This window comes from Perca flavescens, chromosome 9 (assembly GCF_004354835.1).
Source record: "Perca flavescens isolate YP-PL-M2 chromosome 9, PFLA_1.0, whole genome shotgun sequence".
NCBI classification, from domain to species: Eukaryota; Metazoa; Chordata; class Actinopteri; order Perciformes; family Percidae; genus Perca; species Perca flavescens.
This window is the reverse complement of record NC_041339.1, coordinates 11,009,725-11,064,384: the sequence shown is the minus strand read 5'-3', so window position 1 is coordinate 11,064,384 and position 54,660 is coordinate 11,009,725. Positions and strand designations below refer to the sequence as shown.

General features: G+C 40.1%; 2 protein-coding genes across 5 annotated transcripts; both read right to left on the bottom strand.

Annotated features, from left to right (window-relative positions):
• Positions 1-11,043: 11,043 nt before the first annotated feature.
• On the bottom strand, positions 11,044-26,457 carry LOC114561923 (uncharacterized). Of its 2 annotated transcripts, none has more exons than XM_028588091.1 (5): positions 26,112-26,457; positions 13,349-13,374; positions 13,033-13,260; positions 11,918-12,108; positions 11,044-11,825 (listed from the first exon to the last, which is right to left on the bottom strand). In XM_028588091.1, the coding sequence occupies exons 1-5, from the start codon at positions 26,362-26,364 to the stop codon at positions 11,609-11,611; spliced, it is 915 nt and encodes a 304-aa protein (XP_028443892.1). In that variant the 5' UTR covers positions 26,365-26,457; the 3' UTR covers positions 11,044-11,608. The 2 variants fall into 2 exon arrangements, with proteins under 2 accessions (XP_028443892.1, XP_028443893.1); XM_028588092.1 differs by having other exon boundaries at positions 13,033-13,236.
• A 5,415-nt stretch (positions 26,458-31,872) lies between these two features.
• On the bottom strand, positions 31,873-47,010 carry LOC114561511 (kynurenine--oxoglutarate transaminase 3). Of its 3 annotated transcripts, XM_028587569.1 has the most exons (15): positions 46,972-46,987; positions 45,213-45,301; positions 43,160-43,250; positions 42,374-42,435; positions 39,516-39,660; positions 39,115-39,264; positions 38,926-39,012; positions 37,797-37,919; positions 37,569-37,689; positions 35,880-35,956; positions 35,455-35,544; positions 35,164-35,350; positions 33,232-33,305; positions 33,033-33,119; positions 31,873-32,365 (listed from the first exon to the last, which is right to left on the bottom strand). In XM_028587569.1, the coding sequence occupies exons 3-15, from the start codon at positions 43,247-43,249 to the stop codon at positions 32,309-32,311; spliced, it is 1,350 nt and encodes a 449-aa protein (XP_028443370.1). In that variant the 5' UTR covers position 43,250; positions 45,213-45,301; positions 46,972-46,987; the 3' UTR covers positions 31,873-32,308. The 3 variants fall into 3 exon arrangements, with proteins under 3 accessions (XP_028443370.1, XP_028443371.1, XP_028443369.1); XM_028587570.1 differs by lacking the exon at positions 45,213-45,301 and having other exon boundaries at positions 46,972-47,010; XM_028587568.1 differs by lacking the exon at positions 46,972-46,987 and having other exon boundaries at positions 45,158-45,301.
• Between the last annotated feature and the right edge of the window lie 7,650 nt (positions 47,011-54,660).

Below are 54,660 nucleotides of genomic sequence, written 5' to 3'. Positions count from 1 at the left end.
AGTTAATGTAAAAATGCAATGATCATCCTCTGCACTGTCTACATCAGACACTTAGAACTGTTTGGCAAACGTTTGGTTGGAGAGCAGAAACAAGGGCACCATGCGACTGTATTCTCAGCTATGTTCTACTACAGAATATGATCGTTATGGCCACCTAGAGGTAACATTAGAAAACACAAACATCTGGTCTCATTTTAAGGGCAACACTAACCTAAATCTGCCTTCATAATAGGATCGTGACATTAGATTATTGGCACAATAACTATAATTAACATAAATTATTATGGTATTATGCAGACAGACATCTAATCCACAGGGATCTGGTAACTGCACACTATACATATGTCTGATAACAGCAGCCTATAATCCTATTCAAATTTTCAACTGCAGTTGTTGTGTTCCCAGCGCTATTTTGTTTTTTTTTCAGTTTTCATACTACATTACAGCTATGTTGCATTATACATTTTATGATGCTGGATATTTCCTACACATGAAAAACTCTCGACATTGCACATAGTGTACAAGTTAATGCTAGAAACTGGTATGTAAAACAAACTGAGCAAAAGGTGAAATTATTAAATGCAGAAAACAGCTGCAGACTGTATGACTAAGGCAGGAAAAAGAGAACATAAGCAGATTAAGTATCACTAAACATTGTTCAGAAATAGAAGCCCTTTCACATGCATCATGTTATAATTGGAACACCCCCCAATTGGAAGCTCACCGAGCAAAATGAATAAGTCCTATTGTTTAAATGAGCACATTGGCTGAAAGTAGACAAGCATACCTATGTTTTGATGTATATATGTTGTATGACAAGGAAAGATTGCGGGCGTAAGAGCATGCTATAGAGAAGGGACTAAGATGATTTTTTTAAGGCTCTGTGCTCTAGTGATGACCACCCACTGTAAGTCACTCAAAACACACCCAATATAAACTTCCTGAAAGGAACACTAAACTTAAACTTAATTTTCACAAAAACTGTTAAAGATATCAAACTGATGAGATAGAGCCTAAAAGCTGAAGTTTTTGTGAATGAATGAAGTTTGATTGGTGTCTGTAGATGAAAGTCTGAAGTATAAGTAGCATTTTAAAGTAGTAGTAGTAGTAGGCTTTTCCGCCTTTAATGTTTGATAGGACAGCTAGGTGAGAAAGGGGAGGAAAACATGCAGGAAATTGTCACAGGTCCGATTTGATCCCTGGACCTCTGCGCTGAGGCATAAACCTCTCAGTATATGTGCGCCTGCTCTACCACTGGCCCAACCCGGCCACTGCTCTCAATGACTTTAATTGTAAAAAATAAGTATAAATAGCAGATCAAATGTTGAAGAAGTGCCATCATGTGCTTAAAGAGCTGAACATTTTGATATGGGAATGTTTTTTGTAGCTGAACGTATGCAGGAGTTAGAGGCGGCCAAAGAAAGTTGAAGAATAAAGAATTGGATAACAATACTGTGAATGCTGCTGAATCAGCATTCACACAATGGTAGTATTCCATGCCTGAAGCATGTGTTTCATGTACTCTGCAAATTTTGGCGCAACAAATACCCAACTTAAAGCTATTTCCAGCTGTCATAGTCAACTGTGGTATGCCTGCACTTAAGCTGGTGAGGGAAGCATTATCTGATTATATTTTCTAAATTGTAGCCTCAGAGTTAATAGTCAACGTTCCAAGCTACTTGGCATGAAATTGCGCTGTTGGTAGAGCTGAAGGTGCTCTGTTCTGCTAGAAAAACTGGGGGAAGGTGTGGAGGGGCGTTGATGTTCGCTCCTAAAAACCCCTACATTACCCTCTGAGGACAAAAGACTCACCGGCAAATCCAAGGGATGTCTTCACAACACTCCTACTCAAAAAGCGATATTACAAATTTCCTTTTAGACATTTATTTACTATTTTATTGATATGTTACGCTACTTTTGTAAACCCAAGACTTTTGTAAACTCATTTCAAGCACCAAAACAATTAAGTGTAGGTTTGTTTTCACAAGAGATTTGAGAAATTTCAAAAAGCAAACTTAAGCTTTTCAGCTTTCGGTCCAAATCATCTCTTCACACGTTGGTCTGGAACAAATTTGGGTCCCACTAGACAGAAAGATGACTTTGTTCTGAACATTTTGATATGAAACACATGCAAATCAGTTATATGCAAATACCCTTAAAAGGTGAATTTAAGAAGAGATGTAAAAATGCCCTTAGATCTCAGAAGGCCTCTGAATTTATGAAGGCTCATGATGTCATGGAAACTAGATGCCAGGTGTGTGTAGGTTTATGCATAACCCCAGAAATGAATTGCACCTGTCTGCTTAGACAAAAAGAAACATTTCCTTTACATATACATTTCTGCAACAGAGTCCTATTTCACTGTGCTGTGTCCACAGCCTCATGGTTATAGAATGACAACAGTTAGCTTGTCTAGTAATTTGATCCCCTGGTCTGTGCTACTTTAGCCGTTTAGAAATAATGAGGTTGCTCCTAATAACTTGTTGAGGTGGCTTACTTTGATACGAGTTTAGTGAATTAAAACATTAAACTGATTCGGCCTGCTCTAATATTTGCAACAGATGGCGTTAATCATGTTGATCTGTAATATTTTGAGTTCTCCTCCCATTTCTGAAGAATGTTTAGTGAGAATGTTACAGATTTGGAGATTTTGTTTGTGTTGATTTTTTATTGTGGTTGAAATTTCAAACACACTCCATGCATCATTAACTTTGATTAATGAACATCCTGACATTGAAAATGGAGTATTTGATTAATCAGTATGTGCGTGGCTTTGCCATGACATAGCATCATGGTATGTGTTTTAAAGTTTCTACATCAGAAATTTGGTTTTCTTTCAACCAAATTGCCCAAAAGTAACAGATGGTTCCATGAACGCTCTTCACAAGTAAAAGTAAGGATCAGTTCAATACTATCATTGACTTTTGGGTGTTTTAATCAATTTTCGACTAAACTTTGACAGTCTGTGATTATCCATAAACATCCTATCAATCATAATAATGTATACTTTCTGCATTTTTTTAACTCTGAAATTAGATAAAATTTCAGTAAGGATACATGAGGTTTATTGACTATAACATCCAAAAATGAGTTTAAAAATAGTAACAAGTTGGTGTAAGTGTATACGGGTGGTAGTGGAAAGAGAAAACGTCGAAAAATGCTACAAAAACGTTTTAAAAAAAATGTTAATTTTGACATGGGAGGACAACAATGGAGTTAACTGACCAGTCTTTTTTCTATAATACACTATGTGCTTGTTGTTTAAATATGGTCTAAATCTAGTCTATATGTAGATGTAGGTACAATAAGTAGTTCCTTTATTCCTAATTATTATAGGACTAGCCCATTAAATAGCATATTCTGGTTATCTGACACAGAATTTCCAAAGATCTTTTTACCACTGCAACCCTGACAGATTCCATGTCCCAACACTCCATAATAGAGTATTTTAAATTCAGTTGTACATTTTGTGGCTTGTAGTAGTGTGTATAAATTAACAAGTATTAAAATCTAAAAAACTTTTTGTATTTTTAGTGGGTGTGGGTGATGTTTCAGAGTATGTTTATTGCCCTCCACTGTTAACGTGACCATGCCTGATGCATCCATATTTTCACCCTCCTAAAGCAGCAGCCATGTTTGTGCAACACTATCTATTCATTCACTGTTCATATGAATGCTAAAACATTTAAATAAAAAAAACACAAATTGATTTGGCTCTTGTTTTTCTTTTGCATCGCTGTTGTAAAGTGTGAAAAGACAAATACTAAATATATACCACATGACATTTGCATTGTCAAGTTGTTACAGTCTGATGTACTTTGTCTCCCTCAAGTGGTCGAAAGGACAATCTTACATCATTATTCACAGTGCAGTGTGGATCTGACGACAAAGAACTTCCAAACGCTGCATACATGAAAAGACCTTTTTAAAGTAGATATAATGATAAGTGATAGTAGCGATAGCACTGGTGTAATTAATTACTTTAATGATGGCTACATTCCATTCAGGGGAGTCAGTTCCATACACCTGGTATTGGGCATTCTGGCCCACTATTAATGTTATTAATTACACTTGTGTATTCCCAGCTTTGACAAGTCAAAATGTCTGCTGTGAAAAAAATGGAGTCAATGGAGTTTGTTGATACATCTGTATTGAGGACTACTGTATACAGAGAATATTTGTGTCTTGGCGTAATTTATAAAGGCACAACCTTAAGAGGACCCTAGGCTACTGCATATCTCTCCCTAACTCTGCAGTCCCTGTTTCGGAATACATAAGCTTCCCTAAAATGTGTTGAAAAACCCTTTTAGGCAGAAACTAGTTAGAAATTAAAGGGGTGATAGAATGATTATATAGAGTATTTCACACTGTTCCTTATGGTCTCCTAATGGGGTATGTAACATTGGTTGGGCTGAAAATGGCCTGGTTGATATTTTATTGGCCCTTATGCATCCCTGTGTTTTCCCAGATAGCAAGCACATTTGGGCCAATTCCGGCTGAAAAGCGCTACTGTCGACTCAGTGTCGACATCGGAGTAAAGATAATGGGCCAGAGTCGTGCCGACTGTGTACACTTCTGGCTGACATACGGCTTTTTATGAAGAGCCAGTGTCGGCTAAAAGCAGTTTTACTCGCGCTGGCTCATATATAGCGTTTTATAAATGGGCCAGTGTCGGCTAAAAGCAGTTTTACTCGCGCTGGCTCAAATACGGTGTTTTATTAATGGGCCAGTGTCGGCTAGAAGCAGTTGTACTAGTGTCAGTTCCGTAGTCGGTGTAGCTGTGTATTTTTACCGTCGGCCCGAGTTCGTTTTGTCACAGTCGGGCCACAACGAGAATTATGGAACTCAGCCGCCTGAAAAAAAAGTTTTGGCGGTTAAATTCTAGGACTCTGGCGGAGATTTGAAGTCTGCAGAAGATTTAATTTTCGGGAGGAACATTTTCAGTGGCAGAAAAGGCAAGTAATTAAATTTAATGTTCATTACAGTGTTGTTTTACATTAAGAAGCTGTTGTAAATGTCTAGAAGAATTGTATTTTAATATCTTTATAACAATTAGATCGTTTTGATGATAGGCTATCAGAAAACATTCTGATATGTTATCACAAATAGGCTAGATGAGTGCAATCTCATTGTGTAAATTTAATTAATTATTTTGTTTTATTATTATAACTGCTCCAGTGCATTATAGCTAATCCAATGATTTGGAGTTATTTTGAGTGTTAGCTCATTCAACGCCAGCGTCGATTCATCTGTTGAATGAATGGGCTATATCAGGCCTAGCATTCTGTGACCCATTGAATTACATAGCCAATTCTGTTACATAATATATATATATATATATATATATATATATATATATATATATATATATATATATATATATATATACACATTTCAACTAAGGGCGATAGATAGATATTAATATAATATTAAGATAATATTTAAAAAAGTTTGCTTACTCAAAGTGTTTTGGTTTGGCATTAATGGATGTGTGTGTGTGTGTGTGTGTCATTTCTTCCTCCAGAGTCAACATTGGAACCAGCATCAAACCAGTCGTAGTTTCTGGACCACATCTGGCCCGGGGACCAAGCCGAGTCTCAGCCAGATCTGTCTTACAGTGTCTGGGCCAGAACTGGGCCACATAACGCTGTCACTTTACAGTGTCTGGGCCAAATAAAACACTGTCACTTTACAGTGTCTGGGCCAGAACTGGGCCAAATAAAACACTGTCACTTTACAATGTCTGGGCCAGAACTGGGCCAAAATAAAACAATACAAGTCACTTTACAGTGTCTGGGCCAGAATTGGGCCACATAAACAAAACAAATCATTTTACAGGGTGTGGGCCTCATCTGGGCAGGAGGGACTGTTTTTGTGTCTATTTTCCATGTGTGGACCAGTTTTGGGCCGGGGACCCAGCCACAACTGGGCCAGAATTGTAGCAAGGATGTTGCCCTGTGGTGGGCCAGACAAATTTTGTTATGTGGGTTGGCCCTATTTGTAACAAGAGCTTTTCTTCCAAATATGGTATGCTCGTGAATATTTAGATGAGCTGCGCGCTGATTGGTTGAGCGAATTGCCATAGGCAGACATTAGAGAAGCGACAGAATCTCATATTCCAGACACTGCAATGTTTCATTACCAAATTCACTTCTGAGACTTTTTTATGTGAGAAATCTGCTATATGAAGCTCAAATATGGGCTGTTTTACGAAAATTTATGGCTAATTGCAAATATGGTAAGACTGTGTGTCGGACTTCAGCGGCCACTGGGGAAGGGTGAAGCTAAATCTATAATTAAGTCTGAAAGTATGCAAAGATGGCAAACTGAATGGGAGGCAGAAGTTAATGCTAAACACTATCATAAATCACAGAAGACTGTGATCGGGAAAAGGGTTACTTCGCTGAGTTTATACAGACGGGAAGAAGTGGTCTATACCAGACTTAGATTAGGTCACACAGGATTGAATGCTACCTTACAAATAATAGGTTCTGGCAATGGCTTATGCATAGAATGTCAAGACAAAGAAGATGTAGAACTTGTACTTTCTGTATGTAAGAAGTATAAAGATAGTAGAATACACTGGCAGGAAATGGACGGAACGAATGCAGTACATGATATACTTGAAGAACAGGGTATGACAAGGGAAAGACTTGAAGCTTTATTTGTTTTTCTTCAGAGTACTGGTTTAGTGAAAAGAATATAGTTTTTTTTTTATGTTTTGTTTGTTTATTTCTTTTGAATTAATTCAAACCTAGACTCTATGACGTTTCTATGAAGTTCATGGTATACACTCCTGTACAGTTGGTGGCGGTATAATACAAAAGTAGTAATCTGCCATAACAAGAAGAAGAAGACTTCAGCGGCGGTGCTGCTGCCTCGCCGCCCGGCCAGCCTTCCTTCACAGACCCCGGCCTGCTGTCAGCTCTGTTAGGTTGGCAGCCCTGACAGAGCTCCAGGGGCCTGTAACTCCCCTCTTCCTGCTAGCTAAATGGCCCGTTGTGTGAGAGTGAGAGCGCGGTCAGCGAGCTTGTTACACCAGCAATCTCTTACCACGTTACACACAACGTCACGCCACTTAGCTATACAACATCTAAATGTCTTATAAAGCTAACAACGGTGTCCGATTTCAAGTTAATGAATATTTGTGAACTGTAAGGGTTTCGTTAGCTGCGACTGTCCCTACAATCCTATGTGTACAAGATTGTGGCTAGTTAGCTAGCTTCATTTTTGGTCGTAATTCGAGTACATTTACAGTTTGAATTTCATCACGCCACTTATACAACATCTAACTAAATGTTTTATAAAGCTAACAACGGTGTCCGATTTCAAGTTAATGAATATTTGTGAGCTGTAAGGGTTTCGTTAGCTGCAACTGTCCCTACAATCCTATGTGTACAAGATTGCGGCTAGTTAGCTTCATTTTTGGTCGTAATTCGAGTATATTTACAGTTTGAATTTCATCACGCCACTTATACAACATCTAGCTAACTAAATGTTTTATAAAGCTAACAACGGTGTCCGATTTCAAGTTAATGAATATTTGTGAACTGTAAGGGTTTCGTTAGCTGCGACTGTCCCTACAATCCTAGGTGTACAAGATTGTGGCTATAGTTAGCTTCATTTTTGGTCGTAATTCGAGTATATTTACAGTTTGAATTTCATCATGCCACTTATACAACATCTAACTAAATGTTTTATAAAGCTAACAATGCAGTCCGATTTCAAGTTAATGAATATTTGTGAGCTGTAAGGGTTTTGTTAGCTGCGACTGTCCCTTCAATCCTAGCTGTGTGTAGCTACAAATCACGGATAGTTAGCTTCATTTTCGGCGTAATTCCGAGTATATTTACAGTTTGAATTTCGTCAAGCCTAACTAACATCTAACTAAATGTCTTTTAAAGCTAACAACGGTGTCCGATTTCAAGTTAATGAATTTTTGTGAATTCTAAGAAGAGGCTAGCTATAGCTAGCCTCCTCTAGCTATAGCTCCATCCAGCCGCAGGCTCTATCAATGAGACTCGCGGACAAGAGGCGTGTATTTCACCAATCGTTTGTTTAAATAACTCAACACATTATAATTACACACATTATAAGATTAACTGGAACCTGTGGTAAGAGATTGCTGGCGTAACAAGCTCTCTGATCGCGCTCTCACTCACACACACCTGGCATTAGGAAGAGGGGAACTGCAGGCCCTGGAGCTCTGTCAGAGCACCAGCGTTTAGTAGTCCATTAGCCAAAAACTGGTGACTTTGCGCGGGTATGGAGTGCTGTGGGCTACAAGCCGTTAACGGAGCTCAATCGAGCTCAGAGCAGGCCGGGGTGTGTAAAGGAAGGCAGGCTGGGCGGCGAGGCAACAACACAGGCAGCACCGGTGTTCTGACGATCTATGCTGCCTTGTTGAAAAATGCTACCGTAGCGCAAATCGATAGTAGAGTCTATCGAGTCGCGCTGCCCTATCGAAATATGCTTCCTTATGTGTTCCCATTTCGAATTGTGCAGGCAGGCTGAATCCCATCGAGGTTTAACTCTAACAGTATTGAGATCTTATGCTTATTTGAGAATATTTTGATACTCCATTATATCTTTATTGAATATTTCAGTGGTAGCGTATTCTGATAGACAAATATACCCTATCAAATAATGCTCCCCCAACAGAATCATTATATATGGCACCACTACTCACTCCATGTGCACTGTCAGGAGATAAGGAGCATATTTTGATATTCTATTAATTTATATTTATTGAATATTTCAGTGGTAGCGTATTCTGATAGACAAATATACCCTATCAAATAATGCTCCCCCAACAGAATCATTATATATGGCACCACTACTCACTTCATGTGCACTGTCAGGAGATAAGGAGCATATTTTGATATTCTATTAAAACATTTATTATTACCACAAATACAGTGGTTACAGGTCAAAAGGCACAATGAATACATTATTTATTAGATGTTACTCACCATTAACCACAGTACCGACCGCATGTCCGACCTGCAAGGTTGCATAGATTTATGGGCGGGGAATCAGACCACGCTTGTGGGTCGTGCGCATGCGCAGAACCGCTAAGTAGCACATCTCGATAGGTAGCATAGATCGACACCGGCGCTGAACACCGACACAGTCGGACAAAATTTGCAATTAGCCATCCATTTTCGTAAAACGGCCCATATTTGAGCTTTACATAGTTGATTTCTTGCATAAAAAAGTTTCAGAAGTGAATTTTGTAATGGAACAGCAGAGATCTGCGCGACCTAGATTCGGAAGACTAGCTACCTGATCTCAGGTCAGTTGTGTAGCCTATGTAAATGTTGGGGCGTGACTGTTCTCTTAAGGTTCTGGATTTTGAAATGCTTCCTTAAGCAACTAGCTTTGTTGAGATTCGCCCGTTTTCAGCGTCAGTTTCAAAATATGAGATTTTCATAGTAAAGGGGTGTCAGTGGGACTTTGAGCTTCTATGTATGTCCTATTTACCCACTGAACTGTCGTTATTCCACTATGACAGGGTAAAATCGGTTTTGCATTCTATCACCCCTTTAAGCTGTAACAACTCAAATGAGGTCAACATCTACGCGAGGCCTATAGGTGTGCACTAGAGTGCGGTTCGGGCCACATTTTTCGGTCCGAGCCCGGCCCGCGTCCGACAGAGCAGTAACCGAACCCGTCAAGCATTAAGATATTTATGTCCCAGCCCGACACGGTTAAAATCTCATGCTAATGACACATGTCCGTCTGTTTGTGTGGAAAGTCCACTTTTATTAAGCAACAGCAACTTCGGAAATGTCAACAGATGAGGGCAACAAACGCACGTTAAAACAGGCACGCAAAAGAGGCCCAATCACATATTATCGCACTGATGTGACCGAACCCGAACATCATTTCTAAATATCTGTCCGAACCCGACCCGGCCCGTCGTATTCATCCTCTAGTGTGTACGGCCGGGGCCGGGGCCTATGGTTAAAAAAAAAATCTATACCTGTACCGATACCAACACGTGAATTCCATACCGTTCCTGAAAATACTTTTTCCAATACCAATTTTTTTTAAATACATTTTAACGAATATGAATTACAACATTACGGCACAAATCTTTTCTTTAATTTTTCAGCTCCTGCTCTGTCTCCTATTAATTTTTATTTATAAAGCTTATATTTGTATGCACAAAAAAAACATACTTTCATCACCAAGGTAAATCCACATAACTGCATAGTATAAACTTAATAACACATAGTTAAGTCAGCAACAAAAAATGAAAACATTTTCTAATCACCTATATAAGACAATTTAGCTATTTAAATACTTATTATATCTAAGGATACTAATAACACTTGCTAATTCCAAACAGGAAGTTTGAACACTACAATTCATAATATTGAAATTATGAGAAGAATTGTTATAACTTATCCGGGGACCTGTAACAGGGAAATAACAGAAGCTTATTTCGTGTGAATCTAATGGTGTTGCATGACTAGAAAGTATGCAATGGATGGTTTGTAACTGTATGAGAAAGATGAGTTTATAACATTGATAAGTCAAAGGGAAGGGAAAATGGGTTCTGACCAAGTTTGATGTATGGCCAAAGGGCACCAAGGACAGGGGTTAATTAAGGGGGTGTTTTGTTGACTTCCTGTTGCTTAAACTCAGTACATCAGTTTATGCAAAGCTCAATATGGAGTATTTGATTAGCAATGAGGTGGTGTATCCAATCAGTCAAGTCAAAGCAAATTTTAGAGGACAAAAAGGAGAATCCCATTGTGAATAGAATAAGATAAGAGAACAGTCCATTCCACTCCTTTGGTAAGTGATGAGAAACCGATATGGTGAGATTGGTTCCACTGGGGTGAAGTTTAGAGTCCTGGTCAAACACAGGTACTCCGAGGAATTAAAAAAGTTATAGTTAGGCAATCTTCATAAGCTACAGTCCTAACACAATTTTTATTTTTATGTAATGCATAACCAATATCAATACCAGGATCACAGTTGAATATATGGAATAATATGATCTCAAACTTTTTTTGGTATAACTGAACATAGAGAATGAGAGAGAGAAAACCGTACTACAACAGAAAGAAGAGTGAGTGTGTTTTTCAAATTTACAACATTATTCACAATAAGAACTGGATGAAAGGGAAGACAGAAGGCAAATGGATCAATATAGAAGATAACATGGCTGTGATAACAATTAGAACATAGCATTTATAAAAAAGAATCTTTCAAATGTTTACCAAATATTGCAAAAAGACCACCATTGCTCAAGGAAAGTTTATTATCCCTGAGGGGCAATTTACATCCAACAGTTTCACACACCAGACAAGCAATGTAAAAAAAACACATTGAGACAGTAAAAACAACAAATGGACCATAACATTAACATCAACAAGTCTATCAAAATATAAATTAAACATAAAACTACCTTACTTTGTTTAAAAGGCCAACAGCTGTTGGAATAAATTCATTCTTAAGACTATTGGTCCTGCAAGTAGGCAGACGGTATCTATGGCCAGACGGAAGCAACTTCTTTTCATTAAAAAGAGGATAGATTTGTTCCCTTTTTCCCCGGTTTGTTTTTCTTTTTGTTGTTGGTTTTTATGTTTATTCATTATTCATCCGTCGTCTTAGCTTTCTTTGATTTCTTCTGCTTTGGGCCGACCTCGGACGCTGAGGCACTGCTTGGCTTTTTGGCTGCTTTGGGGACAGCGCTGGTGTTTGGCCTGTTTGGGGCTGCCGGCTGCTCTTTGTCACGCTGCAAAATGTATCTCTGAGCAAGTTCCATTTTGGTACTTGGGGTGCTGGTTGTCCGGATGAAGTCGACATAGCTGTGTAAAAAGGGTAGAGTGGTGGCTTTTAATGTCTGCCAATGCTACTAACACCAAGATGCACTGCAATTCACTAATGCATTCTATCATACCTGATTATTTTCTCATTCTTCGACTCGTACAGATCCTCTAATGTCATCGACCTGTAACAACCAAAGCCCACAAGGGCCTTTCCTTCTTGGCCTGGCTGGAGGGATCTCTTTTTGGCTTTTTCCATTTCTTGACAAAATTTGACTTCTTCCCAAGCCTTAGGGTTAGCTTTCGCGTATTTGGTTAAGGAATCCTATAAAAAAGGGAAAAAAAAGTTATTATTAATGGTATATGGTTCATTTAAATTAAAAGCTATTTGTCCCTCAAATAGAAATTTGAGACAAATACCCATAAACAATACCAATACACACATATACACCAGCAAATAATGAAAATGTCAAAATACTTTCAACAAACAAAGTTAATATAAAGTCACCAATATTCTCTGATCTACTTTTGGAGAAGTCTCACATGGTTCCGCTCTACTGTGAGGGGATTAGCTAGTCGTAACCCTAACCTCTTTGTCCTTGTTGTTCTCTTTGACCCAAACCGTGTCAGACTTTGATGTAACAACGTGACAAGTATTAGCCAATCACAGCAAAGACGGCTGGACTACAATAAAATTGTGCTTTCCAGAAACGTGTATATCAAGCGGCAACATACAGTGCTGAAAAATGAAGCTACGAATAAAAAAAATGAATGAATACCTGTTTAAAATAATTTAAGACCTAGAACACAATGCTTTTTAAGGCATAAAATTTAGATTTTAAAATGTTATACTTTTTAAGACCCTGCTGAAACCCTGGGATATTCGTTCAATGGGTAGGTATTCAATTTTAAATTCAGGGATTTAAATATTCTTTTTTTTTTTTAACGTGCACGCAGGCCGAAATTCACTGTGGTGTTCGCTACATGTCCACTAGCCGCTGGCTAATGTCTGCAGCGCCATGTCGTCCATCTCAGCTAAGAAAGGAGAAATGTTGAGTTACAAGTGAGCAGTCTGATGTAGAGATCTGTATGGTTGTACTGTAGCAGCCTGGTGTCGTTTTCAGGCCATTTGATGAAGGTTAAGTTAGCACGACCGTTCATAACACTAATGTTCTAGTGAGGCACCGGCTGGCTGAGCATTCATTCACACACACTGCGACAGAATCTGCTTTTTTTTTTGTTGCAGTACCTTGTTGGCCATCTGCCCGCTCCGATACGTTGTTTCTTTTCGCTGCTGCATGTGATTAGCCACGATGAAACCGATGTAGTTCAGGTCATTCTCCGACAGCCATTTGAAGGTTTTACCTTCGTACTTGCCAAACTCAATCTTACGACTGCTCAGAATAGGGTCCTTCTTTTTAGCCTTCAGCCCTTTCCCGCCAGCTGCACAATTCTTATGGATGGTAGGTTTACCTTTCTAAAGAAGACACATTACAAAGGTTTCATTTTTAATGATCACTATGTTAAAAAGGGAATATTTGAATGTCATTGTGTGTTGAACTTACATCCACAGGGGCTTTGATTTCTGGAGCTGCAGAGAAAGATAATAGGGTGGGGGAAGGCCAATATAAGACAGTTGGTATAAACATTGTAACCCTTTCCATGTGCCAATTACACTGTCACAGCAATATACACACACTACTGATCTGCGGTATTGACTTTACTACACCAATTTTGCAGTATCAAAAATGACTACCGTGGTGTAGTAACTCATAGAAATCTCCTCTGTGGACTAGACAGTGGAGACATTTTGAAGTCTAATCTTTGGGATTTTCATGGTTTTGATGCGTTTGACACCCGTCTGCAAGCTTGTCGTGCTGAACATTGACAATCTGTCAGTATTTTCTAAACTCTGCCTTGGTTGTACGTCAACTCTGGGTGTGTGTGTGTGTGTGTGTGTGTGTGCCGTAAATTGTTTTTTATGACGAAAACAGGAAAAGCTGCTGTTTTTTTGATAAAAACTGTATTGTTTAGGCTTAATCAACAATTACATGTAGGCCTACATGAAATGTGTGGAATCTTACTTAGAGTAAAATATTAGTATATTTATTGTCATAAATTGTACATAACATACATTATCTCACAAAACTGAGTACACCCCTCACATTTTAGTAAATATTTCATTATATCTTTTAATGGGACAACACTGAAGAAATTACACTTTGCTACAATGTAAAGTATTAAGTTTACAGCTTGTATAACAGTGTAAATGTGCAATCCCCTCAAAATAACTCATCATACAGCCATTAATGTCTAAACCGCTGGCAACAAAAGTCATTACACCCCTATGTTAAATTCCCATAGAGGCAGGCAGATTTTTATTTTTATACTATGCATCCTGATAAAGTTCCCTTGGTCTTTGGAATTAAAATAGCCCCACATCATCACATACCCTTCACCATACCTAGAGATTGGCATGGTTTTATGTCAGTTAGCCTAATACCTAGTTTGATTTGCATTGAGACATGATTTTATGGAAAGTACCCCATGCCAATACTCTAAATATTTACTAAAATGTGAGGGGTGTACTCACTTTTGTGAGATACTGTATAACTTATAATATAAACAGCGGTGGGGGTAGCAGCTCACATACCTGTAAACTCAAAAGGGCTGAAAAAGGTGACACATCATTTCACGCCCCCTATTTATATATATTCCCATATAAATAAAAGGAGCACCATGTTCAATTGTATTTGTCTGTTCAAAAATATAAAACAATAAAAAGTTGATCCACAAAAAAAAAGAAAAGAGCCCAAAACGACTGTCGGCGACATTAAAGAACAGCTTGTTGTTGCTAAGGCCACAGGGTCAAAATTAAATGATTTATTAAAAATGTAATAACAATAACTTATTTCACCAGTAAATTCCTGTTAAATGACAAAAACAACCACTGGATGGGAAAAGGGTATTTTACAACAACTCTGAATGCAGCACGAGGCTGGCGAGGCGAATTTCAAGTGAACGCAACAGCTGTGTTTTTTTTCAGACAACGGCAGCAGCAGACTGTTGTTGGAATCCTCTCCAGTGAAATACAAGCAAACTTTTACACCATTTAGCTGTCAGCATTTTAACCGTGTTTACTCCAGCTGCTAGCTAACGGTAGGCTAACGTTACCTGCTGTCAGGTGTACTGTTAACTAGCGTCCCGTGCAGCGATTTTTTAGGTTGCCTCTAACCTCCGTTTTTGGAGAATCAGAGAGAAGCGCACCTAATAAGGCACCGAAATCCGCGTTGCTATTCGGTCCGGTAGATAACGGTCTCGGACCCCCCCCAATAAAAACTCTTTGGATCTACATGATTCACGTGGATGACATTTTCCCATTCAAAATGGCAATTTTCGCCGAAAAGCAACTAGTTTGCAGGTATGAGCTCAGTGGGTAGGACCAAAATACAGAGATAGTTTCTAAGTATATGTAAGCGTTCACGTATACACGCAGGCGCCATCTTGGGAAAGCAGTCACGACCAGTCAAACGACGAACGCCATGCTTGAGCTATGTTACTGGTTGCACGGCGTTCGTCGTTTGGCTGGTCGTGACTGTTTTCCCAAGATGGCGCCCGCCTGTATACGTGAACGGTATTGTCTTTCTAAACTATCTTTTTAATAAACTGTCTGTACACTGTAAAGTTCTCAATGCTTCGTTTTCATGTAGGGACCCTCATTATTCCACTACCGTGGAAGTGTGGTGCTTTTTTGAGCGTGGTAGGGGTTATAGAAATAGCGATTTCTTTTTACTTTCCTTGTGCCCCGAAGGCTAGCGTTATGAGCTAATTAGCGGTTTGGGCTAAAACTGGTCACATTGGATTAGCATGAAAACATATCCCAGAGCACGGTCAATTCAGTAATCATGTGTTATTAACACATTTTGCGCCGGATTTGTCCTTTAATGTGTGACAGGGCTCCACACTAACTTTTTGCCTTGGTTGCACTGGTGCGCCTAACTTTTTTTATTTAGGTGCACCAGCACAAAATGTAGGTGCACCCAAATTTTTCCTCGCATCGCCGTAACGCTGAATGGCGATACACGATATAAAGCTGTGTATTTTTTCACAAAGTGGGCTAAATGTTCAGTTTTAAGTCAAAGCCACTTTTCACAAGCTCTTTTATTAAACAGATTGTGATTAAAATAAAAATCAAAGACAGGGTTTCCTTTACCATATACAGCTGCAACACATGTAAATGAAAGTTATCTAAAATAAAAAGCCTAGGATATATATAAAAAATATATATCTGAGAAAGCTCCATAAGCTTTCAACAACAATAACAGACTGATTAAAAGAGAAAGAGGACGCCCGGATAGCTCAGTTGGTAAATATAGAGGTTTGACTCCGACCTGCGGCCCTTTCCTACATGTCATCCCCCCCCCCTCCCTCTCTCTCCCCTTTCATGTCTTCAGCTTTCCTATCAAAATAAAGGCCGAAATCTTTAGAAAAAAAAAAAAAAAAAAAGAACGACCGAAAGACCGAGGGAGTGCAATGGACTGAAGCATATTCTAGGCTACTCAGAGAATGACGGCTGACTCATTAGCGGCGTTACACCCGTCTTGTGTAGGCTATGAAATGTCTGTATCGTCACTGCGCTGCATTTTTATGAACTATGATCCAGCAGGCTCCGTCTTACACGCTATTACTCAACCAACTGAAGTTAGTTGCATTTAATAACTTCTAATGTGTGTTTCGCCGTGGCGGCCGCAGTAACAGAGAGTTACCAGCGGAAACACTGGTACTAATACAGGTTTCCCTCTCATACTTAACAATATACAGCTGTGTTAATAACAATTAAAACTGTAGACAAATGTCGGGAGTTTGGACGGGCGGCGTTGTGTCTCTCCATACCATGTTGCCGTGTGTGAGTGAATGGGGGCGGGGCTGCGCGGAGGAGAGATCCAAACACAGGCACGGCTTTCCAGAAGGAATGGGTCATGTACCGCAACATTAAACCATATCGATAGAAACGACATTGCTTCGTTAGTGGAGTGGCAGCGGATGCGAAGACGTTAGGTGCACCTGTGCGACCTAGGAAAAATCTTAGTCGCACCATTACAAATTTTGGTCGCATTTGCGACCAAATTGGTCGCACTCTCGAGCCCTGCTGCGAGCAATCTGTACTAGTGAAAATTGTGAATTTTCCCCTCGCGGGATAAATAAAGGCATAAGTTCTTCTTCTTCTTCTTCTAAAAAGAAACGCCCCTTTTTCAGTATTTTAAAGATACTTTTGTAAAAATCTAAATAACTTTAGCGATCTCCATTGTAAAAGGGGTTAAACAATGTTTTCTGCTCAATGAACTATAAACAATTAATGAACACGGACCTGTTGAACGGTCGAAAAGACAATAACAGCTTTCAGGCAGTAGATAATTAAGGTCACGGTTATAAGAAAATTAGGAAGTAAAGAGACCTTTCTACTGACTCTGAAAAACACCAAAAGAAAGACGCCCAGGGTTCCTGCTAATCTGCGTGAACGTGCCTTAGGCATGGTTCAAGGAGGCATAAGGACAGCAGATGTGGCCAGGGCAATAAAACGCAATGTCCCTACTGTGAGACGCCTAAGACGCACAGCTGATCGTCCTCGCAGTGGCACAACATGTGTAACATGATGCATAGGATCGGTAGCCTACATTCGAATATTACACCTGCGTTACAGGTAGGATGGCAACAACAACAACCGCAACCGGCATGGGGTTTGTATTGATGAGAGGATGAAGAGCCTTCTAACTATAATGAGGAGTTTTTTGTTTGTTGATAAAGCAAGTTTTGTTGAAATTGTCCCATGGGATGAAAATCTCAACGTTAGATGGGAGAAATTCCTACACATTGGAGGTTTAACTGTTTTTATTATTAAAGGTCCCAAGGAAAGGAAATTTCACTTTATGATGTTTTTTTTTAACATTAATATGCGTTCCCCCAGCCTGCCTATGGTTCCCCAGTGGCTAGAAATGGCGATGGGTGTAAACAGAGCCCTGGGTATCCTGCTCTGCCTTTGAGAAAATGAAATGTGCTGTTTTTAAGTAATTCAACTTTACATTTTCTGGCCAGTGACATCACCCAGCCCCCCATTAATGACTAAATCTCCCCCAAAATGGTCCCAATAGTTTGTGCTACGTTTCTGCTGATTTGTGCCTTTTAAAAGAAACATTTGTGCTTATGCTGTCCTCACTAAAGGTTGTTGCAGGCAACGTATTCTTCAGCTATACAGCTAGCTTAACATTATATTCTCCAGCATTATATCCTCCAAGGAACAGGCAGGTTGTTGTGTTTGGCAGGATTTAATTAAGGAAAATATCACTTATTTTTGTAAAACTGCGAAAAAGAACACAAAAATACAAACACAGTAAGTATCTTTACAAGTACCAAATATCTCTCGTACATTAGTAGAGAATTATTGATATGAACAACACAAAAAGGTTCTTAAAACTATGTATTGCAATCTGTAAATATCATTTACACAAGCACCCACGCTTTAACAACCAAAGATTGAATACATCCCTATGTAGTTGACAATAAACTAAACATCCTCAAACATACTTTACTCAAATCAATAAATATTAACATAAACATGTTAATATAACTGTAAATAGTGGATAACTTACGGATGAAGCCGGTTTGTGGACTTTAAGGCACAGGATTAAGCAGATTTGTACACTGTGATGCTCCCTCTATGAAGCCATGGGAAAAAAGGAACTTTCTAAACATCACTTCCTCTTTAGTGCAGCTACTAACAATCACCAGTAGGGGGCGGAAAATAACATACAAAAGAAAACCACTACACCAATTCCATTACACTCCCACGCCTGGAATATTAAGAAATATGCCACTATATACATATTAACCCAAGTTCTTTTCAAATAAGAGTCTGTCCAGGGGAATAGCTGTTACTTCACCAGATTGCACTCAGCAGGCTGTGAATTATGTGACCCGTGGTCACCATCATGTCACCTGATTCAACAGTAGCTCTGTTACTGACCCCCATGGTGAATTGGCTGGTGAGTATTCTTGTCCTCCTGGGAGCAAAGCAAGACCACCTCTGAAATGGGTCTAGAGAATATCTTGACTGTATGATTTCTTGTCACTTTAACTTCCACTTTTCTTACGAGTCCATCTTTACTGGGAATAGCCTTTATAATAATACCCATTGGCCACTGATTCCTTTTTGTCTGACTGTCCTTCATCAGAATTACATCTCCTTCTTTGAGATTAGGTTTCTGTGATTGCCACTTCTGCCGACACTGTAGTGTGCTCAAATATTCTCGTCGCCACCTAGCCCAGAATGTCTCTGCCAAGGCTTGAACTCTCTTCCACTGGTTCTTAAGCAGATCTCCTTTTGAGAAGTGACTGGCTGGAGAGAGAGATACCCCTGTTTTCTGCGTCAGCAGCATGGAAGGGGTTAGAATGAGGGGAGCCTCTGGGTCGGTGGATACGGGATTAATGGCGGGCATTCACAATGGCACAGACTTCTGCCATAAAGGTGCTTAAAACTTCATGAGTGAGTTTTAAAGGTCCAACTTGTAGAAGCATGGAATCTAGAATCCGTCGAGCGACTCCAATCATGCGCTCCCAAGTGCCACCCATATGGGAGGAGTGAGGAGGGTTGAAAACCCAGGTGCACCTTTGTTGAAGGAGGTAGTCTTTTATGCTTGAATCACAGGGACCTTGTGCATCCATTTTCAGCTCCTTACTTGCTCCAACAAAATTGGTCCCACAATCTGATCGAAGCTGTTTAGCATGGCCTCTGATGGAGAAAAACCTCCTGAGTGCGTTTATGAAGCTCGAGAGGAAGTCATGGTTTCGATAACCTCAATGTGAATTGCACGCGTGGACATACATGTGAACATAACTGCCCACCTTTTTGTCTCTGGCTTGGCCACCCTGGTACGACGTGTGATGACTTCCCATGGCCCAAAAACGTCAAGTCCGACATACGAGAATGGGGGGTCAACCTGCAGGCGTTCTACAGGTAGATCAGACATTTGTTGTTGCTCCTTTTTTCCTCGCAACTTTTTGCATGTGACACACCTATGAATGCAGCTGCTGATGAGACGTTTTCCTCCTACTATCCACAGGCCACTTGCGCGGATTGCACCTTCTGTGAAATGTCTGCCCTGATGTTTTACACATTCATGATAGTGGCGGACGAGGAGAGTTGCTATGTGGTTACGGCTTGGGATAATGATAGGGTGAGCTTCACACCTTTCAAGTTGCGCCTGGTCAATACGTCCACCTATTCTCAGCAAGCCCTCACTGTCGATGACTGGCCGAAGTTTGTGGAGAGGGCTGGTTTTGGGAAGGTTGCAGTTTGACATAATGCATTTGAGCTCTTCTGAATAGTTTTCATGTTGCACACATTTTATGATGAGATGCTCCGCTTTAGTGATGTCAGCAACTGCCAATCCGATCTTGCACATGTGCCAGCCCACACAGCTGCTATTGCCTGATGGGAGTGAGAAGCATTGAGCGATGTGACAGAGGTGGGCCACAGCTTTGGTGAGTGAGCTCCACTTGGAAAAATGCTCAAATCTCTTTGAGCCCAGCTTGCCTGCAATAATTCGGGTGGTGAGACATGTTACCTTGGAACGAATCTCAGCATCTGAATCTGGATCTACAAGGTCGTATGTCATCTCATTTTCAGCGTTGACCTCTGAATTGACTGGCTTGGTCAAGAAAGCTGGTCCAGTCAGCCATGTAGTGCCTGCAAGACCGGCAGCTGGAACAGACCGGGACCCATGATCGGCTGGGTTCAGCTCCGATGGAACATAACTCCACTGCTCTGGCTGTGGTCGGATACGTTGTACACGATTGCTCACATAGATATAAAATCTTCTTTTCTCATTGTGTATGTATCCTAACACAACCTTGCTGTCAGTGTAGAATTTGACTGCATCCACTTTCAGATCAACCTCTCTGACGACAAGCTCTGCAATCTCAACAGCCAGTACAGCTGCACATAACTCTAACCTGGGGATTGTCAGCTCAGGCTGAGGAGCAAGTTTGGATTTAGCAAAGACAAAGCCTACTTCACTGTGACCATGCGCATCTGTGATCTTCAGGTAAGCCACTGCCGATATTGCTTTGACAGAGGCATCAGAAAAGACACACAATTCTGTGTGTCGGGCCTTGAAGTGGAGAAAGATGCATATGTGCGTGGGATATGTACCTCCTTTAGTGCTAACAGTGATTCCTGCCATCTTTTCCAATCTTCAAATTTGGCTTCAGGAAGACATGTGTCCCCTCTGTATCTTGGGTCGAAAGCTCTCTGAGGAGCAATCTGCCTTCAATAGTAACTGGAGCTAAGAATCCCAATGGATCAAACAGACTGTTCACTGTTGACAGGACGCCTCGCCGTGTGAATGGCTTTTGACTCTCAGGAACGTGGAATGTGAAGGTGTCTGACATAATGTTCCAGCTAACCCCAAGGCTGCGTTGGACAGGTAGGTCGTCCACAGAGAGGTTGAGGTCTTTGATATCATTTGCTCTTTCCTCTGCTGGAAATGCATTCATCACTTCTTTTCGGTTTGAGGCTATCTTGTGTAGCACAATGTTAGACTCGGCCAGCATTTGCTGTGTTCGACGCAGAACATCAATGGCCTCAGCTTCTGTTGCAAATGAGCGAAGGCCGTCATCAACGTAGAAATCCCTCTCAACAAAGTGCCTCGCATCACTGCCATATTCATCTTCTTGGTGTTTCGCTGCCCTCCTCAGGCCAAAGATTGCTACTGCAGGTGATGGGCTGTTTCCAAAGACGTGAACTCGCATACGATACTCCACCACTTCTTTGCTGATGTCATTTTCCCGGTACCACAAAAAACGCAGGAAGTCTCTGCAGTCTTCGTTCACCACAAAACAGTAGAACATTTGGCGAATATCTGCTGTCACTGCCACAGGTTCCCTTCTGAATCTGAGAAGCACTCCAATGAGGCTGTTGTTAAGGTCTGGCCCAGAAAGTAACACCTCATTCAGTGAGATTCCATCATACTGTGCACTAGAATCAAACACCACACGGATCTGCCCTGGTTTTTGTGGGTGGTAAACTCCAAAGGTAGGGAGATACCAACATTCCATTCCTTCTTTGAGTGGTGGTGCAAGCTCGGCATGTCCATTATCAAGCATTTTTTGCATGAACTCAGTGAAGTGCACTTTCATTTCAGGCTTCTTCTCTAACATCTTTCGCAGTGACATCAGGCGGTTGTAAGCGTAGTCTCTGTTGTTAGGGAGACGTCTCCGTGTGTGTCGGAAAGGGAGAGCAGCGACCCAGCTGTTTGTGTCATCTTGGAAGAACTCCCGTTCCATGACCTGAAGAAAGGTTATATCCTCAATTGAGTGGGCGAGCAGGTTGTCATTCTCTGTTGTGCAGAAGACTGTTTTTCCAAGGTTATCTTTGTTTGAAGCCACTGATGCTCTTTGTGTGGGCTTGTGCAGGGGAAGATTCTTGTAATTACCTTTAATACCGTACATTTCTTTCACCTGTATCCGATTCTCACATGGAGTTAGGTAAGTTGGTCTTCCATTTCCAAGGATACAGGTCTTCATGGTACTCACTGTGTTTGTCTTGTGAGCGCCCCCTATGCATACATCACCTATGATAACCCACCCTAGGTCAAGCTTTTGTGCATATGGTGCGTAGTGAGGGCCATTGTGCTGTTTACGAACCTTATGTACCCTAACGATGTCTCTTCCCAATAGCAGCAGGATGTCAGCAACTGGATCAAGGGGTGGGATTTCATTTGCTATCTGCTTTAGGTGGTGGTGGTGGTATGCAGCATCTGGCGTCGGTATCTCTGCTCTGTTATTGGGGATCTCATTACACTCAGTGAGTGTAGGTAGTGGGATGTTTATTTTTCCATCTACAGCTTCTACCATGAAATCATGAGCTTTTCTCCCAGCTGTTTCCACTGTACCTGCACAGGTTTTGAGTGTGTAGGTTACTGCTGCTCCTTTGATGTTGAACATGTCAAAAAACTCTGATCTAGCCAATGACACGTTGCTCTGGTCATCTAAAATGGCATACATTTTTCACTGTAGATTGCGATGACCGTTGGGGTACACATTTACGAGGCAGATCTTTGAGCAGGATTTGCCTTTAAATCCCTCACCACATACCTCGGTACACCTGGATGTGACATCTGACTGCCCTGTGTCCTCTCTCTCCCCGCCGTTCTCTGATGAAGAGGAAGAACTTGGCTGTGACTGAGGAGCAGGACCAGGGTGAAGAGCGGAAAGGTGTCTATTGCTGTCACACTCAGTACATTTGATGGGTGTTTCACAAGATTTTGCCTGGTGATTAGTAGAAGCACAGCAGCGAAAGCATATATTGTTCTCTTTCAAGAATTTCTTTCTATCATCAAGGCTCATTTTCCTGAACCCTCTGCATTTCTTCAGTGAATGGGGTTTGTTATGCATTGGGCATTGTCTGTCAGGATTTTCCGTTTTAGATACTGTATCTGATGATGATATGCTTGTTTTATGCACAGAGACAGGTTTATTTTGACCTTGCTTCTCTCTCTTGTAAGAGGTTGTAGAGAGAGTGGGCAGGTTAAAGCTGGGGTCGTTTCTCTCTTCAGCTTCCCTGCAGATGAACCCTTTGAAGAAGCAGAAAGGAGGAAAGGCAACACCATAGTCTCTCTTGTATTTGGACCCGTGAGACAACCACCTGTCTTGGAGATAGAAGGGCAGCTTCTCAACAATGGGCTGGACTCCCCTCGCCGTGTCAAGGTAAGCTAGCCCTGGCAAGTACCCATCTGTCTTGGCGACATCTAATTCTATCAGTAGATCTGCCAGCTCTTGGAGTTTTTTACTGTCTCTATTTTGAATCTTGGGAAAGTTCTCTATTTTACTAAACAGAGCTCTCTCTATTGCTTCTGGAGATCCATATGTTTTATTCAATCTCTCCCAAACCATTTTGAGACCGAGAGATGGTCGTCTGACATTTACAGACCTAATTCTGAGTGCCTGCTCACTTGACTCCTTACCCAGCCATTTGATTAGCAAATCCATCTCTTCACTTGCTGACACCTCAAGGTTTTCAATTGTGTTGATGAACGTCTCTCTCCAGGCTTGGTAATGTTCAGGTAGGTCATCAAACTTAGTCAAACCTGAGGAAACCAGCTGGTTCTTAGCGAGAAACTTGGCAAGATCAGTTGTTGTAGTGTCATGATTTGTGTTGGCTGAACGTGATGGCTTGGTGGGGAGAGCACTATGCTTGACATCATTTGTCTGCTGTGGTACATCTGTGTGAGGCGGCTGTGTGTCCCCTGCGTTGGTACATCGGTCTGCTATTGATGATCTGTGACTGAGCTTCACTCTTAGCAGTGTAGTCTTGATGTGGTGTGTTTACTGAAAGTAAGTTGTGATTAACTTCCCTCTCCTCTCTTGCTGTCTGGATGAATGGTTGAGTTGTGAGTGCTGGAGGTGAGGGGTAATGATCATCCTTATCTTTAGAGCCCTGTGCAAAGGGCTGCAGTGCGTGATGGGTAACATAGTCATCAGTCCTTTTTTGTGCACTCTCTTGAAGGGACAAGAACTCAAGTTCTTGATCTGGTCAATTCCATCTATATCTGCTGCTGCTGCTGTCTCCAGAACTACAGCTTCTGCATGGGCAGCTTCAGCTTCTCGCTGTAGATTGACGCGATCAATTCTGGCTTCCAGCCTAGCTTTCTCAATTTTGAGTTCACTCTCCTTTTCTGTGAAGGCCAGCCTAGCTTTGGCTGCTTCTGCTTTGGCACGGGCTCTTGCTGCTTCTAAGCTGACTCTAGAGTTTGCTGATGAGCGTGAAGAGCGTGACTTTCTGGAGTGATTGTGGGAGAGGACTGAGCCTGATTCACTACCATCTTGTGAGCCTTTTACTTTGTCTTCACCGGAAACCTCTACTGACTTAACTGTGGTTGCCATGGTGATGAAGTGCAGTGTAGCTTGACTATCTTGAAATCCTTCTTAAACTCCCACAGTAGGTGGTCATCCTTTTACTATGCTGTCCTCACTAAAGGTTGTTGCAGGCAACGTATTCTTCAGCTATACAGCTAGCTTAACATTATATTCTCCAGCATTATATCCTCCAAGGAACAGGCAGGTTGTTGTGTTTGGCAGGATTTAATTAAGGAAAATATCACTTATTTTTGTAAAACTGCGAAAAAGAACACAAAAATACAAACACAGTAAGTATCTTTACAAGTACCAAATATCTCTCGTACATTAGTAGAGAATTATTGATATGAACAACACAAAAGGTTCTTAAAACTATGTATTGCAATCTGTAAATATCATTTACACAAGCACCCACGCTTTAACAACCAAAGATTGAATACATCCCTATGTAGTTGACAATAAACTAAACATCCTCAAACATACTTTACTCAAATCAATAAATATTAACATAAACATGTTAATATAACTGTAAATAGTGGATAACTTACGGATGAAGCCGGTTTGTGGACTTTAAGGCACAGGATTAAGCAGATTTGTACACTGTGATGCTCCCTCTATGAAGCCATGGGAAAAAAGGAACTTTCTAAACATCACTTCCTCTTTAGTGCAGCTACTAACAATCACCAGTAGGGGGCGGAAAATAACATACAAAAGAAAACCACTACACCAATTCCATTACAGTGCTACTATGTTTTTTAAGTTACAACGCTTTATATGTTACACGCGTGACGTGACCCAACCCCCCATTAATGTCCAAAATGGTCTCAATAGTTTGTGCTGATTTGTGCCATTAAAAAGAAACATTTACATCTACATCTTTATCTATTTTGTATGTTGTTTATTCTTCTTTGTATATTGTATATCAAAGTTTTAAATCCCATCAAGTTGGCTGTTCATTCATTCCTGCTAATATATAATAATTAATTCCTGCTCATGCGGACGGTTTAAAGTAATAATACAATTGGTATCATTGTTGTTAAAGTTTGTTAAAGGTTAGGGGAATGTAAAAAAAGAACGTTAGGGGAACGTTCCCTGAAGGTTGCAACGTTAGGGGAACGTTCCCTGAAGGTTGCAACGTTAGGGGAACATTCTCTAAAAATTGTTAGCTGGGATCTCACTCCAAGGTTTTGGGAAAAGTTGGCAGCTCTGATTATAACATAAGTCATAAGTTATAACTTTATGTCACACGTCTATTGTTTATATCTATGCCCCCAACAATGTCACACTGTTTACACGTCATTTACATTGTTTATTTAAAAATATTGACGATAATGTTAGCCGTTTTAAGGATTGTAGTAAGCTAGGAAGTGGTCTGTTTTACAGTACAGTTGGCTCGATACATTTGAAATTACTCACACAGTGTCTCTGCTTCTTGGTTGCAGTTAATCTGTCTCAATAGAACCCGAGCCACTTGAAGAACGTTGCTCTCTGTGAAGAATGAAACCATTAGGTCTGTGATCTGCAACACATTTTTATCCTCCACATCACTGTAGCTCACGCGAGGAGATCCTCTGCGGTCCCGCAGGCGGTGGCAAAACTCCGAAAACTTATCTTTACTCAGATCTTGCAGGGCATTCTTCAAAGCTTCTTTGTTTGTTTTGCGGGCCATTTTTCATATCTAGCTTATACGACGTCTTTCTTTTTTTAGGGAGGAAATAGTGGCGACCAAGTCGAAGGCTACCGTTCACATTCGAATTTCGAATTCGCGCCTGAAAAAAAAGTGCTTCCTTATGATTCGAGAAGGGTCCAGCTGTTGCCAGTAGCAGCTCACACCACGCCACGCCCCTCGCGCTTCAAAATAAAAGCCCGTTTTCAAAATTCTTTGCATAAATTGTATTTCCAATTTTATTTTTCTAAATAAAAGCTGGAATGTCATTCAATAAACAAACATCAGTTGATATTGTATTGGATTAGTTTTTTAATTTTTAATATTATATATATATATATATATATATATATATATATATATATATATATATATATATATATATAAAAATGATAATGACAGAAGTCAAAACCCACCCTGCCTGTTAACTATAAGCTACAATCAACAAGGCATCGATAGCTGTAGATAGTAATATTAATTTTAATCAAGCCGTAACCGGCTAAATAATTCTATTATTAGTAGCTTACCTGGTACTTCCATAGACAGTAAAATAAATGGACCAATAGATCCCGTTTTTCTGGACAGACCAGTGAAGTCTATTGGAAGCACTTCTCCGGTGAGGGCTGAGCGTTACTGCGCAGTCTCCAAATGAGCTTGACGACGTAGATGTGACGTGAGCAACCTGTCTGAAAGTTGTAGTCTTCTGGTAGCTGTGCCAAGAGAAATCTAAATCATTCCCAATCTTGCAGAGACGGAGAGCGTAGGTATATGTAAGGAGAACATGGTGTTACTGGCTAATTATTACTAACTAAAATGCTAGTTAACATTAGTAATTTAACTTAAACAGCTAATGTAAGTCGAAACTGCCTGCGAGCTTCTCCTGACAACAGTAAGTCGCGTGGTTATGACACAATCGTTAGCCTATTTTTATAAAAATGTCTATTACGGAGCCATAACGTGAGGTACAAGGTAATGGAGCCTTTTATAGATTGTGTTTCTTTAGAAATAAACAATGGACAAATAGTCTTTAAACACTTCAAATGTAAAGTTATTCACTGTCAAAGTGCCGTCAAAATGAATGGCAGTCAATGGAATGCTAACGTCGGGTGAGTGCTTGTTAGCATCAAAATGGCACCATAGGAGGTACGCTGTATGGAAGTCGGCCTTGGGTACTTCCCAGTAGTCGTTGCCACCATTACTATACCTTTAACCAATCAGAAGCAGCCATGAATTTCACGAGCCAATCACAGCATGACATCCCGTCTTCTCCCTGCTGCTCAGTTGTCATTGCAGGCAAAGAGCACAACCGTCCTCCTCCACTTGCACCTCCGGTCTTCTTCACGCACGGCTCCTTGGGTCCTCCTCCGGCAGGCCGCTACCGTCGGCTCCTCGGCTCGGTCTTCGGGCTCCTCACACCACCACCAGTGTCTAGACTCTATCGGGGGATTATCTTTTGGCTTTCTACCCCTTAAAAAATCACTTCATAACAATGGAGTCTAATCTCCAAAGACTGTACAATTCATATTATTGGATATGTACAATAAATCTTGCATATCTGTAACGAAGTCTCTCCTGATTGAAATAAAGTTCCAGAATCAAGTGTCATATGTAGCACTCTTTTGGGGATTTCAATTCTTTTTATACAAATACATTCCTTGAGACGACAAACCTCTGCATTATTTGTGATTTAATTTGGAGTTTTTCCAAAGAGAAACGGAAGCCAAAAATGAAGAGACCCATAAGCAGATACTTTTCATCTTTGTATTTTGTAATCAAAGATTAACATCAAAGAACTCACCATTATGGTATAAACTATTATTTTATAAAACAAACCAACCCAAGACCTGTGTCTGCGTTCCAGTTTTATTGGAAACTAAACACAGGGCAAAAGGACAGAGTTACAGCAGAAAGGTACATTCAAAGCAGCCCCTGGCTTACTTTCCATCTAATGTTAAAACCCCTATGAACATATTCACTGACAAACAAACCACCATAGCCCACACCATTGAATGTTGGGGTAAAATGTTTTAATTATTTAGTTGTTGTTTCCCTGTTGCCCTGACTTTTACTAAATACCTATTCTGAACATTCCTATATCGTATTATAATTATATGTTAGAATAATGTATTGTAATATGATGACCTTGTACCTCTTTCAAACCAATGACCAGGTTTGGACCAGGTTTATCTGACATGTATTCAACCCTCATTTTGGCAATTCAAACCAAGCCAGTCAACGCGGGTTGATCCCTGGTCAAGGCAATTTCAGATAGCACCTATGGCACAACCAGGGAGCAATGCATAACAATTACCTTACGTGGTGGAAATGGGCAGGGCATTTTACATGTCATATTTAGTAAATGGCTAACGTTGTCGACTACTCCAGTCCAGCTGTACACATTGATGTGTTATATTAACGGCTGTACACCACCAGAACTAGCGTTAATTGTAGCTACTTGAATTCTTCATTAGTGGGGTTTCCATCAACGTATTTTTATGTGCATTTTGAAGTATCGCATTAGAAAATGTTGAAGGAAATGGCAAAATTCGAAAGAAATTCCTCAAATTCGCAAAAACGTTTTCTACACTCGCTTGAGGTGGTTTTTGCCTTTTTTGAAAAAGAGTTGATGCGCAAAATGGGAGATGGAAACCGCTTTGCTGAATAAGACTATAGTTCCGGTATCCATCGGATGGGGGAAGGATCGGGAAATGAGTCCCATCCAGTGCGACGTACACTTATGGAAGAAGGTGCGTAGTGGAGTTGCGGTGCGCTATAGCCTGTTTCTCAGCCACGTCAGGTATATTGACGAATTGGTTCAACAGCTTGAATAGCCAAAGAACTTAGCTTCTAAACTCTTTGATTTAGCAATCTACAACCTTGCGTAATGTCAACTTGTGACGAAACTACGCTTTGCCTAGACTAGTTTATACGCTCTAAACCAGTTGATGGAAACACTTCTAATTCACATTTTGTTTTTTGCAACATTTTATAAGTTTGCTTAAAATTCGCTTAACAATTAGATGGAAACATGACTATAGTACAGTAGGATCTCTGCACCCAGCAGAGATTTGCACTGCGAGCTTGGGCGAGGGAAGAGAGAGAAATAATGCACATTTTAGAATTGACACTCTAAAGCATAAATAAATAAATAACAGTCAAACACTCAACAGATGATTTTATGGAGCCAGATGCTCTTTTCTACTCTGGATTTCCTTCATTGCAGGTGCAGCAGTAAACAAGGAAGTAGGCTACTCTAGTATCGATTTATGACCATTTTAAAAGAGAACATTTCTCCTCGTTTGATATAATTGAAAGTAAAGTTAGGCTTTACCGTCGGCTTCCTGGCTCCTTTAAAAAAAGACAGAGAGAAAAGAGAGTATTTCACGCGAGCTAGCAGCCGCGCTGAACAGCAGGCTGCAAACATGTGTCTCAGGTGAGAGGTGGAGATGAGAGAATTAAATAAAACGGATTTTCATACATTTATGTTCCATCGCCGGAGGCTTTAAAGGAACACACCGACTTATTGGGAATTTAGCCTATTCACCGTAACCCCCACAGTTAGACAAGTCAATACATACCCTTCTCATCTCAGTGCGTGCTGTAAGGCTGTCTGACGTCTCCAGCGGCATCAGGCCAGCACAGATCCTGCAGGTGAATGGTTCCAGTAATCCTACTGCTCCGAATAAGTGACAAAATAACACCAACATGTTCCTATTTACATGTTGTGATTTGTAGAGTGACAGCGTGTACAAAAAACAACGTAACATGAGACACAGCCGTCTTCTAACTGTAAACAAACCTGGAACTATATTCTCAGGCGGAAGAATATAGTACTTGGGCGGAGTGATATGCTCGCTGCAAGCCTGTCTGAGAATATAGTTCCCGGTTTGTTTACTGTTAGAAGATGGCTGTGTCTCATGTTACGTGGTTTTTTGTACACGCTGTGACTCTACAAATCACAACATTGAAATAGGAAAATGTTGGTGTTATTTTGTCACTTTTGTCACAATTCGGAGTAGTAGGCTAGTTGGAACCAGTTACCTGCAGGATCTGTGCTGGGCTAAGCTAATGCTGGAACCGTCAGACAGCGTTACAGCACGCTACAGCACGCTACAGCACGTTACGTATGTATGGACTTGTCTAACTCTGGGGGTTACGGTGAATAAGATAAATTCCCAATAAGTCGACGTGTTCCTTTAAAGTGAGCACTGAATATAAGAACAGAATTTGGTGTGGTATTTTACCTTGTTACTTTGTAGGGCTATAGATAGTTTAAAATAAGGATATTAGTGTGGTTTTACTATTCAGTAATTGGGAAAATAATTACTGAACTACTCAAAAAAAAAAAAAAGAGTTGTGCTGAGATGGTAGATCGTGATCATGCCTGAAAAAAAATCATATATCTTTGCCATACCACCAACCCCTATCTTCAAGTGCCTTATTACTTTGTTGTGTACTTAAATTTGAATGCAAATTGCTTAAAAATTTCTTTCACCCTCTTTGCTTTTGTGTCAAAGGCTGCTTGAAAGCAGCAGGACTAAGGAGTTGGGCTCCAGTGTGTTTTTTTTTTCATGATCGGCACGTCTTGGTGATCGAGTTCAATGTGCATTAGTGTGTTGGATGTGTTTCCGTTCACTACAACAGTGTGGCGCCGCAAACACGGCGGCGTCGTCATCTGACCAGGAACCCGCAGCCAGGTCTTCCAGCTCCGCCGTTTCACCTGTCATAGTGGGACCGACTAGCTCGGCAATCCTCTTGCTGTGCTAACCTTATGGTGTGTTCTTTTTGTCTTGTAATCGCGACTAGTAGCTCGAGTGTGACATCACATCCATGTTGAAAAACGAAAACCGCGTGTTGTTGCGTTCTTTTTGTCACACAATACTACGAGTCGGAGAAAAGATGGATTTTTGTAACATTTTTAGTAACATTGATGATTCTATTCACCCAGTTATTGACATATTACACAAATATATTTCACAGTTTGATACATGAAAATTACGTTTTGATTAACGTTAACGTTAGGCTACTGCTCTGCTTTCTGCTCAAGACCCGGCTTAAAGCCATTGTTGTCATATAGCAACTGAGCGTTTCTAGCCAATTTCAGCTGCACAAGCTACAAAATAACTAATCAGGTGGTATTTTAACTCTTAATAAGACTGTAGCGACATGCCTATAGGTAGCAGTATACAGTGCTATGTGTACGACTTCTTCATTTGGTTACAACAAAGAAAAAAGTGCCTAAAATTGTAGAAAACCACAATGTTTACTACGTGTGATGTACGACGTAGCCATCTTGGAAAGTGAACTCGGGGTCCTCTGAGTTCAGACGACTTGACGAGTCGTATATACGACCTCGGTGGCGTACTTTTTGCAACTTCCGGTTTGTAACTCCGGAAAACGACTCGTAAATTGACTTCGGTGGACAAAAAGAATGCACCGTTAGAACATGTTGCTAACGGCAAATGGCTAATGTAATTGTCTGGGCGGAACGTGTGCTTGTCAACTTTGGTTCCACATTAGGCGCACCAATCTACATAAAAAAAATGCTAAGCATTATTGCCGAACTCCCGATCACATACTGAAAATCGGGCTGATAACAATCGGCAGCTGATCACCTACATTTTACCGGTTTCTAATGTGCAATTTTACAGTCAAATCCCATTCCCTTGGGGCGCCTGGATAGCTCACCTGGTAGAGCGTGCGCCCCATGTACAAAGGCTCAGTCCTTGTCGCAGTGGCCGCAGGTTCAGCTCCGACCTGCAGCCCTTTGCTGCACGTGATTCCCCCTCCCTATCCCATTTTACATCTTCAGCTGTCCTATATAATAAAGATCTAAAATGCCCAAAAAAATATTCTTCCAAAAAACAAAATCCCATTCCCTCAGTTGGACCGCAGAATTGTTGCTCCTCCCTGAAATCGCGCTCAACTCTTCAGACACTGCATCCCATTACATCTTCTTCCAGTTTTTCAGGATGGTCTCTGCTGCGTCTAGAGTACTGTCTTGCTGTTAAGACAAAGACAATTGAAGGTTATGTAAATATTGTGTTTTTCACCTTAGAAAAGTGCCAACAGTACAGGCCAAAAGTTTGGACACACTTTCTCATTCAATGCGTTTCCTTTTTATTTTCATGACTATTTACATTGTAGATTCTCACCGAAGGCATCAAAACTATGAATGAACACATATGGAATTATGTACTTAACAAAAAAGTGTGAAATAACTGAAAACATGTCTTATATTTTAGATTCTTCAAAGTAGCCACCTTTGCTTTTTTTTTATTAATAAGGGAAAAAATTCCACTAATTAACCCTGACAAAGGACACCTGTGAAGTGAAAACCATTTCAGGTGACTACCTCATGAAGCTCATTGAGAGAACACTAAGGGTTTGCAGCGCTACCAAAAAAGCAAAGAGTGGCTACTTTGAGGAATCTAAAATATAAGACATGTTTTCAGTTATTTCACACTTTTTTGTAGTACATAATTCCATATGTGTTCCTTCATAGTTTTGATGCCTTCAGTGAAAATCTATAATGTAAATAGTCATGAAAATAAAGAAACACATTGACTGAGAAGGTGTGTCCAAACTTTTGGCCTGTACTGTAAGTCTTCTCTAGATCATTTTGGGTGTGGTGTGTTTTTTGGTTTGTAACAAAAAAAAATTGTATTTACCTTTATGAAGCAAAGGCGAATATATTTCTCAAACTGCTTCTTGGACTCATCTCCAACAAATGCTGTGACTGGAATGGCTGCCAATTTCTGTATCAAATATTATTAAGAACGGCCATTAAAACAATGGCTGCCGTGTGAGTGCATGTGAATTAGAATTTAGTACTATATATTATAAACCGAATGAACTCAGCGGATGTACCTTTTCTTTAATCATCCACTGCACAAACTTGTAGTCGTAGGCTTCATCCCCGACCATATGTGACAGGTCCTGATCTACGGTAGACACACAGCAGAGATAAATACTCAGCAGCAGGGTCGGGGTCCAACAGACTGCTGACCCACCACCAAACTGCTAAAATACCAGGATTTATGAAGTTTCAAATTGTATCAAAGGTTTTGTCTTCTCCCATTTTCATCAGCATGAGGCAATGTAAAGAGTTTTTACTTTTTAAATATTAAGTAATGAATTAAAAGCTATTACATTTCAAACCGGTTAGAAAAATACTATTTTCTTTTTTCTGCAAAACTTCTGAGTCTGAACTTTGATGAATGTCAATCATTGAGTAAATAATACAAAAAATATTAATTCCTTAAAGGCCCAGTGTGTAACGTGTTTAGTTGTTCATTATCAAAATCTGTGTTGCCCGTTCACAAACTTGTCCTTTTTCATGAATATTTACCACCACCGTCAATTCCAAGTATTCCTTTTGGCTTGAAATTTAACATTTGCATTCGCATGAACTGGGGTAGACGCTCCATATTCATGCGCCATCTTGAAATACGTTAGCCGGTAAGGGACATACAGGACATACTGCTCCGCCTTTCACGTTTTCGCTGTCACATGATAAACTCACAGGTGCTGCTAATGCTGCTAATGGGTATCGTAGCTTCCCGGCCCCGGCGAGTTTGAAGAAGGAAACATGGAGGACCACACGTATTCAAAATACTAATTTCAGGAACAGGAGTCTTCTTCTTCGCCCAGAAAAAGAAAAAGGATATTGAAAAGAGCAAGAGACCGGCTTTTTGAAGCATGAAGGCTACCGTAGCTGTAATATGTACTTTGAACAGTGTGGTGTGAGGGAGTTGATTGCGATATATGACCTCAACGTTAGATGGGAGAAATTCCTACACATTGGACCTTTAACTGTTTTTATTATTAAAGGTCCTATGGCATGAAAATTTCACTTTATAAGGTTTTTTAACATTAATATGCATTCCCCCAGCCTGCCTATGGTCCCCCAGTGAATAGAAATGGTGATAGGTGTAAACAGAGCACTGGGTATCCTGCTCTGCCTTTGAGAAAATGAAAGCTCAGATGGGCCAATCTGGAATCTTGCTCCTTATGAGGTCATAAGGAGCAAGGTTACCTCCCCTTTCTCTGCTTTGCCCGCCCAGAGAATTTGGCCCACCCATGAGAGAGAGACATCATGGCTTTCAAACGAGCAAAGTGACAGTTGGTCAAGGCCACACACCCACCCTCCACCTTGCCCCCGCCCCCTCTTCTCCTCAACAGCTACAGACACAGAAATGGCACATACTCATTGCTCATTGTAGGACTGGCTCTAGTGGCTGTAATTCTGCACCAAGGCTGAATTTCTGGAAAGAGACTTCAGATTCAGTATTAGGGGACCACTAAGGTCTATATAAAAGAGACTTCAGATACAGTATTAGGGGACCACTAAGGCCTGTATAAAAGCATCCAAAGAGCACCATGTCATGGGACCTTTAACTATTTATTTACTTACAACTGCCAGCTATTTCCTACTGCACAAATTGAAAAAAAAACATTCTTTAACTCCAACATTGACGCAAACAGATGTTTTAAGTGTAAATAAAATTTTGGATTGAAGGCAAAAACCTTTCTACATAACTGCAGAGTGACTTCTTTTGCATTAACTGATCTATTGTGCTTTAAAAGTCCAGTAACTCTTCCAACACAATGACAACTTTTACAAGTTATTTCTTCATTCTGTGGGCTCAAGCTTCCATTGCACTTCTTGGATCAACTAGTCAGTTCATTTCTATGAAGCACATAACACCAACATGAAAACTCTCCACTTCTCCACTCGACTTGCAAGCAACAGCAGTGTAAATGTGCTAATGATGTCAGTTCAAATATTCAGTAACTCACTGAGAGATGTGACATCCGCGAGCATGAAGTAGCCTCCCTCCGGGATGACGGGAGTCATACCAGCCTCTTGCAGGATGGCAGCCATACGGTCCCTCTTGCCCTCAAGTTCTTCTGCCAGGGAGGAGAAGTAGCACTCGGGCTGATCCATCAGCTCAAAGTTCCGCATCAAACCTTGCGCCACAGCCTCCTGAGAAGAGAAACTGAGAGCTAGAAGTTTCAGACAAAAACATAGAATTAAAATGATCCTTTGAGTTTCAAAGAACATATTGTGCAAGAGCTGTGCAAACTTGCCTGTAAAGGTGTCGGGCAGGTGTACAGAGTATTCTGCATGACGGTCTGAAGATGCTTTATCAAGTGCTCAGGTCCTATAGACCAACCAAGCTAGGAGACACAATTTTTGTGTGATTTTTTTTTTTTTTTTTTTTTTTTTTACAAAGCATACAACTCGCAACATGAACAAATCCCCCCTCCCTTCCATTATCACCACCCACCCAGGCACAAAGCAAGAAAAGATGACACAGTAACTACCATATGCCAGACCATACAACAAAATAGACAAACGACAAACCAAAATAAACATGTACAAATAACAAAACCATAAGCCCATCATGCACGTCTCTCCCCCGCACAAGCTTCTTAAGAGAGGAGACACATTTTAACGACATGATGACAAGTTGAACATAAAAAGTTGTGTTCTAAATCCACAAATTTCTTACCTTCCATCCAGTAACACTAAATGTTTTCCCTGCACTGCCGATAGTGATTGTCCTATCCCACATTCCAGGCAGAGTGGCTGTAGAGAAAGAAAACTACATCAAAACTTCAGGAAATTGAAATTGAGGACAAGGTTAGAATATTTCATCTTTTAAGGACAGTGACGACAATTTTTTTAACATTCAATATTAAGAACATAATTTCATGACGAAAAAAATACGTTTTCTGAAACACTGGGCTGGTGTGTACAAATAGTATAAATGCTCCTGAGGGAAGGAATCAAACTAGTATGTATAACTACAATATAATAATGAAATCATTTCCATGCGATGGAAACACAGAGAACTGGCTTACAGAATTAAGGTTAATGCATGTGTTGAGTCTAATAAATGAAAGAGGCAATCACTATTTGCAGTCAAGTATGAGACAGCAGTCACTGGTAAACTCTTAAATAAACTGTGTTAACGTGTCTGGTTAACAACTGAACTTAGTGGAGTTTGTAGGAGTGAGGGAAAAAAAATCAATACAGGTCCCATGGCATGAAGATTTCACTTTATGAGGTTTTTTTAACATTAATATGCGTTCCCACAGCCTGCCTATGGTCCCCAATTGGCTTGAAATGAAGATAGGTGTAAACCGAGCCCTGGGTATCCTGCTCTGCCTTTGAGAAAATGAAAGCTCAGATGGGCCGATCTGGAATCTTGCTCCTTATGAGGTCATAAGGAGCAAGGTTACCTCCCCTTTCTCTGCTTTGCCCGCCCAGAGAATTTGGCCCACCCATGAGAGAGAGACATCATGGCTTTCAAACGAGAAAAGTGGCAGTTGGTCAAGGCCACACACCCACATCCTCCACCTTGCCCCGCCCTCTCTCCTCCTCAATAGCTAGAGACACAAAAATGGCACATCCTAAGGAAAGCTCATTGTGGGACTGGCTCTAGTGTCTGTAATTCTGCACCAAGGCTGAATTTCGGGAAAGCGACTTCAGATATAGTATTAGGGGACCACTAAGGTCTATATAAAAGCATCCAAAGAGCACAATACCACAGGCCAAGCAATCGGCCTGTTCCAAACAGGCACATTTTCAACGTGCACTGCACTAGTAATATAAATTGCACATTAGAATTTATCTTTTTGGTACTAGAATAAAATAATCTATTCCTTTTTCAGTCCACTAGATGGTGCAGTTGAGTTTTTTTCTGGTGAGGTCAGCTAATAAAACAGATGTTGAGGGTTAGTTTTTCTTTGGGGAGATAATTTGAAGTTGAAAAAAAAGGTAATAAATTGCAATATATCGCTGTATACCACAATAGGTTTAAAATTAAATTAATATCATATTGTGACACAAGTATCGTGATGATATCTTATCATGGCGCCTCTAATGTGCCAGCTGAACATATCAGGCTCTAATAAAAAAACAACACTATTTTATGGTGGGTTGCAACCATAAAATGACCTAAAACGTAATCACAATTCATTATTTATTCAGCAAATGACGTTTCCATCAGGGTTTAACTCGCCGTTTATCGATTAAGAGAAAATCCAAATAGATCGAACGTACAAACTTTGTGTCCATATTCATGAAAATCATTTGACTTTTACCGTTTCCATAAAACATATTTCATTCGATTTTACTTCAGTCACAAAAAAACTTGTGGATGAAAACATGTAGGTATGTTGAGCTGAAAATTTACCAATTTTGATGTGTTGGTGTCCCCTGTAGACGAGCCACTCATAAACCTCATCACTGAAGCACAGAGTGTCATGTTTAATACAGAGGTCGGCGATCATCTGCAGCTCATCTCTGGTGAAAACCTGCAGGAAGAGGACAGGAACCACTGAAAGCACTGGTTCTTCCGGTCATGTCAAGTCAGCAAGCAACATAATGAGTGATGACTGTGATATATGTGACTGTGACTTACCTTCCCAATGGGATTGTTGGGTGTGTTGATGATGATGGCCTTTGTCTTAGAGTTGAATTTACTGGAAAGCTCATCTGGGTCGAGAAACCAGTCTGCACTTGTGATGGTCTTATTTCCAGACTTCTAAATTTTTGCAGAAGACGTTTTGTGTCATGACTCCTAATATCTGCCAACATACTTAAGAAGTGCAGCAGATAAAATACATACTGTATATCATCGCTGTCGGGCAAGAACCTTGCATCTCCATATTCTGTCATTACATTTTTTTTTTCATAAAATCATTGCTATTGGTCACTTGGACATTAGTTTTGCATTGCCAGACCTTCCTCCACATATCTGCGGAGAAAGAAAAACGTGCTCTGGTTTATTGGCATTTCTTTAAACCAATCACAATCATCTTGGGTGGCTCTAAGCACCGGACGAAGCAACGGTGCCGCTGCAAAATAGCCTTAGTAAGGAACTTGTTTTGGTGGAACATGTGTACATTCAAAAGTTGTTTTAGTCGTGCAACAGAAAACTCAGATTGGACAGATAGTCTAGCTAGCTGTCTGGATTTACCCTGCAGAGATCTAAGGAGCAGTTAACCTCATAAATAGACCGGAGTTTAGAATGCCGACACAAAGAAAGCGGAAGGTAGCAGACATCCGGCGAAATGAAATAAAACGTCATCGATATGGACTACTTGTGGCTGGTAGATTTGCTTCACTCACAAGCCAAAAAAACCAATGGTAATCTATTGAGTGGCTGGTAAAATTTGAACAAGCACTAGCCATTTGGCTGGTGGATGAAAAAAAGTTCATTTTGAATCCTGTAAGCTAAATAAAATGTATTCAAATTAGACATATAAGGTTTTTACCCGACAGTGATGATACATGAAACATGTATAACGCAGAAGGGCTGAAAAAGGTGACACATCACCCCCCTACGCGTTGCTATTCGGTCTGGTCGATAAGCATTAATGGCCGTATTAGCATCTGGTCTCGGACCCCCCACAAAATAAAAACTCTTCGGATCTACACGATTCACATGGATGACATTTTCCCATTCAAAACGGCGATTTTTGCCAAAAAGCGACAAGTTTGCAGGTATGCATGTATGACAAACATCAGTAGCTTTAGGTGTAACTTACAAGGCGTAACGGTATCAACACAGGCTTGGCCCCTGCCATGCGCACCATTGGTACATAACAATCGAAGAAAGGTTCTATTATGATGACCTGGAGAAAGAAACATTACGCAATTACTAATATACTGTATGTACTGGGAGCATGGTTATGAATGTATATATGAATGTCTATGACCATAAACTATGACCTCACCTCATCTCCCTCTTCCACCAGTCCTTGCATGGTGCTGAATAAGGAACCATAACCTCCTACTGTGACCAGGATTTCTTTGAAGGGGTCAATCTGGCACCCATGGACCTTCCCATAAACCTGAGAAAGGGCCTTCACCAAAGATGGATGACCCTTGCAAATCAACAGAAGACCAATTATTCAAACAACATAGTGTTATTACAATTATCAATTCCCCAAATCACAAATTAGCATTTAGAGGTGAAATCGAAAGTATCAAATTGGGTCTCCAGTCCCTCAGCAACACTTTTCCTTTACAATTACATTTATAAGAAATGTTAAATACCCAGGTTCCAAAAACAATTTGATTTTTGTTGTAGTGAGTGACCATGAGTGAGTGGTTATAGTTAGTTTATCGGTCTTACAAAGCCCCTGGTGTACTGGTTCATCCTGTCCACTGATGCAGCCTCTGCTAGTGCTTCCTTGACGTAAGAAGGTGGAGGGATGTCTGGATAGCCTTGGCCCAAGTTAACAATGGATGGATCTGCTGCCACTGACGTAAACACCACCCTGAATTGACAACGAAATAAGCCATTATTGAACAGACTAGAGATCCAAAAAAAATTCTAACTAAATAGAACAAATTTCTAGTAAAAAATAGCCACATATATAGTATCTTTGAAACTATAAACTGAAGTCTCTCACCCAAACCTATCGCTATGGTTTGATGTCAGCACTGACTAAAAATTGTTACAAGCACAGCCAACAATATGTGTGTTTTCCATACAGTCTCACCTAGACCTTCCCAGTTCATGTCCTGGATTTTCTTGAGAGAAGAAGATTTGAGTAAAAACTCCTCTCAGATTCATGTGACCTTAAAAAAAAATCCTATAGCTCTACTACAAAATGCTTTTTTAGCCGTGATTTCTTTTTTTGGTTTGGCCCTTTAATTATTTGTCTGATTCTTACGTGCGTGTATTGTAAGCCTCACCAATTGCTCATTTTTCACTGGATTGAAATTTTTACTGAACATCCAATAAACCCGAAGGATAATTTGCAACACGTATTCATGTAGATCAATAGTAGTTGCTGAATGAATGAACCACTGACACTGAAGTCCATGAACGAGGCAAGTGTCTGTGATTCGTTCACGTGTCTGTAATAACAGTAGTTATCTAAACTGCTAAAGACAGTTGAACAAGTGTGTTGTTGTTTATTCATTCGATAATGATAAGATACATCAGATATATCAGATAAAATCTTATGTGAAATCAGGTTGGCTAAAATAACAAATTTATTTGTTTCCGCAAGACTAGATTAACTGAAATGTTCAATAAAATAATATATTGATTTCGGGGGCCTTGCTTTATTTTTTACCCTCTCTCTCTGAAAGTTGGTATTGGCAGTGGTTTACTTAAAGTGAAGTGTGAATGAGAGGCATTATCAGCACAATGTACTTAAATTGACTTGACATATGTTCAAGGTGGAGCTTTTAACTGTAATATAAAGGTGGAATAGTTTAATGAATTATAATGCATCATATCTTAATTAACGTTTTTTTTTGAGTAAAATCTAAATCTGCAAAGTAAACAGTAACATTTCTCTGTCAGGTAAATGTAGTAAATACAATGTTTTCCTCTGAAGAAGTACACAGTAATTCAGTAGTATACAGTTGGGTTGCATAAAGGCAGGGTTAGCAACTATTTCCAATATGCACTTTTTTATATGTGGTTCGAAATGGTAACAACAACAAATCACGTATGGACTCTGAAAAAGGAGCAAAAAAAGATCCTTCATCTGTAGCTGCTGTAATCCTGTAAAAACGGCCACCATTTCATTGGTTTTTACCAATCACTGCCTCGCAGTGACCTTTCTCCGCTCTGCTCTGAAGCAGCGACGCAGTGGTGCTCGTCTAAGTCTGTGTGTGGGTCAGAGCACCGGGGGCAGGAGGGAGGAGTTAGACAGAGCCCCGAACAGATGCTACTTGCTAGCTTTTTAACATTATCAACCCTGCCTTCAAGTGCTTTGGAGGCCTTATGTATGTTATTTAGAGGTACAATGATTCTGGAGAAAGCTGCAAGCAGCAATACAACAGGCCAAGCAATGCACTGCACTACACTAGTTATGTAAAACATTCAGCAACAACTAATGTATTAACATGAATGCATGTTGCAAATTATCCATTATTAGTTATCCATTATCCTAATTATTTGGATGAACAGTACAACTTCCAACCCAATCCAGTAGAAAATAAGCAATAAGTGAGGCTTACAATACACGTAGGCCTACACAGAAGTTGCAAAGATTATTTTGTAAAAACCCCCCACTTCCTCTTAATTGTGTAAATGATGTGAATCAAATTAAAATGAAATAGCTCAAAGAATATAGGGTTTTCCACACTGTATTCCACACCCTACTTGCTGGACTTACGTTGCTCTTGTCTAACATCAGAAAACTGTCTGGCTTATATGTGATAACAGTATGGTGTAAAATGGGAACCTGATCAGAGTTCTGTAAACAGAACTCCTCTCCTGCTCTGCCGTACAAAGAAAAAACGTTGTATTCTAAGATAAGAGAAAACACCTATATTAATGCCCAGCGGGGAAATTTGGTTGTTGCAGCAGTACAATAGAAACAATAGAAATACATACAGATAGGTATAGAAAGTGACAGACATAAATATTAAGAGGTACAAAAACTAAAATAGAAACAATACAAGAGTATTTGGAGACAAATGAAATGATAAAGTGACGTGAAGTAGTGTGATTAACAGCAGCAGAGCCAACAGGTCTATGTAGACAGTGTACACCAGACTGATATGGTTAAGTAATGAAACTCGACAAGTGTTTGTCTGTATTACTGTAATTAGGCCTGATCGATTAATTGTTTTCAAATCAAAATTGGGATTTGAAAGAATGCGATTAGCTAATCGTGAAGACCGCAATTAATCCAATGTGAAATATTTAGTTGAATGTTTGGTGTAACATTTGATTTAACGTTTTTTATTCCTCTTCATTATTTTATTTACCTTTTTTTTCACAAGGTAAATGCTGGAATAATGTTACATATCACAGACTATTTACAGAAGAGTCGTATTTTCCGCGGATCTTTCATTCATTTTTAATTACTTTATTTAACATGATCGTAGAAGGTGCAATATGTAGCAAAAAAATATATCATAATCGCAATATCTATATAATATGTACATTATGATAAAGTGAGGGAATGAGACATAGTATAAGACGCAGTAGTGTAGTAGTTTTAGTAGTATTCTTTAACTTACCAGACATTCTTGTCCAGTCCCTGGATTCTTTTGGTGTGTGTGTGCCGGGATGTCATTATATACTGCAACACAAAACCAAGATACATTACGCCTGAATTAACATAATTTTAAATGTTGCAATACCTACTACTTACTAGCTTGTCCAACAAGCTGTGTGATAGAAGTAAAATAATCCACCACTCACTTTGGTACTGTACATTAACAAACCAGGACTTTGGTCAGTGGTTTTGTAACTGTTGTGAGCATGTCTGTGCATAAATTGAACGCATTATCCAGCCGCACTATACCCTCACTGCACTGCCGTTAGTTTCGCATTGCCAGATCCTCGTTTTGGTGGAACATGTGTACGTTCAAAGGTTGTTTTAGTCGTACAACAGAAAACTCAGATTGGACAGATAGTCTAGCTAGCTGTCTGGATTTACCCTGCAGAGATCTGAGGAGCAGTTAACCATAGTCCTCATAAATCCACCGGAGTTTAGAATTGCAACACAAAGAAAGCCCAAGGTAACGGACATCCGGCCGAAAAGAGGGACATCCGGCGCAATTTCTGGTGGCACCAGAGCAATCCCGGAAGTGGAACATTGTGTATACAGACTGCATTGGCGTTAATACACTGAGCTTTTAAAGTCAGAATAGTTAAAAACAACTCATATGCACCTCTCCATCCAAGTACCTAGACCTTTTTTAACAGTGTCTAATTGATGGTAAGTTTGCCAAATAGATTATCACCAACCTAATATTACACAGTATAGCTAAATGCAAAGTTTTAAAGTGGACTTCACTTACCTGTGAAGTACAAAACCTCCTCCTGCAGTTTATCGTAGATGAATGACATGCAAACTTGGAGCAATTCAGGACTTGTCGTGCTATGTTCATGCTGCACAAAAAGAGAGAGGTTAAAAATACAATGAAAATGATTTTTCCTTATCTTGTGCTTCTGTGATAACTGGTAGTGTACATGTTTTCTTCTGTCACCCCCACTGCACCACTCTTTTTAGGACAACAATTACTACAAAACTCACCGCACAGATCTAATTTTGGTGGATAGAGCTGACCAATATGTGACTTCTCATTTGGAAATACATTTGAAGAAAATAGTTTCATACTTTTAAATAACAATCGACTGAAGATCAGGTTTCCAAAGCATAATGAACATTGGTTGATGCATTAGGTTAGTTTGAACAAAGATCATATTCATTCTTAGTGAGTGAAACTGGCAATGTAACACTGACTACAAAAAATTAGAGGGCATAGGAAAATATAAGAAATAAATTGATCAAAACGCAAAATCATTAACACTGAAAATTTACAAAAACTATATATTCCTTCAATTATGTTTTCCTATTTAAATCATTCAGTATGTTGGGGTGTTTGTTTACCCCAAATAATGAAGGAAAACAATCCTAAACTCAAAATCAAGTAACATAGTACATGTTTAAAAACAAAGAAACGTATAATAGGGAATATTACAACATTACAAAAACTAATAATGAGGCCTAATGATAATGCATCTTTACATTTAGTACAAATAAATTAGTATTTAGGACAGTAAAGTTGGCTTGCTGGTAGTACAAAAAGGGTTTCTGAACAGGTCACCTTGGGCTTAACCTGACTCCACCAGATGGATTGCTTCGCATTTGCTCGGCATATCCATCTGGGAACTTTCCGTTGGAGAACTTTTGGGAAGGGGCGGAATACTGGTTATTTGATTGGATGAACCATCTGTCTATCACCTATGTTGGTGATAGACGGGCCAAATCAACCAATCAGATCCACGAAGCGTATGAAAATACAACCACAATTATATAATAACAAAGAATTTTAGGAATAAAAAGGAACCATTTCAGGTTCCCGGACCATATTCCAAAAGAAGGATCCAAGAGAAAAAAAGCATTAGTGAGCGGCTAACAGAATTAGGGCTACCGCTGTCTGATAATACTGGTTAGCTGATTGGATAAACCATCTGTCTATCACCACCTAACCCACCTCAAAACCAACGCTGATTGGCCCGGTCGTTTGGCTAACGGCTCCAAACTTTCTCTGCCTCAAGATGCCAGACTGATCTGCGAGTGGAAAACTGGAGCTCGCGAGATCAGGACGGTCTCACGAGGCTACCTTGGGCTCCAGGAAAACGTGAATGGCTTTTCCCACAGTTTAAATTTGATTTAACGTTAATGCTGCAAAACTACAACAGCAGATGGCGCAAGTGTGCAACACACAAATCCAGCAGTGTTCTGACCCTGACCATGGACTGTCCGGAGCGCGATATTACGAATCCCACTATGGCCACGCCAAGACCCGCCCTTCAATAGCGTTCACACACTACTATTGGCCAGGCGTCCATGCTTACATGTACAGGTCCTATCCCCTGGCCAATCCCCTAACCACTCGAGGTGAAATGCCTAACCCCAACCAATCGAGCTGCTTCGTAGGGCGGGTCTTGGCGTGGCCATAGTGGGATTCGTAATTTTGCGTCCGGAGCTGACATTTCCAGCCAGATATTACGTAGCCCTTGGCCTATATCACTGTCGGGGAAGTTATTGACCCCGTTATTTGCCCTCAGTAGGTTTTTAACCACAGACAAATGCATGTTGTTAGTAAACAATGTGCTATGGTCAGCTACAGCCGGAAAACGTTACACACTGCATAAAGCTATCCATTTCTAGCTAACGTTAGCAACATTTTGTTATAGCTGCCAAAGGAGCTCGCTGATGAGTTAGATTTCTCTTGCATTGTATCACGGTGATGAAAGCAACTGCCATCAGTCCTTTAAGAAACACATACCATGTAACGTTACTGATAGAAGTTAAAACACCGCCGGTCTGCAACCACAACTTACTTGTCGTTAACCAAACAAACAGAGCTCCAGTGAAGCTCTGCTGTACGCTGCTGTCATCAGGAGGAAGAGACGTCCTAGGGAAAGTGGTGCTGCATTTACAGTTGTCGGAAATTAGTGATACTTACATGTAGGACACGGATAATGCACATTAACTGACGAAGCAAAAGGCTTATTCTTTTTTTTTTAATAGAGAGCAAGGTAGCAATAAGTGCTTCTCAGATTAGCTTTTGGCATTTCCTTGTGTTACTGTTGTTGTGTGTATTTGCTCTCAACATTTGCTTAACATTTGTTAATGATGATGGAAATCAGTTTAAAAATACAGGCCTATCTGACATTAATTTTATTCTCTCTATTTTATTATGTCACTGCATTACAATGGTTGTCGTCTTTTTAGTTTTTGGTTTAGACAAAGTCAACAACAGCTCACATAACCCTTTATGAAGGACTTTCTACGTGGTAACCATGAAGGCAGCATTGTCTCAAATTGTATGCAAATTTACATTTCCTAGGATGGCGAAGGAATGTCCCGCCCTACTCTGCCTTACTAGGCCTCTGGTTGGCTTGCCCTGGAATTCTTCCCCTAACCCTAACCAATCTCACTCCTCATGCCTAAACCTAACCAATCCATCCAACGAAGGCAACGAGTACTAGCCAATCAGAGTCAGAGTGAGCAGGTCACACCTTCACCCCTTCACCATCCCATAGCCTACGAGACCTACCCATGAGTGAGACACGTGTGTGCAGAAAACAATTGTAATTCTGCTAGTTGTTAGCGTTCTGCCATGCTAGCATTTTGGAAGTTAAATGGGAACATGTTTAACAGAACTTTTATAATATACAGAACAAGTTATAAATGGTCTATCTTTCCTAGACAGAAAAGTCAACAACAAAGTAATACAAAAACTTCTATGTGCATAATCTATCTCTGCCTCCAGATACAAATGGGCCCCCTTATATGAAAACATTAACTGGAATAGAACGTGGAGTAACCCACATAGGTTTTTAATTACAAACAAAGTAAAAGAAATATCATTTAAAATTCTTCACCGTTTTTACCCCTGTAACAAGATTATCTCTAAATTTATCCCTACCATAGACGAAAAATGCAGCTTTTGCTTTATGGAAACAGAAACAATAGACCATTTATTCTATAGCTGTTCACATAGCTCTTCTCTGTGGAATGATATACAAGGTTTCATTAATGGACAACTTGGCTCAAACATACATTTATCTAATTTTGATATCTTGTTTTACTTTTCTGACTCCAACTCATCTGTACAATATATAGTCAACTTAATAATTTTGCTTGGAAAATTCTTTATTCATAAATCGAAATTTATGAAAAATAAACCTTTTTTCAATGTCTTTAAACTTGACTTAAAAAATTATATTGATTGTATTTCTGGATTAGAGGGTAAATCAGCATCAAAATGTATGCAATGCTTATCTGATTTAATTTTATAATTAATTTAACTGATATTTAATGTATGATACTCTGGCTATGTACCTTTTTGTTATTTTTATTCTTTTTTTTATTCTTTTACTTTCTTATGTGTCTTATCTTTTATGAAAACATGTTCTGTAACGAAATGAGTTGTGTTCGACTAATCCAATCTATTTGTTTTGACAAATTGTAACAGAAATATTTTGCATAAAAAAAAAAAAAAAAAAAAAACTTTACATCTGAAGCGTTTAAAGACTATATTTGTCCATTGTTTATTTATAAAGAAACACGACAATGTATAAAAGGCTCCATTACCTTGTACCTCATGTTATAGCTCCGTAGCAGACGTTTTTGTAAAAATAAGCTAACGATTGTGTCATAACCAAGTGACTTACTGTCGCACAGTAGAGGAATTACCGTATAGTACAGGAGAAGCTCGCAGGCAGTTTTGACTTACATTAGCTGTTTAGGTTTAATTACTAATGTTAACTAGCATGTTAGTTAGCAATAATTAACCTGTGCTTATGTTATCTCCTTAAATACAACTACACTCTCCGTCTCTGTAAGATTGGGAATGATTGAGATTTCTCTTGTCACAGCTACCAGAAGACTTACAACTTTCAGACACGTTGCTCACGTCACATTTACGTTGTCTCTGTCAGTTGGAGGCTGCGCAGTAAAGCAAGAGATCACCGGAAAAGTGCTTCTAATAGCCTTCACTGGTCTCCGTCCAGAGCAACGGGGTCTATTGGTCCATTGTATATATGTCAATGTGTGCACCCATAGACAGTATATAAACGTGTGCACCATGTTGCTATGGTTTCCGTATTGAACAACATGTTTCCTTGTTACGGTACTGAAACGATGTGAAACGATGTGAAACGATGTGAAACGGTGATGCAATGGGCTTAGAGATATGTTTTCTCTTGTTTGGTGGGTGTGTCACGGGTGATACCCAATCAGCAGAGACGTGCATACTCGTGGTAATAAAAAGGCAGAGCGCTTGCACCCTATGCAGAGCTTCAAACTAATTTCTAGCTCACTGATGAAAGTGTCCAGCACGGGAAAATATAGTTTGTGCTGATAGCCAGGACTCTCTGCTGTTTCTTCGTGGGTTGTTTCCCTTTTGCTAAAGTACTGGTAATCAAGAAACCATCAAGGGGAGGTGGGCAGGTAGACACGGGGAGGTGGACACGTAATTTGGGTGCGGGGGGGCCTGCAGAGACGTGAATCTGCAGAACTGTTTGACGGACTTCCACACATCGCTCCAGGAGTCTGCCTGCCTTTTAGACACAAAGTGTGCTTCGGACAGTGTGCAGTAGGGCCTTGTGCCTAACGTGGATCACACGCAGTATCTCCTCCATCACAACGAGGCTTGTAATGAATGACATTCTCGACATGAAGTCATGGATACCACTGGCTTGCGCTGACCACTTCTCTCCCTGTTCACTAATTTCTCTCAAACACTCCGTAATTGCAGAGTAGTGGCTTTTCACTGATTTCACACATCTCGTACTTGCATGCCCATCTCACCTCTCACTGGGCTTAACTACTTCAGTTACTTTCACGTTCAAGGATTTTTGGAGTTCAATAAATCTCTGGTGGTTTGACAGTTCCGAAAACAGTGAATACACATTGTCAATAATGCTCAGGAAGGATTTCACACATCGGTTCATGGAACAGCACTCCACAACCACTAGGCTACATTTAATTTGTGCGCCAAGCAGTGTATGTATGCGTTGCTGCACACCAGACACGTGACCTGACATCACAGACGCACCGTCGTAACTCTGTGCCACAATTGGGATGTTTTTAAGACCACACATATCAAGCCCTTTGTAGATGGCCTCCACAATCCCATCCGCGTTGCGAGATGCAGAGCAGTCCATAAAACACAAAAAAACGCTCCTTCTTTCCAATCCCTTGGCATATCGTATGCTCACTGACAGCTGTTCAGTTTTGGAGGATCTAGCCTCGTCCGCAATTATGGAGAAAAATCCAGTTTCCTGCACCTTTTCAGCAATCTTGTTGTAAAGCATGTGTGCACAGATGTCAATTATTTCATTTTGAAAATCTGGCCTTGTGGCATTAAAATAATTGTATTGCATTGTTTTCAAAATCAGCATCATATTTCGAAAAAAAAAAAACTGCAAACCTCGAGGAAAGGGCAATCCAAGTTTATAAGGTAGCCTCACAACATCAACTACTTTGCATAGATAACCTCTTTCCATGTTTCTCTAGTTTACTGCTCAGTTTTTTCCAGTCACTCATGCCCTATCTAAATGTGTCCTCAACGCAGCTTTCAGTCTGGAAATGGCGACAAGCAAAACAGTAGACTGCATCCTTTCTAACGGAATACTCAAGCCAAGGGTAATTCTTGTAAAAGTAAGTGTATAACGATCATTTTGTACTTCCAAAACATTTTGAGGTAAATTGGGGCGGAGCAGGTTGTTTAGGACAGCCGTGTTTTTCACACACACACACACACACACACAAACTCCGCACATGGCTTGCACACACAACAGGATGTTCAACACACCCCTGTTTCATAAATGTGTTGCTAGATGCAGAGGTGTATAAAGTACTAGAGACCCATACTTGAGTAAAAGTGCTCTATCAAAAAAGTGACTTGAGTAGAAGTTGAAGTGCTCTTTAAGCACCCCACTTAAGTGGAAGTACTAAAGTATTCATCATTTTTTGTACTTAAGTATTGCAAGTAGTTTATTTTAAAATGTACTACTCAAGTACTAAAAGTAAAAGTACAAGTATTGTGTTATGTAGTTATTAAAGAAAGCAGTCAAATTCTGAATATCATATTGTTGGAGTTCAACTTTTTACTTGGTATTAAGGCAGTCACAAGCTGTACATTGCTGGATATAAAGGAAGTTTTTGAAATAAACCCCAAAAGGTACATTAATGTCACAGCTGTTATAACTACTATTATCTGATATAACAGTGGGTTATTAATCACTTATTAACAAATACTGAAATACAATTTGTGATGTACAGGAAAGTATGTTTATATCTATGCAGGAAAGTTAGCAAGCTAGCAAAATCAGATCATTCTGATCAGATCTACGGAAGAGGATTAGGGCCACTGGTGAAAAAAATATTTGAGTTCTGACTTTATTCTCAGAATTCTGACTTTAATCTCAGAATTCTGACTTTAATCTCAGAATTCTGACTTTATTCTCAGAATTCTGACTTTAATCTCAGAATTCTGACTTTATTCTCAGAATTCTGACTTTATTCTCAGAATTCTTGAGTTCTGACGTTATTCTCAGAATTCTGACTTTATTCTCAGAATTCTGACTTTAATCTCAGAATTCTGACTTTAATCTCAAAATTCTGACTTTATTCTCAGAATTCTGAGAATAAAGTCAGAATTCTGAGAATAAAGTCAGAATTCTGAGAATAAAGTCAGAATTCTGAGAATAAAGTCAGAACTCAAATATTTTTTTCACCAGTGGCCCTAATCCTCTTCCGTACAGATCAGATCAGCATCACAGGGTCAAACGGTTAGCATTCAGTACTCACTGCAGACTGAAACAACTCAGGACTAGCTTCATCTGCTGCACAATAGCTAAATAGAAAGAGTACAAACTTACATCATCTCTGACTTCTGAACGCCAACTGTAGGCTAATGAAAAGAAACACGACGCGATCTTGGGGATTTATAACGTAATTTGCGTAGCCTTAACTAAACAGTCTCCGTAGCGCGAGGAATTCACAACAGTAACGAGTAACGATGCTGCACATACAAAATGTATCGGAGTAAAAGTATTAAACTCATCGGAAATATGTACTCAAGTAAAAGTGGAAGTAGGAGAAAAAAAATAATACTCCAGTAGAGTACAGATACAGCTTTTTAGTACTTAAGTACAGTAGTGAAGTAGTTCTACTTCGTTACTTTACAGCTCTGGCTACATGTTGTCGGGACCAAAATTGGCCCTGTTTATTTATTGTTATCAAAAAAAATAGCTGACGATTCAACTACAGACACCAATGCACATTGTCTAAGAGTTTGTGGTTGTTTCATTATTTCACCAAGCATTAGGTCACTTTGCACAGCAGTTATTTATTGAATATTGGATATGGTAAATCTGTCCTGAACATCCACTTCAATAGCTGTTAAACTATAAACCAGCACGAAAATGACAATTACCAAAACAAACCACCATGTTCTGAACAGACACATTACATACTAGCACTAACAAAAAGTCCAGCACTGCATGATGGGAAACATGAGCCATTGCTACATACATGCTGGCTAGAGCGGTGCTGTGCAACCAGCAACAAGCACAATGAGCCCGCATTCATAGTCGGTCCTCGAAGCGCGTCGAAATGGTTTAATCCTGGACCTGCAAACTCCATTCTTTTTTTTTGTCTTTTGTGCTGCTTTATTAAGCAATAAAGTGTTTGGAACAATTTTTCAGTTTATTTTTGCACATGCAAAATGTGGATAAAATATTATTCAGTGCCTTTTTATTGTGCATCAACCTCAAGTTTACGTGCATTGTGGAAAAAATAGACTTAAAGTGTAAATAAACACTTCAAATCAGGTTGCGGTTACACTATGAGACACAGCTGAGACAGCACCGTGCAGACCAGATAGGGCGAGTGATAGTAACCTGACACGCCAGATAGTTTGTTACATATAACATCTGAGAAGCCGTCAGCTGTTTGAAAAGGGTAGACGCTATAAAAAAAAACAACAGGTGATTGGATGAACCATCTGTCTATCACGTCCGCCATTGTTGTTGTTGAACGAACAGTCGTGGCTATCACACAGACGTAAACCCTAATCATGGCTACACCGTCACCATAATTCACATCGCCATGTGTACATCGTTGTTGATAAGTACGGCGCCACACCTACGTCGGTGTTAGACGTGACTCCCCCCCCCTTGCCAGTTTCTGTTTGGGCTCTGGCATACCCACATGCTAGGACTATATGCACAGAGGAAATTATAGTAAAATAAAAAGTATGGATGCTGGTATACTGTATTTACTGTCTTGAAGGACAGGGGAACCTCTAAAAAACAAAATAGAATGCACCCGCAATGGGGCAGGGATCATTTAAATGGTAAACACCATACCTGACATTCTATTGGTTGGGGAATTTTTATTGCACAAAAGATCAGAGAGCAGAGGAGAAACCTGAAAGTAGGGTGCCCAGATAGCTCAGTTGGTAGAGTAAGCACCCATACGGTATATAGAGGTTTACTCCTCAACGCAGCAGGCCTGGGTTAAACTCCAACCTGTCACCCTTTGCTACATTTCATTTCTCTTTCATGTCTTCAGCTGTCCTGTCAAATAAAGGCCTAAAAATGCCCAAAAAACATCTCAGAGGAGATGATTCAAGAGGACACAGAAGCAGCCTGACTGGGACGAGAAGGGTTGAAGCTAGAGTGCAGCTTCCATCCGTTCTTCCAGTGCATCATTACAGCACACTGCATTGCCGGTTTGCAAAATGTGGATAAATATATTATTCAGTTCCTTTTTATTGTGCATCAACCTCACGTTTATGTATTACTGTGCGTAGGAAATCTGTCCAAGCAACAGTATAGCATGAGCATACAGTTTGAGCAGAAGCAGAGCAAATGTAAGGTGTTTGGTGTTTTTTGCCCCCAACGTCTCCTTCCAGGCAGCACGGCAATGGTTATGTTTAGGGTTAGGGTTTGGGTTAGCTGCCTGGAAGGCGCCGTTGGAGGCAAAAAAACACCATTGAGCCAAATGTAAGCGCAAGCACTGGCTATTTGAGTGTGAGGGCAGGGTCTTGAGGGAAAGCATTCCACTAATCCAGTCCTATTCAAATCCATTAAAAAAAATCCATACAGTATAGCGCTGCAGAGGAGGGTCTGGCTAGTCCACACAGCATTCTGGGATGGTAGAAAAACGTGCTCTGGTTTATTGGCATTCCTTTAAACCAATCACAATCGTCTTGGGCGGTGCTAAGTGCCGAGCGGAGCCACGGTGCCGCTGCAAAATAGCCTCGGGAAGGAACTTGTTTTGGTGGAAAGTGTATGGTCAGTGTAACGCTTATCAGTTACATTTTCTAAGCATAAACGGACATTTTGAAAAACAGAAAAATGGGTTCCAATATCCAATTTTTCATTTTTTTCCGCCTTGACAAATTAAAAAATTGGATCCTTAAACTGTTTTTCCAATTTTCTGTTTTTAATCAGAGGATCAGAAATTTAGAAAATTAAAAAATTACGTCTAAGCTCTTATTATTCAATACTGCAATAGTATTATCTCCTTCGTTCCACCTAGCTACCCCCCGCCCCCCACTCGAAACCATCAGTTGCAAGCACTTCTGACCCCAAAGTCTATCAGTTTTTTTTTTTTTTCTTGGGTCCATATGCAGTTAATGACCTGCCTATTACACAAAGTAGAGGAAGAGAATACCATTGCAGTATTGAATAATTGGTGCTCAGACGCAATTTTGTAATTTTCTCAATTTCTGATCCTCTGAATAAAAAACAAAAAATTGGAAAAAGATCCAATTTTTTAATTCGTCATGGTGGAAAAAAATTAAAAATTGGATATTTTAACCCATTTTTCCGTTTTTCCAAATGTCCGTATGTGCTTAGAAAATTGAACTGATAAGCGATACTGACAGTGTACGTTCAAAAGTTGTTTGCAACAGAAAACTCAGATAGGACAGATATTCTAGCTAGCTGTCTGGATTTACCCTGCAGAGATCTGAGGAGTAGGTAACCATAGTCCTCATGAATCCACCGGAGTTTAAAATTACAACACAAAGAAAGCGGAAGGTAACGGACATCCGGCCGAAAAGAGGGATATCCAGCAGAATTTCCGGCAGCACCGGAGCAATCCCAGAAGTGGCACGTCATTGATATAGACTAACATGCGAGTAAAAACGTTTCTGACAACCTCCACCCCTCCCGTGTTGCAGAAAGGGGCATTTGCGGGGATACAGGGATTTGCAACTTTAATAAAGAAAGTGGGACAGGGCTGTAAAGTAGCCCATAATTTGATATATAGGGAATTCCACTGCATGGTGACCAGCTGAAAAGAATTAGGAGTTATATTTTAAGTTGTAGCATCCTGCCAATTATCAACAGGCTGTCTTCTGATTGAATTTTTGATTTGCTCAAAAGTGTTTGGCCTGTATGAGACCTGGCACCCTGCAGTATTTCCACAAAGCAAAATTAGTGGCTTAGCGAGGTATGTTGAGTCTAAAGCCAGGGCCTTCCGTGTCACAAAGGTGGCTCTCTAGATTGTTGCACAGTGTCAGACCTAAATACAGTTCTTGAGTAGACTATAACGTTTAAAAATAGGCCACTGCTTCCAGCTTAAAATGTCAGAGCGGTAGAAAGAGCAGCTGTCATGTTAGAAATAGAGTGCATGAAAACACACTTCCTCTCTTGTGTTATTTGCAGCAACAGTGTTGCTTTTTGCTGTGATATGTTTTTCATTTTCCTCGTTGTCAGAAGTAGGCTCCACCCGATCGATCCGTTTAGCGCAGTAGAAGAGTCAAATGACGCTCTTAATGCCCCCTTTTATGGGAAGCGCACAGAGGCTGAAAAAGAAAACCAGAGTTAACAGAGAAATTTGATAACCACCGTCATGGTACCCGTTACCTCTGATTGGAGCTTCAGGCTTTGCCGAGCCAACTAAGGCAAAGAAACCTTGGCTCTGTTTGACACACATTCCTCTGCTTTTGTGTTACCGTTGCTTTCAAATGCAAGTAGCTCTTCCCCACTTGTCTTTAATAAAGGTTCCCAGCTGTTTCTTTTGTGAATGAGTACAATGACGCTTGCAGCAGTAGCACAGTACATACAGTAAACCTTAGGTCACCAATAACATCCTAGTGATAGTTGTTGTGATGCAAGTGCTACTTCTGCTCAAGTCAGCATGATACAAAAGTAATACAATCTTATTATAACTTGGGAACATTGTAAAAAGTAGTAGAGGATAGTATTGGATTTGTCTTCATTTTAGACATACTTACTTTGTGATTATGGTTCAGGTATT

Coding starts and splice junctions, on each gene's coding strand:
- LOC114561923 (XM_028588091.1), bottom strand. CDS start 26,364: ATGGCCCGCAAAACAAACAAAGAAGCTTTGAAGAATGCCCTGCAAGAT. Junction 13,261..13,348: donor AAATCAAAGCCCCTGTGGAT/GTAAGTTCAACA, acceptor TGTCTTCTTTAG/AAAGGTAAACCTACCATCCA. Junction 12,109..13,032: donor GCGGGCAGATGGCCAACAAG/GTACTGCAACAA, acceptor CCTTTTTTATAG/GATTCCTTAACCAAATACGC.
- LOC114561511 (XM_028587570.1), bottom strand. CDS start 43,249: ATGAACATAGCACGACAAGTCCTGAATTGCTCCAAGTTTGCATGTCAT. Junction 39,265..39,515: donor ACCAGTACACCAGGGGCTTT/GTAAGACCGATA, acceptor TTGATTTGCAAG/GGTCATCCATCTTTGGTGAA. Junction 37,920..38,925: donor TGTTGATACCGTTACGCCTT/GTAAGTTACACC, acceptor GCAAAAATTTAG/AAGTCTGGAAATAAGACCAT.